General features: G+C 42.8%; 1 protein-coding gene across 1 annotated transcript; it reads left to right on the forward strand.

The window, feature by feature from the left end:
• The first annotated feature begins 16842 nt into the window (after window positions 1-16842).
• On the forward strand, window positions 16843-56957 carry LOC146567829 (NACHT, LRR and PYD domains-containing protein 3-like). Its single transcript, XM_085285679.1, has 11 exons — window positions 16843-16876; window positions 20485-20795; window positions 27415-29215; window positions 29315-29488; window positions 29833-30006; window positions 32871-33044; window positions 41406-41573; window positions 45927-46094; window positions 53318-53494; window positions 54747-54920; window positions 55422-56957. Exons 2-11 carry the CDS (start codon window positions 20519-20521, stop codon window positions 55432-55434), a joined length of 3300 nt encoding a protein of 1099 aa, XP_085141805.1. The 5' UTR covers window positions 16843-16876; window positions 20485-20518; the 3' UTR covers window positions 55435-56957.
• Window positions 56958-60948: the final 3991 nt, after the last annotated feature.

A 60948-nucleotide genomic window follows, 5' to 3' on the forward strand; every position in this document is an offset into this window, starting at 1 on the left:
CTGGATGGCTGGTCAGAACAAATTATAGCATTTATAATAAATGCTATAAATGAATGAATTCATGTTATATGGCACTTTCACATTTTAGATAGCCAGGCTCATATTGTAACAGTAATTCTGTATCAAAAACATTTTCAACTCTTGAAGTTAAACCCTGTCACAGACTGAGCAAAGACTCATTCTGATTCTCCTACTTGGTGTCTGACCTTCTTTCCTGTTCATCTTTGCTGATTTGGTGAAGGCTTATTAGGATAACCTCATGTTTAAAGAGCTTTCTGAATGTGTGTGTGTTCCTTTTCTTTCCCCTCTGGCTTAGAGGGAACGTTTTCTGCCCAGTGTTGTAGGGTCCTGATTACTCCACGTCTGTGTGGTGGTGGGAGTCACAGAGGTACTGGTCTGTGTGTGTGAGCTTCCTGTCACAAGGCTGGCATGAGAGATGGTCCCAAATGCAGATACCACATAGAGACAATGATCAGATTCACAGGTTTTATTTAGTCACAGGCTGAGTACTGTGATCTTAACAAGAATAATGTGGGAAGCACAGGGATTAGGGAAACGCTGGAGGCAGGTTACTGGTGAGGGGAAAAAACTACACTGGGCTCAGAACATAGATTCACTGGGGCAACTGCTCTGCAGAGAGATTAGTGGACAGGAAAGGGAACTGAACCTAGGATGGTGGAATATGGGCTGAGTTACAGTTACAGGTTCGAGGTGGGTGAGAGCTGGAAGAATAAGCAGCCGACTGGTGAGCAATGGTCAGTGTTTTTTCAACCTGAGGTGGTGGGACTCCTGAACAGGCGGCGGGCAGGGGGGACAGGCCGGTGGGACAATGGATATTCAGATTCCTTTGGTGAGATGGCGAGGCGAGGACACAGTGGTGAAGAACCCAGCACGAGACTGTAAACTGCTGGTGAGTTGAACGATGAGAAAAAGCATAGGTAGCTGACGACCTGGTGAAAGAGAGATGGCCAAACCGGGCATAAATGTAGCCTTGTTGATTACTGCCAATGACAGACAGGGGAGTGGAAGTGGCCAGGGCTCTGTCATGTTGTGCTGCATGGCAGGAGATTGGAACCAAATACAGGACACAGAGGGATGAACGTAAAACGTCATCAGAAGGAAACTTGGCCAAAACAAAACCTCGAACATGGAACAAGAAAACCCAACTGGACTCAAGAAACTAAAAACTGAGAAACACGAACCAGGAAAACACACCAGGAACTATGAACTAGAATTTTGCCAGGAACACGAAGGGAGAAAACGCAGCACGGAGAGGGTACAACACGACATAAAGCAAGGAAAACACAGGGCTTAAATACACACTGGAGTAATCAGGGAATGGGAGACAGGAGGGAAACAAAGCTGGGAATAATTAGGCATAACAAGACAAGGGGACGCAAAACTAGACACACTGACATAACACATGAGACTATCAAAGTAAAACAGGAAATACGACACACACACACATACTTCACACAGGCTAAACACTACGACATAACAGACTCAGTAAAAGAGGCAACACAGAGACAAGGGTCACTAGGCATGAGACATGGGACCAGGACAGGAACAGAGACTGAACACAGGCTAAGAAAAATACAAAGGGAGGAAAAATGAAGATCACTAGGCAACAACAAAACCAGGAATAGCACTTCCTTCCACTTCCTGCATGTAAAGGTTGGCTACAATAGGTAAAATGCAAACTACACAATGGAAGGCCCCAACCAGGTGATGGAGTCAAAGTGAGGACCTGTAAGGCAACCGTCCGAATCACTGCACCGCCATCCTGCATCTTGACAAAACAATGAAACGAGGGGGGGACCCTTCAGGGCGACAATGATCCCCAACACACAGCCAAGGAAACTCGTAGTTCGTTTCCAAAAAAGAAAATAAAGCTGCTAGAGTCAGCCAGTCACCTGAATCCTTATGAAACCCTAAAGGTCAGAGGTCATAGATGGGGTCCACAGAACCTTCAGGGTTTGAAGAAGGGACCAAAATCCCACCTGAGCACTGCATGAGACTCATTTCTCCATACAGGAGGCGTCTTGAAGCTGTCACCACCAACACAGGTTTTTTTACGAAGTATTAAAAACATTAGTAAGTAAGTAAGTAAAGTTTATTTATTAAGCGCTTTTCATAGACAGGTAGTCACAAAGCGCTGCACACAGAGATTAAAATAAACAGTACGATAAATAGCAAAATGCACAATATACACAATATAGAAGTTAAATGTAAATTAAAAATGTAAAAAGCGTTGGTCAACCGAAGGCTTGTTTAAACAGTAAAGTTTTTAACTGCTTTTTAGAGGATTCAACAGAGTCAACCAAACGTAGTTGTAGAGGTAGACTGGTCCACAGCCTTGGTGCCACAGACTGAAAGGCTCCGCCCCCTTTCATCTTCAGTCGCGTTCGGGGAAAAACCAACAAACTCTGAGTCTGTGAGCGGAGACAACGAGCAGCAGAGTATTTTGTGAGAAGCTTGGATAAATAATCTGGGGCCATTTAGTGCTCTATATGTTAAAACAATAATTTTAAAATGAATTCTAAACTCTATTGGGAGCCAATGTAAAGAACATAAAATAGGAGTGATGTGAGCTCGCTTGCTAGAGCGAGTTAGTCTGGCTGCTGCGTTTTGTATAGCTTGGAGGTGAGAGAGAGATGATTTATCCAAGCTGGTAAACAGGGAATTACAATAATCTAAACGTGATGACACAAATGCATGGACAATTTTTTCCAGTTCAGCTGAGGAGACCATATGTCGCAGTTTAGATATTTTCCTTAAATGATAGAAACATGAACGAGACAGAGATTTTACGTGTGAGTCAAGGCCCAAAGATGAGTCAAATATATATAAAAAAAAAACACCCAGCACGCCCCTGCGGGCGGTTTATCCTTCAAGCTCGGGTCCTCTACCAGAGGCCTGGGAGCTTGAGGGTCCTGCGCAGTATCTTAGCTGTTCCCAGGACTGCGCTCTTCTGGACAGAGATCTCTGATGTTGTTCCCGGGATCTGCTGGAGCCACTCGCCTAGCTTGGGAGTCACCGCACCTAGTGCTCCGATTACCACGGGGACCACCGTTACCTTCACCTTCCACATCCTCTCGAGCTCTTCTCTGAGCCCTTGGTATTTCTCCAGCTTCTCGTGTTCCTTCTTCCTGATATTGCTGTCATTCGGAACCGCTACATCGATCACTACGGCCGTCTGCTTCTGTTTGTCTACCACCACTATGTCCGGTTGGTTAGCCACCACCATTTTGTCCGTCTGTATCTGGAAGTCCCACAGGATCTTAGCTCGGTCATTCTCCACCACCCTTGGGGGCATCTCCCATTTTGACCTCGGGACTTCCAGGTTATACTCGGCACAGATGTTCCTGTACATCTTTACACAGCCTATATATATATATATATATATATATATGTATATATGTATATATATATATATATATATATATATATATATATATATATATATATATATATATATATATATATATATATATAGAGAGAGAGAGAGAGAGAGAGAGAGAGATCAGGAGGAGCTATGATCATGGTCTCTGTCTTGTTCATGTTTAAAACAAGGTAATTGCTAGAAAGCCAATCAGAAACCTGGGTTAAGAACTGGTCTAGGGTGGACAGCCTATCCAGCTGATGAGGAGAAAAATAAGTAAATGACCCGGGACAACAAGGGGCATCTTCATAAGGGGAGATCTTCTCGAGAGCAGTGATGTTTTGGGGCTGTCGCCGAGCAACACGGACTTTCAACTCCCGCCACAGATTTTCTATGGGGTTGAGGTCTGGAGACTGGCTAGGCCACTCCAGGGCTTTCAAATGCTTCTTACGGAGCCACTCCTTTGTTGCCCGGGCAATGTGTTTTGGATCATTGTCATGTTGGAAGACCCAGCCTCGTTTCATCTTCAAAGTTCTCACTGATGGAAGGAGGTTTTGGCTCAAAATCTCACGATACATGGCCCCACGGGGCGATCATGGCTCAAGAGTTGGGAGTTCGCCTTGTAATCGGAAGGTTGCCGGTTCGAGCCCCGGCTCGGACAGTCTCGGTCGTTGTGTCCTTGGGCAAGACACTTCACCCGTTGCCTACTGGTGGTGGTCAGAGGGCCCGGTGGCGCCAGTGTCTGGCAGCCTCACCTCTGTCAGTGCGCCCCAGGGTGGCTGTGGCTACAATGTAGCTTGCCATCACCAGTGTGTGAATGTGTGTGTGACTGGGTGGATGACTGGATATGTAAAGCGCTTTGGGGTCCTTAGGGACTAGTAAAAGCGCTATATAAATACAGGCCATTTACAGGCCATTACCATTCATTCTGTCCTTAACACGGATCAGTCGTCCTGTCCCCTTGGCAGAAAAACAGCCCCATAGCATGATGTTTCCACCCCCATGCTTCACAGTAGGTATGGTGTTCTTGGGATGCAACTCAGTATTCTTCTTCCTCCAAACACGACGAGTTGAGTTTATACCAAAAAGTTCTACTTTGGTTTCATCTGACCACATGACATTCTCCCAATCCTCTGCTGTATCATCCATGTGCTCTCTGGCAAACTTCAGACGGGCCTGGACATGCACTGGCTTCAGCAGCGGAACACGTCTGGCACTGCGGGATTTGATTCCCTGCCGTTGTAGTGTGTTACTGATGGTGACCTTTGTTACTTTGGTCCCAGCTCTCTGCAGGTCATTCACCAGGTCCCCCCGTGTGGTTCTGGGATCTTTGCTCACCGTTCTCATGATCATTTTGACCCCACGGGATGAGATCTTGCGTGGAGCCCCAGATCGAGGGAGATTATCAGTGGTCTTGTATGTCTTCCATTTTCTGATGATTGCTCCCACAGTTGATTTTTTCACACCAAGCTGCTTGCCTATTGTAGAGTCACTCTTCCCAGTCTGGTGCAGGTCTACAATACTTTTCCTGGTGTCCTTCGAAAGCTCTTTGGTCTTGGCCATGGCGGAGTTTGGAGTCTGACTGTTTGAGGCTGTGGACAGGTGTCTCTTATACAGATGATGAGTTCAAACAGGTGCCATTCATACAGGTAACGAGTGGGGGACAGAAAAGCTTCTTACAGAAGACGTTACAGGTCTGTGAGAGCCAGAGATTTTCCATGTTTGAGGTGACCAAATACTTATTTTCCACCCTAATTTACAAATAAATTCTTTACAAATCCTACCATGTGAATTCATGGATTTTTTATTCACATTCTGTCTCTCACAGTTGAAGTGTACCTCTGGTGCAAATTACTGACCTCTGTCATCATTTTAAGTGGGGGAACTTGCACAATCGGTGGCTGACTAAATACTTTTTTGCCCCACTGTATACCCAGACGATTTGACGTTCTTTTTGCAATCTTGATATTTAACTCTGGAATCACCACTGCTACACTAGTTGCTTCAGTCTTAGGATCTTTTGACCCACCTGTATACAACCGTAAAAAGTCACTGTATTTGCTCTCCAATCTGTTATAAATTTTTTGACAAGTATCTGTGGTCAATTTCCTCTCCTTAGTATATGTTAATGATCTGTCTACTTTAATGCATTTCAATGTCCATATGGGTCGTAAAGGCCACAACACTGTCTGACTGAAGTCTTTGTCATACACTTTAAAAGCTCTCGCTCTATCATCCCCAATCCTTTTTTTTTTTTTTTGCCTGTCCCATTTCGTTCTTTAGCCATCAGAATTGTTGTCTGAAGACCAACAACGATACCCAATGGATTTATTTTGCCAAATGGATCATCGTGGCATTGCCGTATTGGTCTATTTGATCGACCTTTGTTTTTATTTTTTATTTTATTTTATTTTCAGTTGTTACAGACGGGACAGACATGAGTGAGGGATATGAAAGGGAGAAAGAAAGAGGAAGGAAAAGAAAAACAGAAGGGGAGAGGGACAGTGAGAAAGGGGGAAAAAAAAAAAAAATAAAATAAATCTTCTCGATCACCTGTTTAGCGCGAAAGAATAGAAAACAAGCAAAAAAAACAACAAAGTAACATACTAAACAACACCATCGCATTAATCTAGCTAAGTGTAAACAGCAGTAAATACTAAATATTCAATGTTGTTGTGCAGCACGCAGGACAGACATCGCACAATGTGCTTTGAAGTAGCAGCCAAGAAAGGTGTAATTTAAGTCTACGAGCAGTGAACACGCGTGTGCACACCTGTGTGGATCAGCGCGCTTGTATTCAAATGGTTTCCACATGTAATGGTCTGCAAGAGGATGTAGAGAGCCATAGCCCCGTCCCCCAGGACATGAAGCAGGCATGGAGGAGATCCAGGCCCCAGACATCCAGAGGCCCCAGAGTGCGAGAGCCCAAGGAGGACCACCGGAGGGGCATCCGTGCCACCTTCATGGGAAGGGCTGAGGATCCCCAGACGAGGCGTCACCCAGTAGACACCGAGCAGAAGCTAGAGGGGGCTGCACTGGCGTGCCCGCCGGCTCTGCCGGCAGCCAGCTGTGCCAGAGTGAACCAAGCCGCAGGCCCAGAGGCCGGAGGCCTGAGGGCCCCCCACACCCCGGAGGAGGCCTGACCGAGCAACAGGCGCCAGGCCCCGCCAAGTAGCCACCGGGAGTGAGCTGGTACATACCTGAGCACCCAGCCCCGGACACCAAGAACCACCAATGCACCGACCCCTGAGGGCATCAGTCACCGGCAGGGAGTGTGGTGAGGGGAGATAGGCCTCCACACTTTGGAGGGCCTGGGAGTTCCCAGAGAGGTGGAGTCTAAGACCCGACCTGACATATAGACGCAGACAAACAGGCACACACAGACACAAACATGCATTCCCACCCTCATGCACACATATACAAACACTCAGCACTCACCCAACGTAAGGATTGACATAAATGGACATGTACACACAATCACACTCCCCAAACATACTCTATACCCCGGGTCCAGGTACCCTCGCCCCCAGAGGGGGAAACAGCACCCAGACCCAAGAGATGTTACCCTTCCCCCCGGGGTGGAGGCAAGCAGACCGTCCCAGGCTACGCAGCAGCAGGGAGGCCAATCGGACAGCCAACATCTCCTCCCAGCCCCCCCGCCCCGATGGCTAGCAGAGAATGGGGGTGTGTGAAGACCCCATACCTCCCTCCTCCCGCTCATGTGTAGTGTTGCTGCGTGTTGTTCTAAAGTGTATTTAAAACAAGAGAGAGCATGGTGCTGCTGCCAGAGAGCATCAGGTGTTAGCACGGCCCCTCCCGAGAACCTTCAATGTCTACATGTATTTAAAATTGAGAGGTGGGCACCGGCGCCAGAGGTAGGTTTACACAGACCGTCCACTGGACGCCGTTAACGTGCCCACCCTCAAGGCCCTATATATATGTGTGTGTTATGAGAGTGTAAGTAATGTGGATGTCTAAGTTGTGAGATAAAATTGAAGCACAGGTGGCCAGAAGGGGACAGAGGGGGGGAATGTCTCCCCTGCACCCTGGTGACACACCCGCACCCCAAGGCCCTACCAGTGTGGGTGAGTGTGGTGGAGCGGGAAGAGGGAGGTAGCCGGGGATGGGGAGGAAAAGGAGGGAGGGGAAGATGCCCCTCCCTAGGGCCAGCTCCCCCGCTGACCCCAGTAGGCACCCCCGTCCTCTGGTACCTACCAAGGCAAGGGAGCTCAGGTCCATCCAGACCGGGGCCTACGGCAGCAGCACTACCAAGCCCCACAGGACCCAGGGCAGCCCACCCTACCCCACCGCAGAGGAAACTGTACCCACCCACTGTATCATCCCCAATCCACCCAAAACTATTTTTTAAAACTTTTCCTCTTTCCCAACAATTCCCTAACACTTTTGATGGATGGTTTTCGTCATGAGCTTTCAAATTTATCCAATAATTAACCATCAGCTGTTGCCTTCTAATATACAGTGGCATTTCTCCTGATTCCACTTGTAGAGCACATATTGGTGTTGTTTTAACTGCCCCTAGGCAAAGTCTCAGTGCTCGAGCTTGGAATACGTCCAGCTTCTTTAAGGAAGTTTTAGCCGCTGATCCATATACCACACACCCATAATCTAATCGTGATTGAATTAACGTGAGATAAATACTTTTAAGTGCATCAAAATTAGCACCCCATGCCAGTCCTGCTAAACACCTCAACACATTAAAAACCTTTTTACTTTTCCCCACAACATGCTCTATGTGATTTTTCCAAGTTAATCTCTTGTCAAAAACCACACCCAAAAAACGAAAACAATCCACCCTGTCTAACTCTTTCCCATACAAGTATAACCATTTATTTCCCCCAATTTTCTTATTTGTGAAAAACATTACTTTAGTTTTCTCAACAGAAAATTTAAAACCCCATTCTCCACCCCACTTTTCTACTTTACCTACAGTGGGGCAAAACAGTATTTAGTCAGCCACCGATTGTGCAAGTTCCCCCACTTAAAATGATGACAGAGGTCAGTAATTTGCACCAGAGGTACACTTCAACTGTGAGAGACAGAATGTGAAAAAAAAATCCATGAATCCACATGGTAGGATTTGTAAAGAATTTATTCGTAAATCAGGGTGGAAAATAAGTATTTGGTCAATAACAAAAATACAACTCAATACTTTGTAACATAACCTTTGTTGGCAATAACAGAGGTCAAACGTTTACTATAGGTCTTTACCAGGTTTGCACACACAGTAGCTGGTATTTTGGCCCATTCCTCCATGCAGATCTTCTCGAGAGCAGTGATGTTTTGGGGCTGTCGCCGAGCAACACGGACTTTCAACTCCCGCCACAGATTTTCTATGGGGTTGAGGTCTGGAGACTGGCTAGGCCACTCCAGGACTTTCAAATGCTTCTTACGGAGCCACTCCTTTGTTGCCCGGGCGGTGTGTTTTGGATCATTGTCATGTTGGAAGACCCAGCCTCGTTTCATCTTCAAAGTTCTCACTGATGGAAGGAGGTTTTGGCTCAAAATCTCACGATACATGGCCCCATTCATTCTGTCCTTAACACGGATCAGTCGTCCTGTCCCCTTGGCAGAAAAACAGCCCCATAGCATGATGTTTCCACCCCCATGCTTCACAGTAGGTATGGTGTTCTTGGGATGCAACTCAGTATTCTTCTTCCTCCAAACACGACGAGTTGAGTTTATACCAAAAAGTTCTACTTTGGTTTCATCTGACCACATGACATTCTCCCAATCCTCTGCTGTATCATCCATGTGCTCTCTGGCAAACTTCAGACGGGCCTGGACATGCACTGGCTTCAGCAGCGGAACACGTCTGGCACTGCGGGATTTGATTCCCTGCCGTTGTAGTGTGTTACTGATGGTGACCTTTGTTACTTTGGTCCCAGCTCTCTGCAGGTCATTCACCAGGTCCCCCCGTGTGGTTCTGGGATCTTTGCTCACCGTTCTCATGATCATTTTGACCCCACGGGATGAGATCTTGCGTGGAGCCCCAGATCGAGGGAGATTATCAGTGGTCTTGTATGTCTTCCATTTTCTGATGATTGCTCCCACAGTTGATTTTTTCACACCAAGCTGCTTGCCTATTGTAGATTCACTCTTCCCAGTCTGGTGCAGGTCTACAATACTTTTCCTGGTGTCCTTCGAAAGCTCTTTGGTCTTGGCCATGGCGGAGTTTGGAGTCTGACTGTTTGAGGCTGTGGACAGGTGTCTTTTATACAGATGAGTTCAAACAGGTGCCATTCATACAGGTAACGAGTGGGGGACAGAAAAGCTTCTTACAGAAGACGTTACAGGTCTGTGAGAGCCAAAGATTTTCCTTGTTTGAGGTGACCAAATACTTATTTTCCACCCTGATTTACGAATAAATTCTTTACAAATCCTACCATGTGAATTCATGGATTTTTTTTTCACATTCTGTCTCTCACAGTTGAAGTGTACCTCTGGTGCAAATTACTGACCTCTGTCATCATTTTAGGTGGGGGAACTTGCACAATCGGTGGCTGACTAAATACTTTTTTGCCCCACTGTATCCCCTCTTGAAGATTCTTGACAAGATGGTCAACATTCATCTCCCTCACCCATAATGCTCCATCGTCAGCAAAAAGTGATTTACCACAACTATCAGACACACCTTTAAAAATGTCATTGATCATAAGTGAGAAAACCGTTGGGCTAACCACACTTCCCTGAGGAGTTCCATTTTCATTTTCCATTTTCTGTTCCACACGGCTCAGAAACATGTGACCCTATTTTAACTTGAATTGTTCTGTCACATAAAAAGTCCAATACCCAATTAAACATACTTCCTCCTATCCCCGCTTCATGTAACTTAATCAGTAGACCCTCTCTCCAAAGCATATCATATGCCTTTTTTAGATCAAAGAAGACAGCAACTACCACCTCTTTATTAACTTGCGCTTTCCTGATATCATCTTCCAAACATAAGACAGGATCCATCATCCCTCTTCCTCTATGAAAACCACTCTGATAGAGTGCTAATATATTTCTTGACTCTAAAAATTGTACCAATCTCTCATTCACTATCCTTTCCATTGGTTTACACATATTGGAAGTCAGAGCAATGGGCCTATAATTTCCAGGATCACTGTGGTCTTTCCCTGGTTTCTTTATTGGTATAATTAGCGCTTCTTTCTATCGATGTGGGAGATGCCCTACTTTCCAGACCTTATTAAACAACATTAGCAATTTAGTCAACGCTTCATCACTTATATGTTTCAACATAACATAACATAGTCAAAGGAGCTTGTAAAGAAAAGCGTCTGGACTTCTTTAAGTTGCTTGAAGACGTTTCACCTCTCATCCGAGAAGCTTCTTCAGTTCTAAGGTCAAATGGTGGAGAGTCCCAGATATAAACCTAGTGGGAGTTTCCCCCCACAGAGGGACAAAAGGACCCCCTGATGATCCTCTAATCGCCTGAGCCAAGGCGTGAAACTGGGTGTGGGTCCCAATCAGCCAGAGTTTCGGGTGAGTTCATTGTGAAACCTGGCCCCACCTTATCATGCGAATTCCTGAGATCAGATGGCCCAGGATCTGAGTGGGCGCTAAAGCGTCTGGGAAGGGAACTCAAAACTGTATTATAGATGGCAGAGAGTTGGTGTCGTAAACCACCGCCTCTGTTCAAAGATGGTCGCTCACAGTGGACATAGATGCTTCTTTCACTCCTCTTTCAAACCATCTGTCCTCTCTGTCCAAAATGTGAACATTGGCATCCTCGAAAGAGTGTCCTTTATCCTTAAGATGCAGATGGACAGCTGAGTCTTGTCCTGTGGAGGTGGCTCTTCTTCACTCACTATGTATTAACAGACCTCTCTGCATTGAATCATATCTGTTATTAATCTCTGTCTCTCTTTCACAGCATGTCTTTTATCCTGTCTTCCTTCTCTCACCCCAACCGGTCGCAGCAGATGGCCGCCCCTCCCTGAGCCTGGTTCTGCCGGAGGTTTCTTCCTGTTAAAAAGGAGTTTTTCCTTCCCACTGTTGCCAAAGTGCTTGCTCATAAGGGGTCATATGATTGTTGGGTTTTTCTCTGTATCTATGAAGCGCCTTGAGGCGACTTATGTTGTGATTTGGCGCTATATAAATAAAATAAAATTGAATTGAATTATGTTGTGCCATGCACTTGTGAAGTGGCTGTTTGGTCTCCAATGTAGAGGTCTGGCCATTCCTCGCTGCACTGTACAGCATACACCACATTGTTAAGTCTGTGTTTTGGCGTTTTGTCTTTCGGGTGAACCAGTTTTGTGTCTGAGCGTGTTGCTGGGTCTGAAATGCACCGGGATGTCATGCTTGGAGAAAACTCTCCTGAGTTTTTCTGATACACCGGCTACATAGGGGATGACAATGTTGTTGCGTCTGTCTTTCTTATCCTCCCTCGCTGGTGTCTGGTCTTCTTTTCTGTGCCTCTTTGCTGACTTTAAGAACGCCCATTTAGGATAGCCGCACGTTTTGAGTGCTTCCTTTACACACCCGATCAGATCTGCACACTGTTAGACCTCTGCCTCACCACTACATATTTCAAATACAACAAAGACTTTTACAGACAAAAACATGGCTGTGCCATGGGCTCCCCCGTGTCACCTATTGTAGCCAGCCTATACATGGAGGAAGTGGAAAGGAAGGCTCTTGGCTCTCAACATCGAGAATGGCAACCTCAACATCGAAGTTTACTGGAAGCCCACACACACGGACCAGTACCTCCTCTTTGACTCCCATCACCCTCTGGAACACAAACTTGGAGTAATCAGGACCCTACACCACCGGGCAGAACATGTTCCCTCTAAGCCTGAAGGAAAAAAGAAGGAACACACACATGTAAAGGAAGCACTCAAAACGTGCGGCTATCCTAAATGGGCGTTCTGAAAGTCAGCAAAGAGGCACAGAAAAGAAGACCAGACACCAGCGAGGGAGGATAAGAAAGACAGACACAACAACATTGTCATCCCCTATGTAGCCGGTGTATCAGAAAAACTAAGGAGAGTTTTCTCCAAGCATGACATCCCGGTACATTTCAGACCCAGCAACACGCTCAGACACAAACTGGTTCACCTGAAAGACAAAACGCCAAAACACAGACTTAACAATGTGGTGTATGCTGTACAGTGCAGCGAGGAATGCTCAGACCTCTACATTGGAGAGACCAAACAACCACTTCACAAGCGTATGGCACAACACAGAAGAGCCACCTCCACAGGACAAGACTCAGCAGTCCATCTGCATCTTAAGGATAAAGGTCACTCTTTCGAGGATGCCAATGTTCACATTTTGGACAGAGAGGACAGATGGTTTGAAAGAGGAGTGAAAGAAGCCATCTATGTCCACTGTGAGCGACCATCTTTGAACAGAGGCGGGGGTTTACGACACCAACTCTCTGCCATCTATAATCCAGTTTTGAGATCCCTTCCCAGACGCCTTAATCCCCACTCACATCCTGGGCCATCTGACCTCAGGAATTCGCATGATAAGGTGGGGCCAGGTTTCACAATGAACTCACCCGAAACTCTGGCTGATTGGGACCCACACCCAGTTTCACACCTTGGCTCAGGCGATTAGAGGATCATCAGGGGGTCCTTTTGTCCCTCTGTGGGGGTTTACTCCCACTAGGTTTATATCTGAGACTCTCCACCATTTGACCTTAGAACTGAAGAAGCTTCTCGGATGAGAGGTGAAACGTCTTCAAGCAACTTAAAGAAGTCCAGACGCTTTTCTTTACAAGCTCGTTTGACTACGATGACCTGGATGACTGAGAACCTTCACAGACATATAAATGGTAAATGGTAAATGGCCTGTATTTATATAGCGCTTTACTAGTCCCTAAGAACCCCAAAGCGCTTTACATATCCAGTCATCCACCCATTCACACACACATTCACACACTGGTGATGGCAAGCTACATTGTAGCCACAGCCACCCTGGGGCGCACTGACAGAGGCGAGGCTGCTGGACACTGGCGCCACCGGGCCCTCTGACCACCACCAGTAGGCAACGGGTGAAGTGTCTTGCCCATAGACACAACGACCGAGACTGTTCAAGCCGGGGCTCGAACCGGCAACCTTCCGATTACAAGGCGAACGTACAACATAACATATCTCATCCTTCCCTGGAGCACTATTACTGGTCCTGCCCAGAGCTCTTTTCAGTTCTCCAATAGATAAGGGACAACTCATTACATCTGCAGTACTGTCCTTCCTCCCTAAAGCTTCAAGATTTCTTTCTTTAGTCTTCTCTCTTCCTCGTTTACTTTCATCTGACAAATTTCTCCCACTATGTATATCCACAAAAGTACTTGCCAATAAATCTGCTTTTTCCCCATCAGTTACAGCTGCTCGATTATTCTTATCAAGAACTGGATAACTCTCCAAGTCTCTTCTTTCTCCCTGATCATCCCCCACACTTCCCCTTTTTGAGTATTACTACCAATTGTATTACATAAATCTCTCCAGTATGTTCTCTTTGTTCTTCTGATTGTACTCCTGACTTTTGCCTGCGCTTTTTTGTAGTCAATTAAGTGTTGAAAATTATGAGACCATTTAACCAACTTAAATGCTCTAATTTTTTTCTCTAACTACTAACTGACATTCGTCATTCCACCATGGGACTGCTCTCCTCATACCTTTCCCTGTTGTCTTTGGAATAGCCTCATCAGCAGAGCTTAGAATACTTTGACTGATTTCTTGAGTCATACTTTCAACACTCACATTATCTTGAACTTGTAAAAACTTCCCCTCACAAACCCTACTAAGCTTCCCCCATTCCGCCTTCCCAAACACCCACTTCCCTCCTAATGTTTCAGGTACCTGTATTTGACCAACCATTATTTCACTCACAACCAGATAATGATCACTACCAAATGACTTACCAGAGCTAATATCAAACCGTGTCGTCTTCCCAGTATTCAAACATACCAGATTTTCATTGTCAAGAAATTCCTCTAACACTTCCCCATTGTAGTCTGTTTTCTCACTCCCCCATAACAAATGGTGTGCATTAAAATCCCCACACCAGATAATATTTCCTTTCATGTCCATTTCCCCCAGTTTATTCAACTCTAACTTTTTTACAAGGATTATAAAAATTAACAACCATGATCACCTTCCCTCCTATCCAAACCTTAATCACTACATACTCCAAATCCCCTTCCCTCTCACCTATCTTCAATGGAATACCTTCCTTAATCAACGCAAGGCACCCACCACCATTTCCTTCTTCCCTATCATATCTAACAGCAACATATCCATACACTCTAAAATCCAAAAAAGCTTCAACCATGTTTCCTGAATACAAATTATGTCAGGTTTTTCTGTCTGCTCGTATAGAAACTGTTTAAAATCTTGACCATTTGACAAGAGACTCCTGGCATTCCACTGTAAGATTAATATGGTTATAAGAACTAACCACCACATTATCCCTCTTGACTCGCCTGACTGCTTGTTCCACCTCTTATGTCCTCCCACCTGATATTCTTCATGTCTAAACTATGACATGCTGCCTTCACAATAATCTGGATTCTCTCCGTCTTGGACTTCACATCTGAGGTTGCATTTATTACTCCCGCAATGAATGTCACCATCTTCTTCTTCTCTTCTTCTATTTTCCTTTCAACTATTTCCATAACCTTCACCATTACTTTTTTCTCCTCTACCCGGTGTTTCCCAATCTGTCTGTCTTGCTCCACCATTTTACACGCCTCTGCATATGTCACTCTCTGCAGTACTCTTGTTTTTTGAATAACTGTCTGCTGCCTCAACACTTCACATCCCCAAAAAACAACACTGTGCTCCCCTCCACAATTACAGCACTTAGGTTTTACTCCCACACCACACTTCCCATACTCATGATCCTCAGAACATTGAACATCTTCTCTTCCCTTTACACACTTTGGCAATATGTCCAAATTCTTGGCACCTGAAACACCTCATTGGTTTAGGCACAAACTCCCTCACACTGAATCTTATTAATCCAAAGAAGATCTCTTGTGGTACCTCTTTTGTGTCAAATTCCACCACCACAGTTTCTGTTTCTACTCTCTCTGGACCTCTTGTCATTCTCCTTGCTCCTTTAACTTCTCCAGTTCTTAGTTTTAAATTCTCCACCAGTTCTTTCATATTTACATTTAACGGCAGCCCACAATAACTCCTTTAGTTCCACTAGTGCTCCTTTCCCCTACTCTTGCAGTATTCGTCACTTTGACTTTGCACACCTCCACAAGTTTCCTTGCTTTTTCCACCTGTACCTCTGTGTTACAACCCACCAGTAAATTTCCATCTCTGAGTATCTTAGCATACTTGATTTCCCCAACTTGTGCCTTAAGTGCTCTTGTTAGCTCAAGTGGATCTAGTTTCTTTACACCCTCTTCCTCACACCTGACAATTACATTCATACTCGAACTCGTTCCCTCTTCATTACCTCCCCTTCAGTCCCTCCCGTTCCGTCCCCTTTCCAACCTTTTCCCACTCATTCTCTTCACCCTGACCGCCAATCTCTTCATCTTCACTACCATCCATACTATTCCACTCACTCCTTCTGCCCTCCATCAGTGCCAACCCTGGTCTATGAGAAGAAGTCTGCAGGAGACCGTTACCGGACCTGTACAGGCCTTCGGCCGACTCGCCTACTTACCTCACTCACACACCAAACCACCAACCAAACACACCTTATACAAAAATCCACACTAACTATAACAGCAACGCTGCACAATTCCACTCTCACAAACCGGAGCCTGACTCTAGCTCGTAACCCGTTGCCCTCCAAACTTGTCACTTTTCATTGTTACACATCATTTAATTTATAGACATGGTTTGATGTCTTTGCACGCATGCTTGGATGGGTTGTTACCAACGTCTGGTGAGCATTTCACATCAGTAGCACCTTATACTTTTACCTCATCAGTGGTCTTTTCCCCTAAACCTGTGGAGCCCAAACAGAACGAGACTGTACCTTTGTACCAGCAGAACAGTCATATGCAGTACCAAATGCTGCAGTCTTTCCTCGGGAAACTGAAATATATTTACTTTAAAAATTGGTGACGTATTAAAGATTTATTTTACACACTGTGTTTATTTTAATGAATTCTATTCTATTTGTTATTTTCATGGAAAAGGTGGACCTCTTCTGGCTCCCTCCCTGAGCTTTTCCTGGTTTCTGTGTTGTAGGCTCCTCTAAGCATCATCGCTGTTTCAAGCCTGCAGTTTCAGATGATTCGGATTCATTAACCTACACACAGCGCTAAGAACAAAACTGATTATGTGTATAATTCTGTGTGCACTTTAGTTTGCACAGTCTGAGAGCGTTTGGTGTTGGTGAATAAAGGCCTCTGAAAGTGTCAGGAAATATGTGCCTTCCTGTGACTGCAGAGAGGAGGGGCTACACTGCACATAAGAGGTAGCTTTGAAAAGCTTTAGGACTTCCAGATCAGACTCCACTTCACAGCTGACAGAGCAGGAACAGAAAAACAAGGTGAGTGTTGGTCCACATTCTTCGACCTGGTGATATACTTCATGTTCTAACAGTATTTGTATTGAATAGACCTGTTTGTTCAGACTGATAGTAGAGTAAAATATTCAGATAGAACAAATGCCTGACAGATATGTATGGGAGCAGTGGTGACACAGGGGTGAAAGAGTCCTGTGACCACCCACTGTGGCAGCACACGTAACACTTACTGCTGGTCTTTATGCCACAGCTCACGGTGTAAGGCACATATATGCTTGCAAACTTCCATATTTTAAAGCTTGGTGCAAGGGGAAAAAAATCATGAATATAGAAAATTAATTGACAGTAAATTAGTAATATTACTGAAGAAAAGCACCACAATAAGTCTGCAGCTCCTGCAGGACGCCCAGGGAGCCTCCTCTTCCCTTTATTTTGTTCCTTTTTGTGTGGAATGTGATTATATCCTCTTAAAGTGCATAAGTTCAGGGCAGAAGTTTAAAAGGCAATTCCTACAATTGTTGAAGTGCCACAATAGTCCAATCAGTTACTGCCAGCATTCCTCCAACGTAAATGTGATAAGAATAAAGGAGGAAATAAAAGGCATTAAAGAAGGACACATGCAGATCTAAGACAGCACAGCTTCTGTCGTGAATGACAGTAACGATGGGGAGAAAGAGACTGACACTTTTAAATGTGATCAATTAGAACAACCAAAACACGTTTTATGTGGTAACATATATTTGAAGTCTTTGCTTCCATTTCTCATCAATTTAACCTCTTTGGAAACCCAAACATGTACAGTGAGGGAGTTTCAGACCCAGGTTTTAGTCAGGGGTGGGACTGAACTCACATGTACGCCTCAATCATTCACTTTACTGCAGTCTCACATTCACTAGCTGGGACCACATCCTCTGTAACGATGGGTGATGAGGGATGAGGAAGTGTGAACTGGTGCTCCGGTTTGGGGAAGGCAAAAATGACCTCATATTGAACACCTGTAAGTTAAAGGAAATGAGATTTCCAAAGTTTCTGGCCTCCCCTCCAGCCTGTGAACGCTTGTGGGGTGGACATAGGGTTGATATCAAAATCTAAATATCTAGGTTTATAACCAGATAACAAACTAGACTGCCAAATCACCTTTTCTTTTTTGTTAAGGGAACTAAGATCCATTGATATCTGCAGTAAAATGCTGCAGATGTTCTATAAGTCTGTGGCAGCAGGTGTGCTGTTCTGTGCTGCAGTCTGCTGGCAAGGAATCATCAGAAACAAGGATGAAAGGAGACAAACTAGTGAGGAAAGTGTTGGGATTCAGAGATTCTTTTATTGCTACCATATAATCTGCCTTATGAAGAATGTATTAATAACATGTTTTACAGTATCATTTATCAGTAATATTTCCTGCAGGGTTTATATTGCATTGAATATGTCTGTCATCACATTGACCTTTCTATTTTTATAGGTTGAGTTCATTTTATACACAATGCATGAATGTGCTTGGTTAGAGTTGATGTTCCATTCTAGAAGGTTTTAAGCTTCACTGGTGAGAGTGTCCAGATGATACATGCTGAGGGGAGATGAGAACATAGCAGGTTAATTGCATGCACGCTTACGATACACATATTAATCTAGTAGCAGGTCTGAGCAAAGGCCTAAGCATCTTCTGCTTCAGTTTGAGACTGGCTGCAAAGTACTCTACTTAGTGATTAATGACGAGGGTCCATTATTAGCTCTTAGAGATGCTGAGACCTGAAGTTATTACCATAAAAGGCAAGTAATGTAGAAAGGAGAAGTTATATGTCAGTGTAAGGTTATATGTACGTGATGTACCCTTGTCTGCACGGGTTGAACTTTTGCCCGTCTGTCACCATGTATTTTTGAACTGTATTGACGTAGGTGTGATATTTTATCCTATAAAACCAGAACCCAATGTATTCTTGTCAGAGCAAAACAATCCGTATGCTGACGGTTGGTTGTTCTCCTGTGATAATAAAACTCATCGTTTGATTGCACTTTTCCGGAGCCTCCGTAGTTTGTTGTCTGGTCTAAAGTTGATCGATCTCGCAGCAAAAGCTGGCTCTGTAATTAAAGCCAGACTGGACAAGCTGGGAGATGTGATGGAAAGATGCAAACTAAAGATGTTAGAAGCTTGAACAACTTTGATCACCCACTTTATAACATCTTTATGGAACAACATTAGTATTGGTAGACTCCTCTCTCTGTTTTAACGTGTGTGGGGGTTACTTTATGAGATTAAAATAAGGCATATTTGTTTCTTCCAGTCTGCTCTGTGATGTAATTTTCTAATGTGGAGTATGTGATTTTTGCTTTTTTTGTTCCTCCAGTACAAATGTCAGATTAAAGAGTTCTGTGATTTAAATCATTTTTCTGTGGCCATGATTGGAGGACTGAGAAGGAACTGTTACACTGAGGGAGGGGTTTCACTTTGATGGCTGCTATGTGATTCATCCAGCATTTGTGGTCATCTCCTTCTGTCTTAGGCAGCGCTGCGCGCTGAGGGTGAATGACCCTGAGGGCCTAGAAGTAAGAAGTTCACTCTGACCTGCAGAACCATTAGCTTTTTCAAAGAATGAAAGCATTAGAGATGGGTTTAATCCAGCCTTGTTTGTGCTCTGATGTCTTAGAGAAGGCACGGATAACTTTGAAGTTTTAGGGTTCTGTTAATACATAAAAACTAAACTGATGCTAATGGTGTGAATCCTGTAGATATTCTTCTTCTGCTTCACACTCAGTGCTTCTAGTTTCTCAAACGGAGCAAGAAAAGTGCAGAGTAACCCATGTACAGGCTAAAGAGCCTGACACATTTCTGCACTTTTATTAGTGTGTATGTCGAGCAGCCAACATGCTTCTAAGGAACCTTATCAGTTGGTGGTTAGGCCAACTCTGTATAACATCCTGTATTTAAACATCCTGTTGTAACCCTTCATTTCACACTTTTCACTGAAGCATTTTTAAGTGCTTGTTGGCTTAATTTTTCTTTTACAAAAGTATATAATTACAAACATAGTCAATTTAAACAATCTTGAATTAGTTTAGGGGTTAGTCATGGCATTACACTAAATTATCCAGGTATCTGGATTTTTTTCTTTGCATGGAGTTTCTTTCCTTCTGTGCCTTGTAGTTAGTCATTTTTTAACCGCAAACCTTTTTTTTTCTTTTTTTGCAAGACAGCAAGGCAATGATCCAACACACACCGGCAAGTCCACTTATAAATGGCTCCAAAAACAAAAAGAGAAACAAGTGCTGCATTTGCTATATAAGTCATTTATATTTAGCAATTTCTATCATTTTTAAGGATAAAAAAAAAATGTCACGCTGTTGACGTAGAAGTCCCAAAAACACAAAAACACGTATCAAATACGACACGCTTTTCTTTAAAGGGTTAATCACAGCTGGAATTAACTGATAAGACCCCGAAATTCTCACACTCACACAGGTTTCGCCTTTAAATCAGCAAAATCAGCTTTCTTAACTCATGATATCAGCGATACCTAGGAACAGCCCTGGTGTGTTTCTGTGTTTTGTTTCTTTTCAAATTGAGTTGTCTATGAATGAATTAAAACACTTGTAATTACCGTGAGCATTGATAAACCAGAAAATTGTTGTTTTTACAGTTCTGACACCTGTTGAATCTTCATATGATAAAAGATGGCGACACATAAAGAAGTCCTTCTGCAGACCTTGGAGGACTTGGGAGGTGATGACTTCAAAAAATTCAAGTGGATACTGTGTCAGAAGGGGGCCATGGAAGGTTTCCCATCAATCCCAACAAGTCGGCTGGAGAACGCAGACAGGCTGGACACAGTCGATCAAATGTTCCAGACCTACTCAACCAATACCGTTAAAGTTACTAAAATGGCTTTGGTGAAGATTGACAAAAATGATCTGCTGAAAAATTTGAAAGACATAACCTCAGAACCCACAGGTAAATCAGGGAAGGATTAATAAGTGGGATATTACAAAGTTATTAAGAAAGAAAGCAATAAAAACATTGATTAGGTCACGTGATTCATATGTCATAACCATCCATAGCATTGATAGACACGCTGGTCCAGCCAAACACCAGAAATGAAATTACTGTCATGTTTATTGATGAGTTAGTCATGACCTTGAATCTATTTGTTCTTGTTTTCTATATGAGTTAATGCACAAGTGCAAGTTTGCAAGTTTGAATCACTGCCTTTTTAAACATGATTGTATTCTTTTTAAATATATTAATTAAATATATATTGCTTGATTAGGTTAAACTAATTGGGAGGGTGGTTTAGATGTCATTTAAAACTGTATAAAACCTACTAACAACATATGATTTTAAAATAGAGGATTTCCTAGTCAACAATACCCAGACCTCCCTCTCCCCAGCCATCACCTCCAGCTTAGTGAAGAGATGAAATCTCCACAGCATGTCCTGGGTCTGCTCCAGGCCTCATTCCTGTGGAACATGCCTGAGAGGCAGAGGCCAGTTGTCATGAACCGAAGTTCCATGCGCAAGCTGGACCCAGAAGCAGAACACACACACCAGGGTAGGAGGGAATAAAGAAAGCAAATTTATTATAACTAAAGGTGTCCCGTGAGGGTAGCCGAAAAAACAACGTATGGAACCAGAAGAAACCGAGGGACTGGGGAGGTGAACTGCGCAGGGAATGCCGAGAGCGGGGCTGTGAGAAGCTGCAAAACAAAAGAGAAACAGATTACTGGGGTGCGGAAAAAAGGCAGCATACGAGGGAAGGTGGAGTATGCGTCTTATGGAGGTAGCCGGGCTGAGTGAACCAGAGGGGGGGGGGGGCTCCAAAAGGGTCGAGACGGCGAGGCTGATAGTGCTTCCGAATCTCAGGCGGACAGGTGGACAGGCAGGAAGCTCGCAAAAACGCCAAGTTGTGATCTGAGTACACAGGGTAAAACAGAGTCAGTTCCAATGGACAATTTGTCATAAGGGTTTTTCCCGCAGGTGTACGTTACCGCTGAGAGGCGACTACGGACTGGCGTGGAGCAGCAGGTAGGGCAGGATTAAATAGTCCACCTGGTGATCGCCTGGGATGGGATGCAGGTGTGGGGTTAGCAGCCACGCCCGTGGGCGTGGGCATCCCAACAGCACCCCGGACGCCGGGCCGCGGCCCATGACACCAGTCACCTTTCTGAGAAAGCTTATTTCTCTCTGATGGACTGGTACAATGTCCGCATCAATCACTACTTGTTATTAATCTCTTCAATCTGTCATTGAAGAGAATGGCAACCTCAACATCGAAGTTTACCGGAAGCCCACACACATGGACCAGTACCTCCTCTTTGACTCCCATCACCCTCTGGAACACAAACTTGGAGTAATTAGGACCCTACACCACGGGGCAGAACATGTTCCCTCTAAGCCTGAAGGAAAAAAGAAGGAACACATGCATGTAAAGGAAGCACTCAAAACGACTGCACATGAACACAATGTAACAGTGCTGGTATGTAGGCCATCCCAATACCTTGCACTATTGTACTTACGTTACAGGATGACTCATCACTGACTGGTAAAACATCGGCCAATAGAAATGATTGTGAGCCACCCGTGTCCCTTAGTATTCTCCCGGGCTTCTGATCCCCAGGAAACCCTGTTAAGGAGACAAAACCATCAAAAATGAAGGGTTTAAAACACTTATCAGGTTCACTCGTGGTCATATTAGAGGGGCAGTTTAGCGACTTGACTAGGCCAACCCCTTTAGCTTGTTTTAATTGCTGGGGCACTTGTTTACGTTTAAGAGCCAAACACTCAGAAACTATAAGCTGTACGTTCCCTTGCTTTGGCTTCAAGTTCAAGATGAGCCAAATGTACCTTTAAACGTGCACCAACACTGGAATTACTGGATTCGACAGAGAAGGGCTCAAACCGTGGAAGAGAGGCTGGGGGTTTTCCCCCACCTGGTTTGACCACAATAGGTGTCACTGTCCCCTCCTCAGCACAATCCTCAGGCTGATCAGAGGTTTCAAAGACCGACGCTGCATCCCTAGTGTCCGCGTCCAAAGGGAACACACCTTTCCCAACCAACCCACTGACCACAAGAGACTTTAACTCGCTCTTCTTCATGGTCTTAGCCACAGGGATTTCATAATGCGCGGCAACAGCACATAAATCCTCCTTCCTACATGCATCAAGCTGGTCTAATGAAGGCTTAGCTATAAAATCACCCAGGCTAAACTGTGCCATATTCAAAATTTATCCCGGACGAGCCCCCACTTACTTCAAATACAACGAAGGCTTCTACAGACAAAAACATGGCTGTGCCATGGGCTCCCCTGTGTCACCTATTGTAGCCAACCTTTACATGGAGGAAGTGGAAAGGAAGGCTCTTGGCTCTTTCAAAGGAAGAGTACCCAGCCACTGGTACAGATATGTGGACGACACCTGGGTCAAAATCAAGACACAAGAAGTGGAATCCTTCACTGCGCACATTAACGCTGTGGATAAAAACATCAAGTTCACCAGGGAAGACACAAAGGATAACTGTTTGCCTTTCCTGGACTGTGCTGTGGACATTGAAGAGAATGGCAACCTCAACATCAAAGTTTACCGGAAGCCCACACACACGGACCAGTACCTCCTCTGTGGTCATGAAGTCATTTGAGCGCCTGGTTCTCTCCTACCTCAAGACCCTCATGGCCCCCCTCCTGGACCCCCTGCAGTTTGCATACAGAGCCAACAGGTCTGTAGATGACGCCATCAACATGGCCCTACACTTCATCCTGCAGCATCTGGACTCCCCAGGAACCTACGCCAGGATCCTGTTTGTGGACTTCAGCTCTGCCTTCAACACCATCCTTCCAGACCATCTCCGAGGCAAGCTTTCCCAGATGAATGTGCCCGATCCAATCTGCCGGTGGATCACTGACTTCCTGACGGACAGGAAGCAGCATGTGAGGCTGGGAAAGAATGTCTCGGACTCTCGGACCATCAGCACCGGCTCCCCTCAGGGCTGTGTTCTTTCTCCTCTGCTCTTCTCCCTGTACACCAACTGCTGCACCTCCACCCACCAGTCTGTCAAGCTAATCAAGTTTGCAGATGACACCACCCTTATTGGGCTCATCTCGGACGGGGATGAGTCTGCCTACAGGATGGAGGTTGAACGTCTGGTGTCTTGGTGCAGCCACAACAACCTGGTGCTGAATGCCCAGAAGACAGTGGAGATTATTGTGGACTTCAGGAAGCACACAGCCCCACTCCCCCCCATCATCCTGACTGACACCCCCATCACCTCTGTGGACTCATTCCGCTTCCTGGGTACCACGATCACTCAGGACCTGAAGTGGGAGCCCACCATCATCTCCGTCATCAAGAAAGCCCAGCAGAGGATGTACTTCCTAAGGCAGCTGAAGAAATTCAACCTGCCAACACGGACGATGATGCAATTCTACACCGCAATCATCGAGTCCATCCTCACCTCCTCCATCACCGTGTGGTACGCTGGAGCCACTATCAGGGACAAACAGAGACTGCAGCGTGTTGTGCGCTCTGCTGAGAAGGTGATTGGCTGTAGACTCCCATCTCTGCAGGACCTGTACACCTCCAGGACACTGCGGCGTGCAGCTTGGATCTCAGCTGACCCTTCTCACCCTGGATACAGTCTGTTTGACCTGCTCCCCTCAGGCAGGAGGCTCCGGTCCATTCGCACCAGAACCTCTCGCCATAAGAACAGTTTCTTCCCCTCTGCTGTTGGACACATGAACAATAAACGTACGACTGTTCCCACCACTAACACATGACCCTACGCTGTGTTCACTGCATCATTCCATGTTTTGGCACTGATCACCACCTGCACTCATGTATATATCTTTCTACGTAGCACTTTTAATTCTTATTCTTACTTTTATTTTTTCATGTCTATTTAAGCGCAATTTATGACAGTATGTTTGCACTGAAGCACCGCAGCAATTTCCTAATGTTGTAAACCTGCTCAACATTTGGCAATAAAACCCATTCTGATTCTGATTCTGATTCTGATTGACGCCCATCACCCTCTGGAACACAAACTTGAAGTAATTAGGACCCTACACCACCGGGCAGAACATGTTTCCTCTAAGCCTGAAGGAAAAAAGAAGGAACACACGCATGTAAAGGAAGCACTCAAAACGTGCGGCTATCCTAAATGGGCGTTTATAAAGTCAGCAAAGAGGCACAGAAAAGAAGATCAGACACCAGCGAGGGAGGATAAAAAAGACAGACGCAACAACATTGTCATCCCCTATGTAGCCGGTGTATCAGAAAAACTCAGGAGAGTTTTCTCCAAGCATGCCATCCCGGTGCATTTCAGACCCAGCAACACGCTCAGACAAAAACTGGTTCACCCGAAAGACAAAACTCCAAAACACAGACTTAACAATGTGGTGTATGCTGTACAGTGCAGCGAGGAATGCCCAGACCTCTACATTGGAGAGACCAAACAGCCACTTCACAAGCGTATGGCACAACATGGAAGAGCCACCTCCACAGGACAAGACTCAGCAGTCCATCTGCATCTTAAGGATAAAGGACACTCTTTCGAGGATGCCAATGTTCACATTTTGGACAGAGGACAGATGGTTTGAAAGAGGAGTGAAAGAAGCCATCTATGTCCACTGTGAGCAACCATCTTTGAAGAGAGGCGGTGGTTTACGACACCAACTCTCTGCCATCTATAATCCAGTTTTGAGTTCCCTCCCCAGACGCCTTAACACCCACTCACATCCTGGGCCATCTGACCTCAGGAATTCGCATGATAAGGTGGAGCCAGGTTTCACAATCAGCTCACCCGAAACTCTGGCTGATTGGACCCACACCCAGTTTCACACCCTAGCTCAGGCGATTAGAGGATCATCAGGGGGTCCTTTTGTCCCTCTGTGGGGGGTTACTCCCACTAGGTTTATATCTGGGACTCTCCACCATTTGACCTTAGAACTGAAGAAGCTTCTCGGATGAGAGGTGAAACATCTTCAAGCAACTTAAAGAAGTTCAGACGCTTTTCTTTGCAAGCTCCTTTGACTACGATGACCTGGATGACTGAGAACCTTCACAGACAATCTCTAGCTCTCTTCGCCAGCATGTCTTTATCCTGTCTTCTTTCTCTCACTCCAACCGGTCACAGCACCCCAACCATACCCAGAGATACCTAAACACCTTCATTTTGGGCAGCAACTTGTCCCTGACCTGGAGTGAGTATTCCACCTTTTTCTGGCTAAAGACCAGGCTGGAAACCACCACCTGATCAAGCCAGCAGAACCACATCGTCTGCAAAACATAGAGATAAGATTCTGAGCCCATCAAAGTCAAAGCCTGCTGCCATCTGGCATGTCTAGAAATTCTGTCAATAAAAACTGGCAACACAGTTTAGCCTAACTCTAACACATTTTCACAAAGAACCTCCAACAGGATACTTCGAGGGACGTCATTGAATGCCTTCTCCAGGTCCACAATACACATGTAGATTGGCTGGGAAAACTCCCAGACACCCTCAAATGTCATTGAGAGGATAAAGAGCTGGTCCAGTGTTCCATGACCAGAAAAAACCCCATATTGTTTCTCCCATATCTGAGGCACTAATGGATGAACTCCTCTTTCCAATCCCATGACATAGACCTTGCCACAGAGTCTGACAAGTGTGATTCCCTTGTAGCTGGAGCACACCCTCTGCTGAAGTCCCACAGGCTAACCAAGCCCAGCAGGACTTCTTCAGCTTGATAGCTGTCTTCACCTTCAGTGTCCACCATCTATTTTGGGGATTACCACACGACAGGCACCAACTACCTTGCAACTGCAGTGTCTTGCAAAACTCCAGGTGTTGATCAGTTGACAACTCAGCTCCTACTCTTCACCTGAATGTCCAGAACATGTGGCCACAGATTCGATGATATGGTTACCAAATCAATCATAAGATAAGATAAGATAAGATAACCTTTATTAGTCCCACATATGGGAAATTTTGTCAAGGGTCATATACCTGTGACCTGTGACCTAGCTAAAACTAACAGTTTTGGCAGTATATCACTCTGGTGTGTCATTCAGGCTTTCTGGCATATCTAGAAGGTAGAGAGGGACAGAGACAGCTCTTTGTCAAGAGGCTAGCAGACATACCACTCTAGGTAGTGAATAAACACTTGATGAATTGTACCAGCATGCCCGACACAACTTTCCTGTTGATAATCTTGGCCATCATAATAAATTGAAATGAAAAGAAAAAGCAGAGTGAAAAAGGCAAGTTAAGTGATACGACACTTGATTCTTGATCATGGATTTTCTGTACAGTATCTACTCATTTGATTTGAGATATTAGGTAGACAGGCATGCTCTTTAGAGGTTTTTAAAACTAAGCTGAAGACATATTTGTTCACCCTATCTTACATGTCTTGATTCTATGCCTTCTAGTTTTTAAATTCTTACTGTTTTTAACTTGTATTGTGTTTTTTACTTGTATTGATATGTATCGCTTTTATTTATTTATCTTTTTAGTTTCAAATAGCTGTACAGCACTTTGTTTGAAAGCGCTGTATAAATAAAGTTAGTATTATTATTTAATATTTTTTTCTTCTTTCAGAGATTCAGAGATTATGTCAGCACAAGTTCAAGTCAAATCTGAAGAAGAGGTTACAGTGTGTGTTTGAGGGGATTGCTAAAGCAGGAAACAAAACAATTCTGAATCAGATCTACACAGAGCTCTACATCATAGAGGGAGGGACTGCAGAGGTCAGTAATAAACATGAAGTCACTCAGATTGAAACAGCATCCAGGAAACTAGACAGACCAGAAACAACAATTAGACAGGAAGCCATCTTTAGAGCCTCACCTGGAAGAGATGAACCAATCAGAACAGTGCTGACAATGGGAGTGGCTGGCATTGGGAAAACAGTCTTAGCACACAAGTTCACTCTGGACTGGGCTGAAGGAAAAACAAACCAGGACATCCAATTCATGTTTCCATTCACTTTCAGAGAGTTGAATGTGCTGAAAGAGGAAAAGTTCAGCTTGGTGGAACTTGTTCATCACTTCTTTACTGAAACCAAAGAAGCAGGAATCTGCAGCTTTGAAGACTTCCAGGTTGTGTTCATCTTTGATGGTCTGGATGAGTGTCGACTTCCTCTGGACTTCAACAAAACTAAAATCCTGACTGATCTTACTGAGTCCACCTCAGTGAATGTGCTACTGACCAACCTCATCAGGGGGAAATTGCTTCCCTCTGCTCACCTATGGATAACCACAAGACCTGCAGCAGCCAATCAGATCCCTTCTGACTGTGTTTGTATGGTGACAGAGATCAGAGGGTTTACTGACCCACAAAAGGAGGAGTACTTCAGGAAGAGATTCAGAGATAGGGAGCAGGCTGGCAGGATCATCTCCCACATTGAGACATCACAAAGCCTCCACACAATGTGCCACATCCCAGTCTTCTGCTGGATCACTGCTGCAGTTCTGGAGAATTTCCTGAAAACCAGTGAGGGTAGAGATTTACCCAAGACTTTAACTGATATGTACAGCCACTTCCTGGTGCTACAAGCCAAAGGGAAGAAGGGCAAGTCTAATGGCGGAGCTGACAGAGATTCATGGTGGAGTCCCGAAATCAAGAAGATGATTGAGTATCTGGGAAAACTTGCCTTTGATCAGCTTCAGAAAGGAAACCTGATCTTCTATGAATCAGACCTGACAGAGTGTGGCATCGATATCAGTGATGCTTCAGTGTACTCAGGAATGTTCTCACACATATTTAAAGAGGAGAGAGGACTGTACCAGGACAAGGTGTTCTTCTTCACCCATCTGAGTGTTCAGGAGTTTCTGGCTGCTCTTTATGTCCATCTGACCTTCATCAACTCTGGAGTCAACCTGCTTAAAGAAAAAACATATCAGTTGTCTAAAGTTTTCAGAAACAAACATACAGTTAAACAGTTTTACAAGAGTGCTGTGAAGAAGGCCTTACAGAGTCCAAATGGACACCTGGACTTGTTCCTCCGTTTCCTCCTGGGTCTTTCAATGCTGAACAATGAGAGTCCCTCACAAGGCCTGCTGACACAGATAGGAAGTATCTCACAGAATAATCAGGAAATAGTCCAGTACATCAAGAAGAAGATCAATGAGAACCTGTCTGCAGAGAAATGCATCAATCTGTTCCACTGTCTGAACGAACTCAGTGATTGTTCTCTAGTGGAGGAGATCCAACAGTCCCTGAGATCAGGAAGTCTCTCCACAAATAAACTGTCTCCTGCTCAGTGGTCAGCTCTGGTCTTCATCTTACTGTCATCAGAAAAAGATCTGAATGAGTTTGACCTGAAAAAATACTCTGACTCAAATTCAGAGGAGGCTCTTCTGAGGCTGCTTCCAGTTGCCAAAGCCTCCAAGAAAGTGCTGTAGGTGGAGTTATTAATAATTTATTTAAGTTTAAGTTAAGTTCCTAAAAAGTAAGAATTATTTCTAAGTCTGTGTATATTATTGCTTTTCTTTCTTAGGCTGAGGGGTTGTAACCTCTCAGAGAGAAGCTGTGAAGCTCTAGCCACAATCCTCAGCTCCCCATCCAGTAATGTAAAAGAGCTTGACCTGAGTGAAACCAGTTTGCCAGATTCAGGGATGAAGCTACTTTCCTCTGGACTGATGAGTACACACTGTACTTTAGGCAGTCTCAGGTAAGATCTTAAACACTGCAGATTTGTGTAATTTCTTTCATGTCATCTTTCTTGCTCAATGTCAAGGACACCATCATGACATCATAAATTTTAGTGTATAGTCCATATATATGTGTCCATACATGGATGTATCATGACAAACATTTGCAACAGATATTTTTTTTACTGCTCATCAGATGAATTTTTAAAATTAATAATTTATATCTAACAAATCATGTAATATTAAGCACACTCACAAAATGTGCACACAATTTAGACATCAGAAATCAGTACTTTTGATTTACCCAACACAGGGAGGGTTCATGTTAATGTCAGTGGAACTAAGTGTACTATTTTTCATTCAGTTTAAGGAGTTGCAATTTGTCAGAAATCAGCTGTAATTCTCTGGGCTCAGCTCTGAAGTCCAACTCCTCATATCTGAAAGAGCTGGAGCTGAGTTCCAATGACCTACGGGATTCAAGAGTGGAGAAACTCTGTGGTTTTCTGGAGAGTCAGAAATGCAGACTGGAGACTCTGAGGTCAGACACCTTGTTTTAGCTGAGCACTGAGATGAATATAATGTAACAATGCTTTACCTGATAGATGTCATCAGCAGTGTTGGTCAAGTTACTTGAAAAAAGTAATCAGTAACTAATTACTGATTACTTCCCCAAAAAAGTAATCCCATTACTTTACTGATTACTTATTTCCAAAAATAATTAATTACTTAGTTACTTAGTTACTTTTTAAAAACACGATTTACAACCTGAAGAGGTGATAAAGCGATAGATCTTTCAGCCCAATTCTATTTTTTCTGCATAATCCATCATACAAAATGTAATCAAATGGAAAAGTCCCTTTTTAAAACTTGTTTTATCAGTTTTAATCTTTTAACTTTATGCATCAAGCAAAAATTAAATTATATGCAACAGAATTCACATTCTGAACTGGAATACATGTCTACAAATGGCTTTTATTAGAACTTCTACTGAATGTGGGGATGTGAAAATTATATTTTAGCATGATCATGTGTCCAAGTTCTCACCAAGTAAATTGCATGCCAGCAAACACCTACTCTGAGGAAACTCACTCTTTCAATTAGATGCAAGTAAAACACAGCAGAAAATAAATAAAATCAAAGACTAGCGGTCCTTTTGCTCTATTTTCACCTGTAAAGCAGGAGTGGGGTAGGCGGAGGTTTACCCTGGTGCAGGTGTGCCGCAGCGGTCAGTGGAAGAATCCACGAGTTTCTCTGTGAATTTCCCATTACGTCGTAGCTAGGGATGGGTATCGAAAACCGGTTCTTGTTGAGAACCGGTTCCCACTGTTTCAATTCCTTGGAATCGTTCGCCACTTTTAAAAACGATTCCCTTATCGATTCCAGTCGCCCCGAATGACGTCATCACGTTGAGTAGCGTCTTTTACCCAGTAGGAAACACGGCGCCTGAGCGGCACAAACGCTCAAAAGTTTGGTTACACTTTATGAGAAAGGATGACAACAGGGCAACGTGCAATACTTGCAAAGTAGAGATTTCATCAAAGGGAGGAAACACTACGAATATGAAAAAGCATTTGCTCAAAAAACACGCGATTGCTTTCAACGAATGTCGTGTTTTTGATCCGCTCCGGACTAGCGAAGCTCAACCCAGCAGCAGCGGTAGCGTTTCCACGTCCTCTCCCGTTAATACCGCAGGTAACTAATCAATTAGCATTGCATATTATGTTAGCGCGATTTACCTTATTACAAAACCTGCTATTACTGTGCGTTGCATTTAGATAACCATGATGAGAGAGACAGAGTCTGGCTGGCTCAGATGCTGGCAGTTCTCGCTGCAGTCTACCGGTAGCGTCTCCTTTCAGGCCAGAATAGACGAATGTCACCCAGCAGTGTCTAAGTTTGCGGTCAAAGGCTTGCACCCATTTGCCACAGCAGATGCCCCCGATTTCACTTTGGTAAGTGAATGTGTTTAATTGTAGGTGTAGCTGAGATATAATGTACGAATTGTGAATATTCTCAAAACTGTATTGTACATAGGTTATACTTTTTTATTGTGTGAACTTTATTTTTGTGGAACTAAGGTTCCGTGTGTTATTGTTGAAGTGGGACATTAATCAGTGTAACGCCACCTGCGGCCACATTGCGGGTGTGGGGTTTCCTAGCCAGAGCTGTACGGACTCCACACTGGGTGAGGAGAAGCCTGCTGCCGCTGTGTGACACTGATTTTGCTGCTGCACTCTGTTTTATAGGAATAAACCCTGTTTCCAGCCAGTCCGTGTCTGTTGTCACAACGCAGTCGACCATTTCACATCTGCTACATAGGCAGGGACATTACTGGATATTCTTGTGTAATTGCTACAGAATAAGTTATGTTAAACTTTGTTATTGCTACAGGAGAATATTTATTTTATTATTTTACATATACATTTTTTTCCTGGGGACCCTGTGACACCCCATTGAAGAGCCGTAGGCTGGATCTCTTAAGATCTCACTGTTGGGTTTGTAAGGCCATGTTACTCCTAAATTTCTATCTTGTTCAAAGAGAAGATATAAAACACAGTTCTAAGCTAATCGACTTTAGTGTTCTCCTTTTTAAAAAAAAAAGAATCGATAAGAGAATCGATAAGGAATCGAATCGTTAAACAGAATCGAAAATGAAATTGGAATCGTTAAAATCTTATCAATACCCATCCCTAGTCGTAGCGCACTCGGTGCTTGCTTGGACGTTTAGGGTTTTTTTTTCACTGTAAAAATAAGTTTTCTTCCAACGCACAACAGACACTAATGTTTTTGTCACTTTTTATGGAATCAAACTCAAAGTAAGGTCCGTACTTCCACGCTTTAAACGCTGCATGCTCATGCTCTCTCCCGCACTCGATATATTATCCATTGTTGATCTGCACACAGCTGTTGTCACGAACGTCGCACTCGCTTACGTCACTGTCATGAGACATTCTCGCAAAAAATCACGGTTTTAGTAACGCAGTAACGCAGCGTTCCTACGGGAAAGTAACGGTAATCTAATTACCGTTTTTTCAATAGTAATCCCTTACTTTACTTGTTACTTGAAAAAAGTAATCGGATTACAGTACTCTTGCTGAAGCATTTTGGATTAACTGAAGGGTTTTCAGGGAGTTTCTAGGACATCCTGATAATAATGAATTACAGTACTCGAGCTTAGAAGTGAAAACTCCAAAATACTCCAACACAATATGCTGTGAAATACATTGACTTAATGTGAGTAGTGAGTAGAGTTTCTCAAATACAAGTAAAGTCATCATATTTCCTTTGTTCGAAAACAGCTAGACTTCAGCATTTTTATTTTTTACAGATCGATTATGGAGCACTAAATGATTTCAAACATTAAACGTTGTTTAATAAACTAACATCTTTATTTATATACAGTTTATGGAACTGCTGCTTGTCAGAGATCAGCTGTGCTCTTCTGGGCTCAGCTCTGAAGTCTAATCCTGCACATCTGAGGGAGCTGGACCTGAGTAAAAACAATCTGCATGATCAAGGAGTGAATCAACTGTGTGGTTTTCTGGAGAGTCCACATTGTAGACTGGAGACTCTGAGGTCAGACACTGTGTATTACCTGTGCTGAGATGAATATGTTTTGTGTGTGTGTGTGTAGACGTTCAATTTACAGGAGAAAAAAATTTTTACAATCTTTTTTGGAAATCAAAAAACTTTGTTAATAGTTTAAGAAGCTGTTATACAATTTGGGTTTTGCAGTATTTTAGTTATTAAATTTATGCGATGCTTCTGTTTTCTAGTCGATATGCAGAAAACAACCCTAGAGACCAACTTTAAAAGAAATGCATAAGTCACCAGTGTGGTATTTACCAAGGAGATGCCCTGTCCCCACTGTTGTCATGCATACAGGGAGTGCAGAATTATTAGGCAAATGAGTATTTTGTCCACATCATCCTCTTCATGCATGTTGTCTTACTCCAAGCTGTATAGGCTCGAACGCCTACTACCAATTAAGCATATTAGGTGATGTGCATCTCTTTAATGAGAAGGGGTGTGGTCTAATGACATCAACACCCTATATCAGGTGTGCATAATTATTAGGCAACGTCCTTTCCTTTGGCAAAATGGGTCAAAAGAAGGACTTGACAGGCTCAGAAAAGTCAAAAATAGTGAGATATCTTGCAGAGGGATGCAGCAGTCTCAAAATTGCAAAGCTTCTGAAGCGTGATCATCAAACAAGCAAGCGTTTCATTCAAAATAGTCAACAGGGTCGCAAGAAGTTTGTGGAAAAACCAAGGCACAAAATAACTGCCCATGAACTGAGAAAAGTCAAGCGTGCAGCTGCCAAGATGCCACTTGCCACCAGTTTGGCCATATTTCAGAGCTGCAACATCACTGGAGTGCCCAAAAGCACAAGGTGTGCAATACTCAGAGACATGGCCAAGGTAAGAAAGGCTGAAAGACGACCACCACTGAACAAGACACACAAGCTGAAACGTCAAGACTGGGCCAAGAAATATCTCAAGACTGGTTTTTCTAAGGTTTTATGGACTGATGAAATGAGAGTGAGTCTTGATGGGCCAGATGGATGGGCCCGTGGCTGGATTGGTAAAGGGCAGAGAGCTCCAGTCCCACTCAGACGCCAGCAAGGTGGAGGTGGAGTACTGGTTTGGGCTGGTATCATCAAAGATGAGCTTGTGGGGCCTTTTCGGGTTGAGGATGGAGTCAAGCTCAACTCCCAGTCCTACTGCCAGTTTCTGGAAGACACCTTCTTCAAGCAGTGGTACAGGAAGAAGTCTGCATCCTTCAAGAAAAACATTATTTTCATGCAGGACAATGCTCCATCACACGTGTCCAAGTACTCCACAGCGTGGCTGGCAAGAAAGGGTATAAAAGAAGAAAAACTAATGACATGGCCACCTTGTTCACCTGATCTGAACCCTATTGAGAACCTGTGGTCCATCATCAAATGTGAGATTTACAAGGAGGGAAAACAGTACACCTCTCTGAACAGTGTCTGGGAGGCTGTGGTTGCTGCTGCACGCAATGTTGATGGTGAACAGATCAAAACACTGACAGAATCCATGGATGGCAGGCTTTTGAGTGTCCTTGCAAAGAAAGGTGGCTATATTGGTCGCTGATTTGTTTTTGTTTTGTTTTTGAATGTCAGAAATGTATATTTGTGAATGTGGAGATGTTATATTGGTTTCACTGGTAAAAATAAATACCGTATTTTCACGACCATAAGGCGCACTTAAAAGTCTTAGATTTTCTTCAAAAAGTACGGCGCGCCCTATAGCGCAGTGCGCCCTGTGTGTTGTAAGGAGGACGTAGTAGAGAACACCATGAGAACGCTAAAGGGTGAAGTGTGGGCATTGATCATATATACCGGACAATCGCACATACCTGTATAAAAGGACAGGTATGTGCATTATGTGGAACATCGTTGTTTTAACAACCCTGAAAATGGCAAAGACACACGCTTATGAAGCACAGTTTAAACTGAAGGCCATCAGCTATGCGGAGGAACATGGAAATCGAGCAGCCGCGAGAGAATTTAAGATTAACGAATCGATGGTTCGCAAATGGAGGAAGCCAGAAAACAAGCTCCGGCAGGTCAAGAAAACGCAGCTGAGTTTCCGCGGACATAAGGCGAGGTGGCCCGAGTTGGAGGAAAGACTCGAGCGGTGGATCATCGAGCAAAGAACGAGTGGGAGAAGCGTTTCGACGGTCACCATTCGGCTAAAAGCAGTTTCTGTCATGGTTGGCTGTGTGGCAGGCAGGCAAGCAGGAGTGGTGGATCCAAAATGCAGGACTCAGACACAGAAGTACAACTTAAAGCGCAGCTTTATTGCTGGGAAAACCTCTTACTAAACTAAACTCACCAAAAGACAAACAAAAACACTGGTGGACTAAAGCACTGTAGCAGAAACACTGAACTGGAGCTGGAGACAAAACACTGGCAACACGGAGGCAAAACACACAGCTTGATGAGGGTATGACGCAACACTGACTCAGAGAAACACAGGGTCTAAATACACTGGGAAGTAACGAGGAGAATGAGACACAGAAGGAGAGCACAGCTGGGGGAAATTAGAACTGACGAGACAAGCAAAGCAGGACACATTCACATAAGTCACGGACCTTCAAAGTAAAACAGGAAGGATCACACAGAGACGCAAACTTGACACCGTGGAGACAGCAATTAAGAAACACAGAGACATAAACCATAAGGCAGAAGACTCTAAGAACCGATAGACATGGAGGGGAACTCAAACATGCAGACACAGACTTACAGAACAGAGGGGACACAGAGAAACAAGAAGGGCAAGGGATCGAAACTAGAAACCATAGAATAACTCACACCAAGTAGAATAATACAAAAATCACAAAGAACTAAAACGCTGGGTCAGGAGACCCAGGACCCTGACAAAACTAGAACCCATAGAATAACTCACACCAAGTACAATAATACAAAAATCACAAAGAACTAAAACGCTGGGTCAGGAGACCCAGGACCCTGACAGTTTCACTAGCTGAAGAGATGAACATTGAACATTTCCAAGGAGCTCCGTCTTGGTGCTTTCGTTTTATGAAACGGTGCCATTTTTCCATCCGGACCAGGACTACGGTAGCGCAGCAACTTCCAGCGGATTATAAGGAAAAGCTGGCCATCTTCCGCTCCTACTGCAGCAAACACATCGGCGACAAAAACATCCAGCCCAGCCACATCACAAACATGGACGAGGTCCCGCTCACTTTTGACATCCCGGTGAGTCACACTGTGGAGAAGAAGGGGACCAGCACGGTAGCGATACGCACAACGGGGTATGAAAAGTCTTCTTTCACTGTTGTGCTTGGCTGCCATGCTAATGGACAGAAACTGCCGCCTATGGTGATTTTTAAGCGAAAGACTTTGCCTAAAGAGAAGTTTCCAGCAGGAATCATCATTAAGGCAAATGAAAAGGGCTGGATGGATGAGGAAATGATGAAAGAGTGGCTGAGGGAGGTGTATGTAAGGAGACCAGGTGGTTTTTTCCACGCATCACCATCGCTCTTAATCTGTGACTCTATGCGTGCCCATCTCACAGCCGATGTGAAAAAACTAGTGAAACAAATGAACTGTGAGCTTGCTGTCATTCCGGGAGGCCTGACAAAGGAACTCCAACCGCTGGGCATCGGTGTGAACCGCCCGTTCAAAGTAAGGCTGCGAGCGGCGTGGGAGCGATGGATGACCGATGGAGACCACAGTTTCACCAAGAGTGGAAGGCAGCGCCGGGCGAGTTACGCCACAATTTGCCAATGGATTGTAGATGCTTGGGCTAACATGTCTGCTGGCACTGTTGTTCGAGCTTTCGCAAAAGCTGGCATCATTTCCGAGGAGCCGCACGGCACGGAAAGTGACTCTGACAGTGAAGAAAGTGAACCTGGCATGTTTGATGGAGATTTAGCGCAGCTGTTCAATTCAGACACAGAGGATGAGGACTTCGATGGGTTTGATTGATGATAAAAATGTGAGTACCAAACTTTGTTTTGCTCCTGCTTTATTTTTAAATACGCACACTTGTATGCTTGTGTGTTGTTGATGATGACGATTACTGGTAATAAAAATGTGAGTACCAAACTCAGTTTTGCTCCTGCTTTATTTTTAAATATGCACACTTGTATGCTTGTGTGTTGTTGATGATGACGATTACCGGTAATAGAAATGTGAGTAAGGTACCGAACTCAGGTTTGCTCCCGCTTTATTTTTAAATACGCATACGGTACTTGTATGCGCCCTATAATCCAGTGCGCCTTATGTGTGTGTTAAATACAGTAATGGCACACATAACTGAGACTGCGCCTTTTAGTACAGTGCGTCTTATGGTCGTGAAAATACGGTAATTGAAATGGGTATATATTTGTTTTTTGTTAAGTTGCCTAATAATTATGCACAGTAATAGTCACCTGCACACACAGATATCCCCCTAAAATAGCTAAAACTAAAAACAAACTAAAAACTACTTCCAAAAACATTCAGCTTTGATATTAATGAGTTTTTTGGGTTCATTGAGAACATGGTTGTTGTTTAATAATAAAACTATTCCTCAAAAATACAACTTGCCTAATAATTCTGCACTCCCTGTAGATGTGAACCCCAGATCATTAGTCAGATCATTAACAATAGTGGATACTAACGTCAGAATGGATCAAAAATTCGCCACCTCCTCTACATGGATGGATCTGTAGCAATGATATTGGAATGTCATTTGGACTGGAGAAGTTTAGTCGGATGGTAACCAAGAGAAGAAAGGTAGTCAAAATGGAAGGGACTGCACTACTAGAAGGAAACATAGCAGACACTGAGGACATCTACTTGTACCTTGGAATCCCAAAGGCAAATAGGATCCATGAAGGGGTTGCAAGGAAAACCACGACCACCAAATACCTGCAGAGAGTAAAGCAAATGCTGAGGGGTCAGGAAGATTAACATTCAACACCTACATCCTGCTAGTCATCAGAGACCCCGCAAGGATAATAAGCTGGCCAAAGGAGAAGATAGAAGCTACTGGCATCAAGACAAGCGCCTTACCATGCATCGAGACCTAAGGAGCTTGAAAGGGAGTGACTAGGCTCCTTTAAGTTTCGCAAAGACGTTTCACCTCACGTCCCATATGCTTCTCTTGTAAAACAAAATGGTGGAGTCCCATGTATCTATTTAAACCTCAGTGGGAGCTGTCCCTTAAGTGGTTCATAGACCCTCTCATGCCCCTCATCACATAAGTCAAGGTATAAAAAACAGCATGGGTTATTAGCACTAAAGGTTTTGGGTGAAACCACTGTGAGAGGTTGTCTCCCTATCATATTACCTATTGAGGTCACATGACACAAGATGTGAGTGGGAATTGAGGCACCTGGGAAGGGATCTGTCGAGGAGCGTGTCAGGCTACATTTCACTGTGTGTTATACTTGTATAACTATGCATGTGACAAATAAAGAACCTTGAACCTTGAACCTTGATCTCAAAACTGCATTGTATGTGGCAGACAGTTTTAAGCCACTCCCTCTGTTCAATGAGTTTTAGACACAGTGCACATAAATCCTGTTTCACTGCTCTTACAAACTCTTTGTCTTCTCTGTCCAAAATGTGAACATTAGCATCCTCAAAAGAGTGACCTTTATCCTTTAGGTTCAAATGTTAAGCTTAGTCTTTTCCTGTCGATGTTGCCCTTCTGTTGTGCTATGTGTTTATGGAGGGGCTGTTTGGTTTCTCCAGTGAAGAGGTCTGAGCACTCCTCACTGCACAGCATACACTACGTTGTTTAGTTTGTGTTTGGGAGTTTTGTCCTTTTGATAAACCAGTTTTTGTCTGAGTGTGTGGCTGGGTCTGAGGTCCACTGGGATATAGTTATTGGAGAAAATTTGTCTGATAAACCTGCTACATAAGAGGTGACAGTGCTGTTCCATTTGTTAGTGTTTCTCTTTAGTTGGTGTCTGACCAGGACAAGGGTCAGTTGTTAAGAGTCAACACCAAAAGGATAATGGTCACTTTTTACTGGATGCCAATTATTACGGTCATGGGTTGCTAGAAGGTTCTCCCTGTTTGAGAATGCTGTGTTTTTCTTTTCTTCTTTCTCTCCCTCTCTCTCCCCTCTCCCTTTTCCTGTCTTTGAAGTTCCAGGTGCCGCGGCTGAGTAGCGTTATGGCTTGTTAGCCATAGGAGGCTCTGAGCGCCGTGTGTGTATAGCGCTTCTGTTTTCTTTCTACGTTTGGAATACTGTGATAGTGAGAGAGAGCAGTGTAGGCTGGTAGGGGTTCTCCGCCATTTTTGTTTGACCAAAGTTTTCTCCTGTTTTGTGGACAGCCAGAGACGTCAGGTATTGTATTTTTTTTTTCTTGAGGGAAGTTATACCACGTGTTTTGTTTATAGGAAGGGGGAGTGTTTTTGTTTGTTATTTTGGCCTCAGAGAGCCTGATGCTTTTAGTTTTTCAGCTCAGCTGTTTCAAGTTTATTCATTTTTTGCTTGCCCCTCCAGGATTTGTGCATACAAATGCATACACTATTATATATTGTACATATATTTATTAGTTTCAGGTTGGCCATTCTTGTATTTTGCTCGTTTGTGTTGTTGTGTTTGCACATCTCTGTTGCTTGTGGGGCTCGCACACAAGAATTTCACTCGCATGTGCTGTGCCAGTGTGCCTGCACATGTGATGTGACAATAAAAGTGATTTGATTTGATTTGATTTTGATTTGATTTGATGTGGGTAAGAATGAAACAGAATTAGAGGCATATTTTAATGCATTTGAACATATTGCCATAGCCTTGCACTGGCCTAAAGAGGTTTGGCCTCTGCTGAGGCAGTGTAAACTGGTGGGTAAGGCGCAGGGGGTGTGTGCGGCTCTCACCGTTAAGGACAGTTTAGTGTATGATAGGGTACTGAGTGCCATTCTCAAAGCATATGAATTAGTGCCTGAAGCTTACAGAAAGCATTTCCGGTCCCTCCGTAGGCCCCCCACGCAAACCTTTCTTGAGTTTGCAAGGAAAAAGGAATATTGTTTGATAGGTGGAGTCAGGAGAGTGGTGTTGTAGATTTTACGGCATGATCCTGGGTCCTTTTGACCCAGCGTTTTGTGTTTTCTATTATTGTAATTTTGGTTCTGTTCTTCCTCGGTTAGTGTTCTTTTCTTTCTGCCCGTGTATATCTGTGTCTGGTCTGCATTTCTGAGTCTGTGTCATTACGTGTATGTGTTTCCTGTTTTACTTTGAAAGTCTCTGTCTTATGTCAGTGTGTTCTGTTTACGTTTCCCCTACCTCGTCAGCTGTTATGTCCCCCAGGCGTGTTTCCCTCCTGTTTCCCATCCCTGATTACTGGTATGTGTACTTATAGTGTGTGTTCACCCGTCCTAAACTAATTGGTCTGTGTTGTTTCCCTCGGTCTCCCTGTGTCTCTCTGTGTATTTCCCCGGACCTCCCTGCATCTTCGTTTCTGGTTTGTTTTGTTAGTTTTGCCCAGTTTAGGTTTTCCAGTTTCATGTCCACCCGCACCCGGCAGGGGGGGGAAATGATCCTTGGGGAGTCAGTTTTGGGACCAATCCTGGCCGAGAACAGGAGGGTGACTGCTGGTGGGTCGGTCCCTAAGTGTGCCCTGTGAATGCCAAAGTGGCGGCGGTAGTAAACTACCCTGTTCCTACCACCTGGCGGGAACTTAGGCGGTTCCTGGGCCTCGTGGGCTACTATCGGTGTTTCTGCTGGAACTTCTCAACCGTGGTGGCCCCTCTAACCCGCCTCTGTAGTCCAAAGGAACCTTTTTAGTGGACCACTGAGTGCCAACACATCTTTGATGGTGCTAAGTCCCTCCTGTGCAGTGCTGGCCGCCCCAGATTTCATTAGAGCATTCAGCCTGGAGGTGGACGCCAGTGCCATGGGGGCTCCAGAAGGGAACTGATGACATCAATAATCCAATCTCCTACTTCTAGAGATGGGCTCTACTAGTTCAGGAATACAACTTGGACATCAGACATAAAAAAGGGGTAGACAATATATTAGCGGATGCACTGTCCAGTGCACATCAGTTAACCACACAGAGCACTGGTTTTACTAGAGGTGGATTTTTAGGGCGTTACGGTCGGAGATTCTCCCTGTTGGAGAATGCTGTTTTTTCCTCCTCTCTCTCTCTCTCTCTCTCTCTCTCTCTCTCTCTCTCTCTCTCTCTCTCTCTCTCTCTCTCTCTCTCTCTCTCTCTCTCTCTTCCTGCCCTGTTTTTCAGGTTCTAGGTCCCATGGCTGAGAGTCCTTACGGCTTGTTAGCCATGGGATAAAAAAGGCGGGCATTCTGCAAGCTTCAGCCATTTGAAGTTTCACTTTACTGGACTTCTGTAAACTGAATCTGAATTTTCAGCTCCAAGAAAACTATAAAACACTGAAGAATTTCAAGCACATAACTAATTAACTTAAATCTTTCATTTATTATTCAGACTGGAGAATTGCAGGTTATCGGAGATCAGCTGTCTGGGCTTAGCACTGAAGTCCAATCCCTCCAACATGAGAGAGCTGTACCTGAGTCAGAACAACCTGCAGTATTCAGGAGTGAAACAGCTGTGTGGCTTTCTGGAGGGTCGAAACTGTAGACTGGAAACACTGGGGTAAGATGCCCTGTTTATGTTGTGCAGAAATGAAAGTATATAACATAAGTTTGAGTAAGAGAAAGGGTTTTCTACCCCAGCATAGACTTTCCCAGGGAGGCTGAGATGTGTGATCCCCCTATATTTGGAGCATTCCTTCCATGGTATGACAATATCCTCAGTTGAAGTCATCAGTGCTCCACCTGCACTATACACAGTGCAGGTGGAGCACCAGATTCTATCTGAGGCAATCTGAAAGTTTTTTTCCATGGCCTCCACGAACTCCTCCTTGACCCAAGTTTTTGTTACTGTGACTGCCCAAGCTGCGTTCTGCTTGGCCTGTTGGTACCTATTGGCTCCCTCCAAAGTCCCACAGGCTAACCAATCCAAATAGGACTGCTTCTTGAGCCTTATGGCTCCCTTCACCTCTGGTGCCCCCCATCTGATTTAGGGGTTACCACTATGACAGGCACCAACCTCCGTGTGGAGGTTGTAGCAGCTTCAGCAATGGAGCTGAACATGATTTATTGATGATCTATATACCCAGTTTCCCTTGGAATTCTGTTGAATCTCTGTCAGAGGGGGAGTTAATGATCTCGTGGATGGGGGCCTCTGCCAGGTGTTCCCAGTGCACCTTCACTATACATTTACTCCAAGCTGTCCAGCATCCTCCTCCGCTACCTTATCCAACTCATCACAAGCTGTTGATCAGTTGACAGCTCAGCGCCTCTCTTCACCAAAGTATCCAGAACATATGGCAGCAGATCTGATGATATGATAACAAAATTGATAACTAACCTGTGGCCTAGGGTATCCATGTGCACTGGACCCTGGTCCAGTGCTTAACCTCTTAAGCCCCAAGCCCACCTGATCTCCTGCCTTTTGCCCACGTATCAGGGGGCGTTGGGGCTTAAGAGGTTAACGCAGGTTTCTGATTGGCTTTCAAGCAACTACCTCGTTCTAAACACGAACAAGACTGAGACCATGATCATAGCTCCTCCTGAGCTACATTCTAAAATTAATCAGGTTCTTGCCTCTTTCAGTTCTTCTGTCAAGTCAAATATTCAGAATCTTGGAGTAATATTTGACTCTTCTCTGGGCCTTGACTTTCATGTAATATCTTTGTCTTGTTCCTGTTTCTTTCACTTAAGAAACATCTCTAAACTGTGACATATGGTCTCTTTAGATGAACTGGAAAAATCTCATCCATGCATTTGTGTCATCACGTTTACTGTAATTCCCTGTTTACCAGCTTGGATAAATCACATTTCTCTCTCCTCCAGGCAATACAAAATGCAGCAGCCAGTCTACCAACTCGTTCTAGGAAGCGTGCTAACATTACTCCCATCTTATATTCTTTACATTGGCTTCCAATAGTGTTTAGAATTTGTTTTAAAATTCTTGTTTTATCATACAGAGCATTACATGGCCAGGCCCCAGATTATTTATCCAAGCTTCATATAAAATACACTGCTGCTCATCGTCTCCGCTCATAGACTCAGAGTCTGTTGGTTGTTCCCCGTACACGACTGAAGACGAAAGGGGACAGAGCCTTTCAGTCTGTTGCACCAAGGCTGTGGAACAGTCTACCACCACAATTACATATGGTTGACTGTGGATTCTTTTAAAAATCAGTTAAAAACTTTACTGTTCAAACAAGCATTTTGTTGATCTACGTATTTTATATTCTTCACATTATTTAACTTACATTTAACCTTTTACATTGTGTATAAGATCGATTGATTGTACTGTTTATTTTAAACTTTCTGCACAGCGCTTTGTGACTGCCTGTCTGTGAGGAGGGCTTAATAAATAAACTTAACTTACTTTCTTATGGACACCATTATGTTCAAACATGGTGTTTGTCATGGACAAACTGTGGTTTGCGCAGAAGTCCAGTAACAGAACACTGCTTGGGTTCAGATCTGTCAGGCCGTTCCTCCCAGTCACACCCCTCCAGGTCTCACTGTCATTGCCTACATGAGCATTGAAGTGTCCCAGAAAGGCAACAGAGTCCCAAGGTTAAGTAGCCTTAAGCACCCCACCCAGGGACTCCAAGAAGGTTGGGCACTCTGAACTGTGGTTTGACACATAAGCGCAGACAGCATTCAGGACCCATTCCCTGACCCTAAGGTGCAGGGAAAAAAAAACTCTCATCCACTGGAAAAAACCAAAGGGGAAACTAGAATAGCCACCCCCAGCCCGATGCCTCTCACCAAGATCTACTCCAGACTGAGTCTAGCCAGGTGTCTGGTTTTGGAGCCCAAGCTGTGCATTGAGGTGAGCACAACTATATCTAGTTGGTACCTCTCAACCTCACGCAGTAGCTCAGGCTCCCTCCCCAGCAGAGAAGTGACATTCCATGTCTCAGTCACTAGTCTCACCAGGACCAATGGGAGACCCTATCAGGAGGGCAAAGCCCTTGACAACACAGACAACTTACCCACTGGGATCCCTGGGACACACAAATCCATGCACCACAATGAGGTAGCGATTCACAAAAGGGTGTATATATACAGTGGGATGCAAAAGTTTGGACAACCTTGTTAATAGTCATTATTTCCGTGTATAAATCGTTGGTTGTTACAATAAAAAATGTCAGTTAAATATATCATATAGGAGACACACAGTGATATTTGAGAAGTGAAATGAAGTTTATTGGATTTACAGAAAGTGTGTAATAATTGTTTAAACAAAATCAGGCAGGTGCATAAATTTGGGCACTGTTGTCATTTTATTGATTTCAAAACTTTTAGAACTAATTATCGGAACTCAAATTGGCTCGGTAAGCTCAGTGACCCCTGACCTACATACACAGGTGAATCCATTAATGAGAAAGAGTATTTAAGGTGGTCAATTGTAAGTTTCCCTCCTCTTTTAATATTCTCTGAAGAGTAGCAACATGAGGGTCTCAAAACAACTGTCAAATGACCTGAAGACAGAGATTGTTCACCATCATGGTTTAGGGGAAGGATACAGAAAGCTGTCTCAGAGATTTAAACTGTCTGTATCCACAGTTAGGAACATACTGAGAAAATGGAAGACCACAGACTCAGTTCAAGTTACGGCTCAAAGTGGCAGACCAAGAAAAATCTTGGATAGACAGAAGCGACGAATGGTGAGACCAGTCAGAGTCAACCCACAGACCAGCACCAAAGACCTACAACATCATGTTACAGCAGATGGAGTCACTGTGCATCGTTCAACCATTCGGCGCACTTTACACAAGGAGATGCTGTATGTGAGAGTGATGCAAAGGAAGCCTTTTCTCCACCCACAGCACAAACAGAGCCGCTTGAGGTATGCTAAAGCAAATTTGGACAAGCCAGCTTCATTCTGGAATAAGGTGCTGTGGACTGATGTAACTAAATTGAGTTATTTGGGCATAACAAGGGGCGTTATGCATGGAGGAAAAAGAACACAGCATTCCAAGAAAAACACCCGCTATCTACAGAAAAATATGGTGGTGGTTCCATCATGCTGTGGGGCTGTGTGGCCAGTGCAGGGACTGGGAATCTTGTAAAAGTTGAGGGACACATGGATTCCACTCAGCATCAGCAGTTTCTGGAGGCCAATGCATCTTTCAACAAGACAATGACCCGAAACACTGCTCTAAATCCACTAAGGCATTCATGCAGAGGAACAGGTACAACGTTCTGGAATGGCCATCTCAGTCCCCAGACCTGAATATTATTGAAAATCTGTGGTGTGAGTTAAAGAGAGCTGTCCATGCTCGGAAGCCATCAAACCTGAATGAACTAGAGATATTTTGTAAAGAGGAATGGTCCAAAATACCTTCAACCACAATCCAGACTCTCATTGGAACCCACAGGAAGCGTTTAGAGGCTGTAATTTCTGTAAAGGTGGATCTACTAAATATTGATTTCATTTCTTTTTTTGTGGTGCCCAAATTTATGCACCTGCCTGATTTTGTTTAAACAATTATTGCACGTTTTCTGTAAATCCAATAAACTTCATTTCACTTCTCAAATATCACTGTGTGTGTCTCCTATATGATATATTTAACTGACATTTTTTATTGTAACAACCAGTGATTTATACAGGAAAATAATGACCATTACAAGGTTGCCCAAACTTTTGCATGTTTAAATCCATGCATAGTTGAAATTTCAACGCCTTTATTTTTATATACACATACTTACATATATATCTCATAGGAACATCATCTTAATATTTCCATATTTAGTGAAACAGAAGTATACAGTCATTAATTTGTTTCACTCATTGTTCTGTTTATATTTTGGTATTTGTTATACTTCATTTAGAATTTTAATTTTCAGCTTCTGTGTTCAACTTCTACATTCTGGATCTTTTTCATCTCTAAACAGATAATACTTCCTATGCTTTATTCAGATTGAGGAGCTGCAGTTTGTCAGAGATCAGCTGCCTGTTTGCAGCTCTGAAGTCTAACCCTTCCCATCTTAAACATCTGGACCTGAGAGGGAACAAGCTGCAGGATTCGGGAATGAAACAGTTGTGTGGTTTTCTGGAGAGTCGGCAATGTAGACTGGAGACTCTGAGGTCAGAAACTGTGTTTTTGTTGTGCTGGCACTAAACTGACAGAAGACTGATATGATACTAAACCATAGTATTTTGACCGTTTCAGTCCAAAAGCTAAACATTTAAAACCCTAATATAAGAGAAGTCTTCGAAGTGATAATTTACTCTGATTTACCTTCTTTTTTTGTCAGGAAGAATTCAGACCAGGGCATTTTTTTTATTGGTTAATCTCTGAAGTATTTCTGATAGTATTATGGCCATTGTAGGTAAAGCCAATAAAAAGAAAAAGAGAAAACCATTATAGGGACAGGAGGTATATTATAACGTGGTACATTATTTACAAAAACAGGCAGAAAACAAGATCAGGGAAAACGAAAGATGTGTGGTCAGGAATGAAAAAGATCACAGAACAAGAACTATTAAACCGTGGGAAACCTAAATAGAGCCAATGTGTTTAACACCTTAAGTCTAGGACCCATCCAAACTCACCTCAGCTCAGGTACAGATATATGAAGGAAATACAAAAATACAATTAAGTACAATCAATGAAAAAAGTAAGATAATACACTATATACAATGGTAGCATACACAGTATGTGATGGATATAGTTGGAAATATGGAAGACAAACTATATAGCTTGGAAGGTCATGGAAGGTCCATTTTTACAGCACATCTTCAATCTTAGTTTGAGCCAGGAGAAGATACCATTACTCTGGAAAACATCCTGTTTTGTCTCAATATTGATGAACTCTGCCCCATCTGCCCTCTATTGCACACTTGTTACCTTAACATCTTACGTCATTACTTTTTTTTTTTTTTTAAAACTCGGCTTGGCCAGTCTTAGGCTCCAGAGGGCTACCTCTCTTGACCGATGGCAGTTTACTTTCTCAACTTTTAAGTTGAGGAGTTACCAAATTGTGTTTTGTTGAAAATCATGTACTATGATTATGTATTTCATCTGGATACTGCAACTGAGCAGAAAAAAAATATGGTGTCTTTAAAAGTATTGCTTTCTTAAAAAATACGAGTAAGCCATAGTATAATTTAGCTTATTTGAAAGCAAAGAAAGTTATAGATATTTCTATAGTTTGAACACCTTAACACTAATCTGGCTGCCTTGTTCTTGACTAACTGAAGTCTGATCAGATCTGTCTTATTAGCTGCTGACCAAATGATTGAACAGTACTCTAGATGAGATAATACTAGTGCATTAATGACACCTTTCATAATTGACAAAAAAAGTAATATAAAAGGAGCATTTCCTAGCCATAGCTATGCACTGTCCCATTTTCTTAATAACACAGTCAATGTGCTGAGACCATGAAAGGTGGTGGTTTATAGTAACACCAAGTAATTTAATCTGGGTCACCTGTTCTAGTACCATTGGGGTGATTGTGGCTCAAGAGTTGGAGGTTCGCCTTGTAATCGGAAGGTTGCCGGTTCGAGCCCCGGCTTGGGCAGTCTCGGTCGTTGTGTCCTTGGGCAAGACACTTCACCTGTTGCCTACTGGTGGTGGTCAGAGGGCCCGGTGGCGCCAGTGTCCGGCAGCCTGGCCTCTGTCAGTGCGCCCCAGGGTGGCTGTGGCTACAATGTGGCTTGCCATCACCAGTGTGTGAATGTGTGTGTGTGAATGGGTGGATGACTGGATATGTAAAGCGCTTTGGGGTCCTTAGGGACTAGTAAAGCGCTATATAAATACAGGCCATTTACCATTCCAGCTATGGAAAGATTTAGTTGTGGGTTAGTTGTGACTAAGCGTACTCTACTTCCTATTAACATAGATTTTAGATGTTTAAAATCATGTTAATTTTACTTAGCCAGTAAAACACGTTCAGCAAATCTTGTTGCAATACGTTGGTCAATTCAGAGTTGCCACTGGCTGAATAAAACATGGTGGAATCATCAGCATACATTACAAGATGAGATTTATCCAAGACATACGGCAGATCATTTGTGAAAACTGAATAGAGAAGTGGACGCCAAGCCAAGCCAAGAAGAAAAAGACATGGTGAGATATTTTTGGAGGCCCAAGCCTGAGTTGAACACCATTTCTAACCTTGGAGAAATGGTAAATATGGTGGAGGGCTTCATATACCTGGGTGTTCACCTTATTAATAGACTGGACTGGAAGTGTGTCATTGACTCATTGAGGAAAGACTATTGTAGTCTCTACTTCTGGAGGAAGCGTAATTTTAAAAAAAATTATAAAAAACATTTACAAATAATTTTTAATGTAGTGCAATCTGTTGCTAGTGAAATTTCCTTTGCAGCTATCTGTTGAGATAACAGCTTCAGAGTCATACCACCAGAAAGGTGGTATGACGTGCAATATACTGCTAACAATATTCAGCCCATCCAAATAATTGAATTCAGGTGTTCCAATCACCTCCAGTTCCCCAGGTGTACAAAATCAAACACCTAGACATGAAGACTGCTTTTGTAAACATTTGTTACAGAATGGGTTGCTTATAGCAAAGTGAAAGTGCTAAAAATTGATTCTGTTTATCTGGACATAGGATTTTCAGTGGAAGAAGCATTTCGTCACTCATCCAAGTGACTTCTTCAGTCTCAGCTGACTGCAGGTTTCCAACCTTACAGGGGGTGCAGAATTATTAGGCAAGTTGTATTTTTGAGGAATAATTTTATTATTGAACAACAACCATGTTCTCAATGAACCCAAAAAACTCATTAATATCAAAGCTGAATGTTTTTGGAAGTAGTTTTTAGTTTGTTTTTAGTTTTAGCTATTTTAGGGGGATATCTGTGTGTGCAGGTGACTATTACTGTGCATAATTATTAGGCAACTTAACAAAAAACAAATATATACCCATTTCAATTATTTATTTTTACCAGTGTAACCAATATAACATCTCCACATTCACAAATATACATTTCTGACATTCAAAAACAAAACAAAAACAAATCAGCGACCAATATAGCCACCTTTCTTTGCAAGGACACTCAAAAGCCTGCCATCCATGGATTCTGTCAGTGTTTTGATCTGTTCACCATCAACATTGCGTGCAGCAGCAACCACAGCCTCCCAGACACTGTTCAGAAAGGTGTACTGTTTTCCCTCCTTGTAAATCTCACATTTGATGATGGACCACAGGTTCTCAATGGGGTTCAGATCAGGTGAACAAGGTGGCCATGTCATTAGTTTTTCTTCTTTTATACCCTTTCTTGCCAGCCACGCTGTGGAGTACTTGGACACGTGTGATGGAGCATTGTCCTGCATGAAAATCATGTTTTTCTTGAAGGATGCAGACTTCTTCCTGTACCACTGCTTGAAGGTGTCTTCCAGAAACTGGCAGTAGGACTGGGAGTTGAGCTTGACTCCATCCTCAACCCGAAAAGGCCCCACAAGCTCATCTTTGATGATACCAGCCCAAACCAGTACTCCACCTCCACCTTGCTGGCGTCTGAGTGGGACTGGAGCTCTCTGCCCTTTACCAATCCAGCCACGGGCCCATCCATCTGGCCCATCAAGACTCACTCTCATTTCATCAGTCCATAAAACCTTAGAAAAACCAGTCTTGAGATATTTCTTGGCCCAGTCTTGACGTTTCAGCTTGTGTGTCTTGTTCAGTGGTGGTCGTCTTTCAGCCTTTCTTACCTTGGCCATGTCTCTGAGTATTGCACACCTTGTGCTTTTGGGCACTCCAGTGATGTTGCAGCTCTGAAATATGGCCAAACTGGTGGCAAGTGGCATCTTGGCAGCTGCACGCTTGACTTTTCTCAGTTCATGGGCAGTTATTTTGTGCCTTGGTTTTTCCACAAACTTCTTGCGACCCTGTTGACTATTTTGAATGAAACGCTTGATTGTTCGATGATCACGCTTCAGAAGCTTTGCAATTTTGAGACTGCTGCATCCCTCTGCAAGATAACTCACTATTCTTGACTTTTCTGAGCCTCTCAAGTCCTTCATTTTGCCAAAGGAAAGGACGTTGCCTAATAATTATGCACACCTGATATAGGGTGTTGATGTCATTAGACCACACCCCTTCTCATTACAGAGATGCACATCACCTAATATGCTTAATTGGTAGTAGGCTTTCGAGCCTATACAGCTTGGAGTAAGACAACATGCATGAAGAGGATGTGGACAAAATTGTCACGGTTTGCGGGGCAAGCCGTGTGGAGTTGAAATAGGACCCAAAATGCGGCAGCTCTGGTGCAGATGAGTGTTTATTTGACAACCGAAAATACAAACAGCAACGGTGTGGGTACCATGAAACAGGAAAACCTAAACTGGGTAGAACTAATAACACAAACCAGAAACGAGGATGCAGGGAGGTCCGGGGAAATACATACGGGAAGACGCAGGGAGACCGAGGGGAAACAACACAGACGAACCAGCAACTACCATGACAGAAGACACAACTTAAATACACTCAGAGAACACAGGGAGATTACACACAGGTGGGGAACACAGGTGACACTGATAAACATAACGAGACAGGGCAGGAGTGAACACAACATGACACATACTGACGAGAGACTGTCAAAGTAAAACAGGAAGTACACAGAGGTTAAGACAGGAGGAGAGAGAGCACGGGGAGAACACAGACATAACAGGCTGGGGGAAACATGGACTAAACACAAAGAGAGACGAGAGCTCATAAATACACAGAGGGGCACAAAGGGGGTAAGAGTCACAAAGGGAAAACACTTAGGGAACACCACAACAGGACACCTCAGAAAACATGGCCTAAATAAGGAGTGAAAATACAAGGAACCAAGAATACTGGGCCAACATGGCCCAGGACCATGACAAAAATACTCATTTGCCTAATAAGATAAGATAACCTTTATTAGTCCCACACGTGGGAAATTTTTTTTTTTTTTTTTTTTTTTTTTAATAATTCTGCACTCCCTGTATAAACAGTACATTTGCATAATGACAAACTAGAACCACTGAATGAACAATGAGCTGTGAGGTCAGTTTCATGATGATTAGCATTTAAATTGTCATGTCCATGGATCACTAGCCATGAGTACCATTCACAGACAGTTGAGAATTGCTGAAGTTACAGCATTGTAAGATGGTGAAATGGTCACTAAAAAGGCTATGCCCAGATGAACAGAATCAATTCTTTGGGATTTCCTTACGTAGATGATTGAGCATGCATCAAGACAAAGTGGAAGTGATTGAACATGGCAGCAAATGAAGTCAGAGTGGGGTTAGTGGTTTTTCAGGAGTTGAGATTGTTCCCCTTGTTTCAGTGAAAGGAACTCTTAATGCTTCAGCATAACAAGACATTGAATTCAATTCAATTCAATTTTATTTATATAGCACCAAATAACAACAAAAGTCGCCTCAAGGCACTTCATAAATACAGAGAAAAACCCAACAATCATATGACCCCCTATGAGCAAGCACATTGGCGACAGTGCGAAGGAAAAACTCCCTTTTAACAGGAAGAAACATCCGGCAGAACCAAGCTCGGGGAGGGGTGGCCATCTGCTGCGACCAGTTGGGGAGAGAGAAGGAAGACAGGATAAAGACATGCTGTGGAAGAGAGACAGAGGTTAATAACAGATATGATTCAATGCAGAGAGGTCTATTAATATATAGTGAGTGAGAAAGGTGACTGGAAAGGAAAAACTCAATGCATCATGGGAATCCCCCAGCAGCCTACGTGTATTGCAGCATAAATAAGGGAGGATTCAGGGTCACCTGGTCCAGCCCTAACTATATGCTTTAGCAAAAAGGAAAGTTTGAAGCCTAATCTTAAAAGTAGAGATAGTGTCTGTCTCCTGAATCCAAACTGGAAGCTGGTTCCACAGAAGAGGGGCCTGAAAACTGAAGGTTCTGCCTCCCATTCTACTTTTAAATATTCTAGGAACAACAAGTAGGCCTGCAGAGCGAGAGTGAAGTGCTCTAATAGGGTGATATGGTACTACAAGGTCATTAAGATAAGATGGGGCCTGATTATTTAAGGCCTTGTATGTGAGGAGCATGAATTTGAATTCAATTCTGGATTTAACAGGAAGCCAATGAAGGGAAGCCAAAACAGGAGAAATGTGCTCTCTCTTTCTAGTCCCTGTCAGGACTCTTGTTGAAGCATTTTGGATTAGCTGAAGGCTTTTCAGGGAGTTTTTTGGACATCCTGATAATAATGAATTACAGTCGTCCAGCCTGGAAGTAATAAATGCATGAACTAGTTTTTCAGCGTCACTCTGAGACAGGATATTTCTAATTTTAGAGATGTTGCACAAATGGAAGAAAGCAGTCTTACATATTTGTTTAATATGTGCATTGAAGGACATATCCTGGTCAAAAATGACTCCAAGGTACCTCACAGTGTTACTGGAGGCCAAGGTAATGCCATCCAGAGTAAGAATCTGGTTAGATACCATATTTCTAAGATTTTCAGGGCCGAGTACAATAACCTCAGTTTTATCTGAATTAAGAAGCAATGACAATGTTATGCTCCCAAATTTTTGGGAAAAGTTTGGTGATGGCCCTTTCTGCTCCAACATGACTGCTCACCAGTGCAGAAACGAAGACACATAAAGATATGGATAAGTGAGTTTGGTGTGGAACAATTTGACTGGCCTGTACAGAGTGCTGACCGCCTGAGTTCTTGAAACAGCTTTATTACTACAGTCACAGGCAACTAAAATACAAAGAACTGAAGTAAACATACACTGAGAAATATTAGCAATGAAACTACACTGGACACTAACAGGACACACAGCTGGCGAAATAAGGGAGATCACGACAATGCACAGCTAGAGATACAGACAATATAAACAGGAGAGGAAACAGGGGAAGCAAAAATGATCATGATGCATGCAGGACAAGTGGCTATCAGAATAAAACAGAAAACAGATGATATACACAAGGAAAGGGGAAACAGACACTGATTTTGACTAAACATGGAACCAGAGAGAGACAACAAGGCCAGAAAAAGTATAATTAAACTCAGTACTACAAAACAATAAAACAGAAACTTAACACAAGACACTGTCAAAATAAGGCTGAAAGTACAGATTGCAGAGACACAACCTCGACACACAAAAAGAAAGTGAAAAACAGAGACAAAACTGACAACACAAGAAGGGACATGGGGGAAGCATAATAACAGAAACCTAAACCTAGATAACAAACTAACCTGGGGATACACAGAGGGATTACAAAGAATGAAAATGAAATGAATGGAAATGCTTTTGGATGTCCTATATTAGTCCTATATTAAATGTCTTTGTCATTCTGCAATATAATTTCCTTAATTCAGATTGATGGGCTGCTGTTTGTCAGAGATTAGCTGTACTCCTTTGGGCTCAGCTCTGAAGTCCAACCCCTCCTATCTGAGAGAACTGGACCTGAGTCACAACAACGACCTGCAGGATTCAGGAGTGAAGCAGCTCTGTGGTTTTCTGGAGAGTCGGCACTGTAGACTGGAGATTCTGAGGTCAGACAAGTCATTTTTTAAACTTATGATATAAAGACTGTGGTGACACAAAGCTCATGTTATAATAATTCTCTTAGATTATATATTAGAGGTGCAAGGTCGGATGACAGAATGCAAAAATAGCTAAAGAAATAATGGTTTCTGGCTGCTTGAAAGATGTGCAAAAACCAAACATCAGTGTATATAAAAAAAAAAAATCTAAATATGAGGAATCACAGAAAAACAGCAAAGGTCAAACCTAAACAGTGCATGGAAGATACAGAGGCCATAACAAAACAACAAAAGGAAAGAAATGAAAAACAATAGAAAAAAAACAAACAAAAGACTGTATGTACACAAAGAAGGCTGAATAAACAAAATGAAATAGATAGGGAATGTGGCATGGAGAAACACCTCTTGACAGCGCCAAATCACAACTACTGTCACCTCAAGGCGCTTTATATTGTAAGCTAGACCCTACAATAATAGATACAGAGAAAAACCTAATAATCATATGACGTCCTGTGAGCAAGCACTTTGGCAACAGTGGGAAGGAAAAACTCCCTTTTAACAGGAAGAAACCTCCGGCAGAATCAGGCTCAGGGACGGGAGGGGCCATCTGCTGTGACCGGTTGGGGAGAGAGAAGGAAGACAGGTTAAAGACATGCTGTGAAAGAGAGACAGAGATTAATAACAGATATGATTCAGTGCAGAGAGGTCTATTAACACATAGTGATTGAAGAAGAGACACCCAGTGAATCATGGGAATCCCCCAGCAGCCTACACCTATTGCAGAGAGGTGACATTGATTTCACTAGAACCAGTTTTGGATTAGATTAAAAACCCCAGGGACTTCACCCCTGACCATTGCCTACTTCATTCTGCAGAGGATCCCCATAGCTCCTCTTGTGATTGGTGGGTCCAAAAGAGGGTGGATCCATGTTGCTCTTTCAGATTGAGCCCAGGGAGGTCCCATGGGCCAAAGCTGGGCCAATTAAAAAAAAATAAAAAAAATAAAAGATATTCATTTAAGTTATTTAAGGTAAAAAACATGTATCTCATAGGAAAATAGCAATAGCCTCAAAAGACATAGAGATACACCTTTCAACACTTTTCAAAGCATTTCTTAAAGAATTTTGGCATGTGCTGTTTGGATTTTTCTTTTTCTGAATTTATATATATTCTCTAAACTTTCTTGTGTGCGGAAGAGATATGAAACACTGAGTAATTTAATTTAGAAACTTTGTCTAATGAATTTATGTTCTTTCTTCAGACTGGATAGCTGCAGTTTGTCCGAAATCAGTTGTGCAGCTCTGGCCTCAGCTCTGAAATCCAACCCCTCACATCTAAAAGAGCTAGACTTAACTGACAATAAACTGAAAGATGCAGACATGAGGCAGCTGTGTGATCTGGTGGAGAAACCAAATTGTGGACTGAAGACTCTGAGGTCAGTGGATGGTTTAAGTGTGCCCATGTTGCTTTACATTTATTACTAAATGTATGTATTTTCTTTTAATATTTTCTGTAAACCTATAGCCTATGAGGCTGATTTTCCCCATGTAATTGTGAGATATTTGTATAGCTTTGTAGATAGCTGGATCAAGTCACAGATTTGTAAGTAATGTTTAATTCCTGCCACCTTAAAGGCTTGTAGCGCATAACCTATTGATACAGATAGCTTAATCATATTTAAGATTGAAACATTAATTAACTGTAGAACTTATTTGAGCAGTCTTGTAGCATTACGTCGATGATGGTTTGGGGAAAGTGACTATTGAAGCCAGAATGATCAATCTGAATAAAAGAGTCTAAAGTGGAGGTCGAGCTGTCATACCTTCAGTCAAGCGAAGGCTAGTTTGACTTTGTCTGCTGATGTCTAAATATCCCCCCTCCACTGAAAAAAATTAAGTCGTTTCCCATGTTCACAAATGTCTATGTATATTTGCAGGTGGAAGCTCTGATAAACTTGTGTATGCTGACAGAGAGTGACCTGTGTCCTGATGATATGGAGAGGCTGAAGAAGCAGTAGCTTGTGTGTACAGATCCTGTGAATGGGAAAGATCACAGATTTTTGAAGATAGAAGACCTCAACAAGCACAAAGAATTAGATGGAAAGGTCATGTAAAATGTTAAAAAAAATAATCTGTTGCACTAATTACCATGAAATCCAACTTTTAACTGTAATGTAATAGGATGATGGTGTGATTCAACTTGTGTTATCGTAATGAAAACAAAAAATAAGGATGAAAAGATAAATGAAGGTTGACATTGGTTATAAGCTGATTAAACCTTTGATCTATAACTGTACAATAGGGAAGTGAAAGCGCTGCGGATATCTTATGTGGAGATGGTCAGTGGAGAGGTGCCATCAACATTATTTGTATTTACATGTTCAATGCAGATGACACAAATATACTGTGTGCAGGTGGGGAATTGCCACAGGTTTTGGAAATGATCACACAGGAATTAACGATATTAAAGAAGTGGTTTGATATAAATAAATTATCATTGAATCTCGATAAAACCAAATTTATGTTGTTTGGAAACCAAAAGAAAAACATCGAAGTAGAAATATGTGTTGACAATGTATATTTAGAAAGAGTAAATGAAATAAAATTTCTTGGGGTGATCATTGACCACAAGCTCTGTTGGAAGCCACACATTACTTATGTTCGGGGGAAATTGGCACGGGGCATTGCCGTCCTGGGAAAAGCAAAGCATATGTTGGATCAGAAAGCACTGCACATTTTATACTGTGCTTTACTACTGCCATATATGAGCTACTGTGTAGAGGTCTGGGGAAACACATACAAAAGTAACACACAAACAATAACTATAATACAGAAAAGGGCCATTAGATTAATAAATAATGTAGGGTACAGGGACCATACAAATGCACTCTTTGTCAAAATGCAAGCTATTAAATTCCAAGACTTGGTGAAGCTTAAAACAGCGCAAATAATGTATAAAGTCAGAAATAAATTGCTTCCCAAAGAAATCTGTAAATTGTTCATAGAAAGAGAAGGTGGGTATAACTTAAGAGGGAAATGGAATTTAAAAATACAAAGTGCTAGAACAACTTTAAGAACTATGTCAATCTCAATTGCAGGAGTTAAATTATGGAACAGTCTAACAGAAGAAATAAAAGACAGTCAAAACATAAAACAGTTTAAAGTAAAATATAAAAACCTAATTTTTCATATGAAAGAAACTATACTGTGGTGGGGCTTGCTAATTTCTTGTTTTTGATTTATGTATGTTATGTTTTGTTTTACTTCATATGTTTATATGTTTCATATGTTGTTTGTTTAATTTAAGACAAAAAAAAATTAAATGAATGAGAGGTAAAACTTGAGGGGGTAGGGACAAATAAGTAAATACTTCAGCCTACTCCTTTTCAAACAAATAATGGAATGATATTTTGTAATGATTGTGAAGGCACATGTTTGAAATGTTTGAAATAAAAATGAACTGAACTGAAAAATTTTATTCTGTTCTTTCTCACAATAAACTTCTGTCTACACCAAAAAGCTGCTGGTGTCCCAGAATTTTAATTTTAACTAACACAGCTTTAGGTCCCTTTAATTGGACCCACAGGCAGATTTGGTTTGCTGCAGGACACTCAGCTATCTTCACGTTTAACAAAATGACACATCTGACAGATTAGCAGAGTATAACAGAGTGGAACGGGAAGCACACTGATCAATGGTAAATTGTTTTCACAGTCACAGTGATGGAAATATGTTGGTCACTGATGCCCCTTCTTCCTTTGGGCCATTCAGACTGCTAACAAACTCACCTCTCCTCACCAATCTGTGCCATGGTCTGAGTGACCCTCATCACTCAGGACACTGACACACTCACACCAAGTCCTTTGCACTACCTCCAAGCACTTTGCTCTCCAGTGTGTGCCTTTGTCTTGTTTTGTATGTGCTCCTGAAGTCTTACTATTTATATTTTATTCCTGCAAAGTTGGTGTGGATGTTTCGCTCTTAATTTTATTGCAATATAGGCGCTCTTTGCAGTGAGCTAATTTTATTTTGAAATTCGTTTTAATTTGAAAAACAGTTTCGGGAAGTGACAGGAAGTCAGCCATGTTTTTAGTTCCTAGCGGATCACATGTGGGGATATTTGACCCAGCGACATCTGCCTTTTGTTTGTGCCATCGACACCACCGTCTGTAAGTTTTCATTTGTATTGAATTGTAGGATTGTATTTTATGTATATTTTGTGGAAACAATTGCTGTAGATGAAAACTTTAGTAGTTGTGTGCTAACGCTAATGGATGTGTATTGGAATCTATTTTTGTCGTGCTAATGATGCTAAGTTAATTTTAGCTATGTTATTTGTATTTCAGTTTCACTCCATGAGGAAATACTTACTAATTAAAAGGAGTTGGACGCTACATCCTGACTTCGCGCGTTATTTCAAGTGGAGTTAGGCTACTGCTGAATTGTGTAGCGTACACACACAAGGAGAGCAGGACAGTAAAAAGACGGTTAGCAGTTGGCAAAACAACTCTATGACAGCAAGCTATGTCAACAAACATGGACGAAGAACACCCCGAAGGTGCAAGACCTAAGGGATTAAAACTAAACAAAAGAATCAAATATTTGATATGATACGACATAGAACAACAAGAGCCATTGCTGCCCTCCAGGTGGACTGAAAGGAACACAATTGGAATGAGGTTTTTGCAAATGAAGATTCAAATAGTGCATATGATGCATTCTTATCAACAGTAATTTCACTCTATGAAAAACATTGTCCTTTAATGAAGATCACTAGAAAGCATCACAGATCAAATAAGCCATGGATCACAAACGGGATACATGGGGCAAAAAAGTATTTAGTCAGCCACCGATTGTGCAAGTTCCCCCACTTAAAATGATGACAGAGGTCAGTAATTTGCACCAGAGGTACACTTCAACTGTGAGAGACAGAATGTGAAAAAAAAAATCCATGAATCCACATGGTAGGATTTGTAAAGAATTTATTTGTAAATCAGGGTGGAAAATAAGTATTTGGTCAATAGCAAAAATACAACTCAATACTTTGTAACATAACCTTTGTTGGCAATAACAGAGGTCAAACGTTTACTATAGGTCTTTACCAGGTTTGCACACACAGTAGCTGGTATTTTGGCCCATTCCTCCATGCAGATCTTCTCGAGAGCAGTGATGTTTTGGGGCTGTCGCCGAGCAACACGGACTTTCAACTCCCACCACAGATTTTCTATGGGGTTGAGGTCTGGAGACTGGCTAGGCCACTCCAGGACTTTCAAATGCTTCTTACGGAGCCACTCCTTTGTTGCCCGGGCGGTGTGTTTTGGATCATTGTCATGTTGGAAGACCCAGCCTCGTTTCATCTTCAAAGTTCTCACTGATGGAAGGAGGTTTTGTGGCTCAAAATCTCACGATACATGGCCCCATTCATTCTGTCCTTAACACGGATCAGTCGTCCTGTCCCCTTGGCAGAAAAACAGCCCCATAGCATGATGTTTCCACCCCCATGCTTCACAGTAGGTATGGTGTTCTTGGGATGCAACTCAGTATTCTTCTTCCTCCAAACACGACGAGTTAAGTTTATACCAGAAAGTTCTACTTTGGTTTCATCTGACCACATGACATTCTCCCAATCCTCTGCTGTATCATCCATGTGCTCTCTGGCAAACTTCAGACGGGCCTGGACATGCACTGGCTTCAGCAGCGGAACACGTCTGACAGTGCGGGATTTGATTCCCTGCCGTTGTAGTGTGTTACTGATGGTGACCTTTGTTACTTTGGTCCCAGCTCTCTGCAGGTCATTCACCAGGTCCCCCCGTGTGGTTCTGGGATCTTTGCTCACCGTTCTCATGATCATTTTGACCCCACGGGATGAGATCTTGCGTGGAGCCCTAGATCGAGGGAGATTATCAGTGGTCTTGTATGTCTTCCATTTTCTGATGATTGCTCCCACAGTTGATTTTTTCACACCAAGCTGCTTGCCTATTGTAGATTCACTCTTCCCAGTCTGGTGCAGGTCTACAATACTTTTCCTGGTGTCCTTCGAAAGCTCTTTGGTCTTGGCCATGGCGGCGTTTGGAGTCTGACTGTTTGAGGCTGTGGACAGGTGTCTTTTATACAGATGATGAGTTCAAACAGGTGCCATTCATACAGGTAACGAGTGGGGGACAGAAAAGCTTCTTACAGAAGACGTTACAAGTCTGTGAGAGCCAGAGATTTTCCTTGTTTGAGGTGACCAAATACTTATTTTCCACCCTAATTTACGAATAAATTCTTTACAAATCCTACCATGTGAATTCATGGATTTTTTTTTCACATTCTGTCTCTCACAGTTGAAGTGTACCTCTGGTGCAAATTACTGACCTCTGTCATCATTTTAAGTGGGGGAACTTCCATAATCGGTGGCTGACTAAATACTTTTTTGCCCCACTGTAGAAGATGCATTTAAAAAGAAAAATAATCTATATAAGAGATTCATAAAACAGAGGACAAAAGATGCTGAAATAAAGTACAAGTTATATAAAAATAGATTAATAAATATTATAAGAACAAGTAAGAAAGAATATTACCACAAATTATTGGAGCAAAGTAGAAGTAACACACAAGAAACATGGAGGATATTAAATAGTATAATCAAAAAGGGCTCAAAAAATAAGAATTATCCAGATTATTTTAAAAAAGATAAAGATATTGTGCTTGATAAAACTAAAGACATTGCAAATGAATTTAATGATTTCTTTGTAAATGTTGGCTTTAATTTAGCAAAAGAAATTCCAGAGTCAAGAAATAATAACGACCTAAATAAACATATTACTCAGAATGTGTTCTCCATGTTTATTGGTGCTGCAACTCATAGAGAAATAATTAACATTGTGAAGACATTTAAAAATAAAAAGTCCACTGACTGTTTTGGTATTGACATGATATTAGTTAAAAGTATTATAGAATATATAGTGCAACCTTTCGCATACATTTGTAATCTGTCCTTTCAAACTGGTGTGTTTCCCTCACAAATGAAAATAGCAAAAGTTATTCCAATCCATAAAAACGGAGAGAGATGTCAGTTTACCAATTATAGGCCAATGTCACTACTCCCACAGTTCTCAAAAATTTTAGAAAAGTTATTTGTTAATAGACTTGATAAATATATTGAGAAGCATAATCTCCTAAGTGATAACCAATATGGCTTTAGAGTGAAAAGGTCCACTTTGATGGCAGTGATGGAACTTGTTGAAGGGATATCTAATGCAATAGATAATAAGGAATATACTGTTGGTGTTTTTATAGACTTAAAAAAGGCGTTTGATACAATTGATCATTCTATATTAATGAATAAACTCGAGAGATATGGCATAAGAGGGATAGCATACAAGTGGATGAAAAGTTACCTGGATGAAAGATATCAATATGTCGAATTCAATAATGTAAAATCTAAGCAGTTGAAGGTAACTTGTGGTGTTCCTCAGGGCT

This window comes from Mchenga conophoros, linkage group LG9, assembly GCF_057382185.1.
Source record: "Mchenga conophoros isolate Kocher_MC1m ecotype Shallow Benthic linkage group LG9, M_conophoros_male_GT1.1, whole genome shotgun sequence".
Lineage (NCBI taxonomy): Eukaryota > Metazoa > Chordata > Actinopteri > Cichliformes > Cichlidae > Mchenga > Mchenga conophoros.

Coding starts and splice junctions, on each gene's coding strand:
- LOC146567829 (XM_085285679.1), top strand. CDS start 20,519: ATGGCGACACATAAAGAAGTCCTTCTGCAGACCTTGGAGGACTTGGGA. Junction 29,489..29,832: donor TGTACTTTAGGCAGTCTCAG/GTAAGATCTTAA, acceptor TTTTTCATTCAG/TTTAAGGAGTTGCAATTTGT. Junction 33,045..41,405: donor TGTAGACTGGAGACTCTGAG/GTCAGACACTGT, acceptor TTTATTATTCAG/ACTGGAGAATTGCAGGTTAT.